The sequence below is a fragment of the Sprattus sprattus genome (genome assembly GCF_963457725.1).
Source record: "Sprattus sprattus genome assembly, chromosome: 5".
Lineage (NCBI taxonomy): Eukaryota > Metazoa > Chordata > Actinopteri > Clupeiformes > Clupeidae > Sprattus > Sprattus sprattus.
The window spans coordinates 28,738,768-28,810,856 of record NC_137924.1 but is presented as its reverse complement, the minus strand read 5'-3'; the positions used below and the strand labels follow the sequence as shown (position 1 = coordinate 28,810,856).

Here is a 72,089-nt window from a genome sequence, read left to right as displayed (position 1 = left end):
ACAGGAGAAAGAGGGCCAGGTCAGAGGGACCGTTGTTGCCACGGGAACGGGGGCAGGGGGAAGGCTTCGGACCGACGTGCCCTGGCAGAGAACTCAGAAGACTGTGCTATTCATGCAGAGGAACTGTGTGTTTACTCTTGTTTAAACTTACCTTTAACTTGGTGCCATTCATGCATAGGAACTGTGTGTTCACACTTACCTTCAACTTGGTGCTATTCATGCATAGGAACTGTGTGTTCACACTTACCTTCAACTTGGTGCTATTCATGCAGAGGAACTGTGTGTTCACACTTACCTTCAACTTGGTGCTATTCATACAGAGGAACTGTGTGTTTACTCTCGTTTAAACTTACCTTCAACTTTTAGAGGAAATGTGTGTCGACTCTAGTTTAAACTTGCCTTCAACTTGTCGAGGAACTGTAATCACATTTCAGAATCATTGTTAGGATGTTGTTTCCCCCCTGCAATGCTAATGATCCGAACGTTGGGGTTGTGTGCAAGCTTTTTTTTTTTCTGCTGGTTAGAAAATGCTGACTAACCAGCATGATCCCATCAGGTCCTCATTAAGAATGGTTATCTCTGGTTTGTGGTGACTGTAAATCATACAGAGCATTGGTTTGGTGAACACCCTACTCCTGGGATGAGTGTACCAGGAATGATATTGATTCTCCCAGTACTGTAATCACTGGTAGTTAACACACAGTCATTTCCACAGCACCTTGGCTAAAGTAAGGCGTGTGAGTAACAGTCATGAAAGTCATATTACATATACAGTGTGCTGACTATGCAGGGATGAGAAGGGGGGTTTATTTGTTGGTGCGGTTGATGTCAAATTCTATATGTAAATTTCAGCTCAAATATTTACGATACAAGTAAAGGTGACCCATAAGTTGAATCTCTCAGCCGTTCTTGACATGCTGTTTCAGATGTGCTGTTTGGAATTAGTTCCAGTTCTCATGTCCATCCACACATCACTCAAACAGCCAAACAGCTGTTCAGCCACTGTTCTTTTCACAGATGTCATCTCAGTGTTAATTGCTTGGTTCTTTTAGCTTCTACTTGTTGTTGTTTTTTTCAGTGTTTCATGCTTCTCAACACGTTTAGAGTCTAATTGTATGAAGTGGGTTCACTAATCGCTGTTTTTCCACTGTTGTTCCTGCTACATCAATTATATATGCCATCTACAACCATACAAATCCTGGCCTAGTGTGTGTGGTGTTCTTGTTTATTTGATAGTAAGCTTTGATATAATTGTTTTTTAAGCATGTGACACTGAGAGAATGTGACAAAGATGACAGAGAAGAGATTAAGATCAAGTGGACTGAATATCAACAGAAGGGAAGTATCAGATACAGGAAACTGAAAGAATATAAAAATACATGTTTGTTTTTCTTCGATGTTGAATTTTTAGAAACAGAAAAATGGAAAATAGAATGGGAAGTTAAGAGACTAGAGAGAGTAGAAATGTGAAAATGTGAAGAGACAGATTGTGAATCCTGGAGAAAGATTAAATAAAAGACTAAACTGAGCTGAAGGAGTGCGAAGACAGAGGTATGGGTGTGAGGACCAAATGTGTGAGAGGAGAAAAATGAGTGAGGGTAGGAGAGAGAGACAGACAGAGGGAGAGAGAGTGTGAGAGAGAGAGAGAGAGAGAGAGAGAGAATGAAACAGAGCAAGGGGGGAAGTGTAAGGGATAGACAGAGAAGAGAAATAGAAAGAGAGCTAAACAAAATAGACATATATACATGGGCAGCTCACCAGCCAGCCAAAGGTGAGGCTCCATGCTGGCCCTGGGGCTGTGTGCTATATATAGCCCAGTCCACTGCTCTGGTGCTGGGGCCTTCGCTCAGCGTCTCACCCTTCCCCTCTCCCTTTCCCTCACCCTTCCCCTCTCCCTTCCCCTCTCCCTTCCCAACTCCCTCTGCTCACCAGCACATGTTTCCACCTCATCACCCCAAAGCCCACAGTACAGCACATGCTGTGTGTGATAATTACTCAAGGAGAAGAGAAGAGAGCACTCAGAGACTCAAATACGCGCAAACACACACACACTCACACATACTCACACACACACACATACACACACACACACACACACACACACACACACACACACACACACACTCACACACACTCACACATACTCTCACACACACACACACACACACACACACACACACACACACACACACACACACACACACACACACACACACACACACACACACATTGTTGCCCTGAAATAAAACAAGCCAGTTAATTCAATAAATTATGCATTATTGAATGGACTAGATGTTTTCATTGGAGCAAACACTATACACACCACTGGCAAAGAAGCAGAGAGACAGCTCACACACTTGACCACAGATAAGCAATCTCCACCAACAACCAATGGGCCAACAGCGATTAGCACTCCAACTCAACCAAGAACCAATGGGCCAACAGCGATTACCACTCCCACTACACAGCACGACCTTCTTCCTTAACTAAGAGAACTAAGAGATGTCACCATCAAGTGAGTTTTTTCATCGAATAAGTCAATGAGGGACAAGTTGTCGTGATAGCCAGTGCCAACAGTTCCTTTTGCCAGGACAGTGTTGTTTACAGTTTGCTTAAGCCAGAAAGGACATCTTATCTTCTAGCTTCTCTATATCAGAGGCATTAGCCAGACCGTGGGGTTGTCGTCAGCCCATCTACTGATGCATTCCAATCTCAAGCACACTCCTGCATTGTCAGTAGAAGATAGCTGGTGTTGCTTTAGGTTGGCAGCTCAGAACTGACTAGAACAAAATGCTGTGAGTGAATTGACATATGAGAGTGACTGTCACCCAGTGAGTTTTCATCTTGGTCTTAACCTAGATGCAAAAGCAAAGTTCTCATGACTCAGAATAAACCCTACAGGAAGTGTGGGTCAACGTCCAGCTCATTAGATGTGGTAGTTTAATGAGAGATTGGTGCCAGCTAGAGAAATTAAGATCACAAAGACGACTGATTGCCATGGGGTGTTTTCCAGTTAGTTCTAAAAGAGTAATGAGTTCAACCACTCACTCAAAAATTCTGAACCGTGTTATGAACCATTACTGTGTAAGTGAATGTTAATCACAACAACGGAAAGATGAATGGCATGTTCTTTATAAATCTCAACATTTTGACAACATGTTTGTTTGCAGGTCTTAATCTCTTTCTCACCAATTTAACAGTATCACTTTTTTTTTTACTTTTCTGCACAGTGTGCAACACCTCTTCACTCCTCTACTCTCTCTTTATGAGCTACGGTACATAACCTGTTATTTTTAGGTTTTACACACCTGTAGTAACATTTCATCCTGCCTCACCCTGGATTATTTTCCGAAATCTTCATGTGTTAAAGCTGGATGGCACTCCACTTTCTGGTCTGGCTGTTTTGTAAATTACGCTCAAGCTATGAGCTATGGTACATTCATGTTGATGTGTTAAAGCTGGATGTCACTGTAACATGCTTGGGCTATGTGTCTCATTCCCCCCCACCATGTGTTTAGTGTGTTGAGAGTGTCTGGTGTTATTACAGCTCAGATGCCTTAGGATGTTTCCTGAGACAGATACACACACTCATCTAAATCCAGAGGAAATGTGGGAGGAGAAAAAATCTGTTCATATCTAAAAATAAATAAAAACTTTAACAACAAATGTCACACATGATTGCAGCGCTTTTCAGGAAATCCGTATAGATATACTGATGCTATTTGCCATGGCTTAAACAGTGGCTTAAAAGAATGTGCGCCCCCTGGGAATGTTGGCCTTATCATTGTTGTCTACAGCATATGCAGATACTCTAGAGTCTACAGTATATGCAGACATAAAGCCTTTAATGGGCAGTATGTGTGCCCTGTTTGAAAATGCATGAAACACCATTGCACGTTCAAAAAAGAGGGCAAGGCTGGAAGAGAGAGAGTGAATACTGTGGGGAAGAAAAGATGTGAAAGTCCTGTAGAGAAAGGTAGATTAAGCTTAGATTGCAAAAGTAATACTCAATTCGAAAGAGCTCTGTAATACTCAAAGTCATAATCACTATACTGTTACTATAGAAGAGTTCTTCTATACTCACAAGTACACTGGACCATTAGCTAGTTGAATGAGGTTTTGAAAGAAAAAGAAAAAATCAGTTCCTGCTCTTGGTAAAATCTGTGTGAAAAGGACTTCAACAAGAAGAACAAACTTTTAATACTGTTCCCTGGACCTTTTGTTTCCAAGTTGGACTTCATGCCAGTCACGCAAAATAAAGGGGGGAGATCCTTTCTCTGATTAACAAGGCCCTCTTTCTCCCAGGATCCCACTTCCCATAGTGCCTCTAGCCAAGTCACGTTCAGCCAGACACAGAACAGGCTGACACCTCAGAGATGAAGTGCCTTCTGGCCGGTTGGATCTGCCCCACATCAGTCTTCCCTGTCCGGACAATGGCCACACATGAAGCCCTTTAGACAGAATACTGTGTGAAAATATAGAAAAGAACAGTTTCTTTAAAAGTACAGTTTCTTTAAAATTTCACTTCTTTAAAAGTTATGCACGGTGAGGGACCAGGACAGGGGTAGAGTAGGAAAGAACAACAAGGGGAGGAAACAGAGGACAGAGGAGGACACTAAATAGAGCAAGACAATACAAAACCAATCGAGAAAATAGAGAACTTAGCGCAACACATCTTTAATTTCAGCCATACGGCTGTGCAGAGATGTGGTTAGAAATGAAAACATGGTAAATAACAGTGATTGAAGACAGAGACTCTGAAATACTTCATACCACTTTCCAAATGCATGTAGGCCCAGCGGTACATGCTGGGATCCCTCTCAATTGCTCTCTTTCTCTAAGCCATGCCTAAGTGTTGTGTGATGCATGTTATCACTGCATAATTACCATTCCACTCATTATTTTGGAGTGCTTTAACCCCTATACCGTTACAATTTGTGGTTTCAAGAAGTCCCCCTGTCAACACCACAAAACTGCATCGATTCTGTTTAAAGATGAAGTGTATTATCTGTTGATTAACACTTCCAAGCTGAGGAAAATTCCTGTAGAGCACATTTTCTTTCTTGTCTTGCTGTCAATATGCCTTTAAAGCTCCGCAGGTTTTTGTCCCAGAGACATGAAAAAAAACACCCCCAGAATTCTTGAATCTATACAGTTTGAAAGTTCAAGAACATATCCATCGTTCTGCAAATTAACTAATTCCTGTGGTGCTGTTTATGTAACTTATTCCCCTCGTTTCTCTGAGTTTGCACAGATCTTTTCCCAGACACCAGAACTAATTTAGTGAACATGGCCAGAAGAACCTGATCCCAGGCAGCAGACAATGGGCAGCGTTTGAATGGAGGCCTGGCATGAATGAATGAGGGGGTGAATGAATGATTAAAAAAACAGTGTGCTCCCTCTAAACCTCAGAGCAATAAGCTTTAGAATACCTCAAGTTCACACTTTGAGTCTTTCCTCAATGGAAACTCACATAGTTCTAGAGAGTTCCACTGTATCCATGCCAACATGTTTTTCTTTAGTGTTCTCTCCCATTCTCTTTCTCTCTCTCTCCACACAACTAAACTGGGCCAATCTGCTTCACTTGTGAGATCTACAGACCTCACATGCTGCATTCAAAGTAGTTTCTGCCGTTGGAAATCAAAAAGGTTCCCTGTCGCAGAGCAAGGGGCTCATGTTCCGAGAACACCTCATCAGATAATTCAAACTTAATGTATTGAAAAATGTTTCTTCATAGAGAATGGATAGAGGTGTTGTGCTTAAACATGTTAGAAGGGCTATGCTCATTACAAACCCTTCATATTTTCATTACATTACATAACATTTAGTCATTTAGCAGACGCTTTTATCCAAAACACATACTTCCCCTTTCCTAAATCAAAATCCAACTTTTCATCTGTTATCTAACCTTCCAACTGTTATGACTACAGAATAGTCATCTCTGAATAATAATGCTACTGGTGTTCATATAACACTTAATTCATTGAGTGCTCTCATGGCATCCACTTTACCTCCCCCCATTCCCACACTCTCATGGCCAGCCAGCCCAGCATCAAGATCTTGTAGATTTAGGTGTGACTAGAGTTTACTTCAGTTTAATAAGTAGAAGCCCAGAGGGATAAGCAGCTTCTGGGAACATATTTATGTACAGTGCCTAGATAAGAAAGGCCCACAACATTGCCCTCAACAGCATCCAACAAGTTACTGTTGAAATTATAAGAAAGATCACACTTCTAAAAAAAACATTTAGGGATGTATCTGGTGTTTTTATTTTTATGTTGCAGTGTTTTATCCGCGGACCCATTACCTAAATCAACATTAGCTGTTGTGTGTGTGTTTACTCTGGTGACATGTCTGTGTGCTGTACAGGAGTGGCTGTGAATGTGATTTGTACGGAGGTAAAGCACAAGATTAGCCATTCCTGACCTGCTTAACATGCTCTCGTTCACAGGGTGAATATTCAGCCTTTTACCCACACGCTGACACTGGCGCTTAACCTTTCAGCAGGGGAGCTATGAACATTCTATTAAAAGAATGCGTTCATCAACAATTTAAGGTTCTAAAACTCCACGGTCTACTAAGATGGACCCAGATATTCTTTAGAATGTCATTCTACAACATTCTAGACACATTCTAGACAGTTCCAGCTGAAAGGTAAGTAATGTGGCATAGGACAGAATATCCTATAAGCAAACTAAGTCCCTATAAACTAAGTAGTAACTGCAAGTTCCTGAAAAGAGAGTAAATTTGCAGTTGTTTCTACAAATGTGCAACTGTGTCAACACCTGACTGTGCACATCTGAGAATTGATGTGAATACTATGTTTTCCCTAAAAACGGTAATTTGAGTGTTTAGTAACACAAACAGAAGATTGAAAGTATTACTGTCATTCTGAACGATAGAGGCCTTAGAAGGGGAATGTTGACAGGACTGTTCATTCTCAGGGCCTTCTACACATAATGCCTTCCATCAATTGAAGCCCTTTGGGCATTAATACAACCACACCAGGCCTTAGTGGGACAGGACAATTTGAGTTTATTTGTATTACACAGTTAAAAACACATATAAAATTTGTTCTGCTCAAAAACAAAGGCACAACACACTTCCTCAATCTTAGGTGTGAGGACTGGTCTGCATAACTGTATTTGATAACTGTTTGTGTGCACATTTTTACGCGTGTGTGTGTGCACGTTTTTTATGTGTGTCTGTGTGTGTGTATTTGTCTGAGAGCGTGCGTGTGTATTTGTGTGAGTGAGTTTCAAGCATTCCCTATATAAAACACAAGGTCCAAATATACAGTACAGAGGTTAAGTGTCAGAGCAGCATAGCTACCATGCCGCAAAATGAAAACAACTCCAACTGCAGTTCAACAGGACACTTTAATAGTACGTCTCCCTCTCCACCCAACCTGCAAAAGAGAAAAAAACATGTTCTTACTGACATATGTTAACAACCTGATGTCTTGGGAACAGAAACGGAACTGTGTCAAGGTTCTAGACTCCAGAGGCATTGTTTCACTCACCTCCTGGGTTCCGTCTGAGGATGAGCTTCCTCATCTCGTCATAGATGAAGATGAGGAGGGAATAAGGCAGGGCACAGAACCACCAGTTGATCCTACACAGACAAAGAAGCATGAAGATAAATCGCCAGGAAATCCACAAAATCTCATGAAATTCACTCATTTAAACCAGATGTGTGGGAAAGTGTTTGCCAAGCTCTGTGGATTGCCGGAATCTTTAGAGGACCTTCACGAAAACATGACTAAACACACAAATATAAAGGAGTCTATTTTAATTTTGTTTTCTGTTTTGGCTGTATGTATTGAGCCCTGTTAGAATCAAAGGTTTTAAACGTGCAGAAAAGTTACAAACTTTAATTGAAAATGATATAAAATAATGTATTATAATAATGTAGTATAATACTTGAATCTACTCTTACTTGAGTGGGTACATTCTGAGGGCGATGTCCATGCCAGGGCAGTAGGAGAGGAAAGCGGCCAGGGCTGTCTCCTCAAACAGGCCGAAGATCAGGATCTTATTTCTGAAGTAGAACAAAAACATGGCTCAGTATCGTCCCTTATGAACATACAATTATTTCTGTTGTTCACAAGATTGGTAGGCCATACTGACTATCACATTTAATTATGTTTGGTTGTGCATACTTCATTCCTTGCTGGAACACAGAGTTTCTCCTGGTCTTGCAGACGATCAGGTCAGCCCACTGCACGATCACAATACTGGAGAAGAATCCTGTGTGGCAAGTGAACTCCACAATCTTCCTCTGCTCATAGGTCTAAACAGCAACAAAAACAAAAGCAAATGAAAGTTATGAAAGACACAAAAACTATGAATTAAACCATGACATACAATGTTACATTGTAAATTGTCATTTTCAAGCTTAAGATAAGATAAGATAAACCTTTATCAATCCCCGTAGGGACATTCAGGTGTAAAAGCAGCAAGGTAAAAAGAATAAAATATATGAATACAATATATAAAAACAAATAAAAATATGAATAGAATATACAAATAAAAAAAATATATATAAGGTCAACGCTGCTGGCCCTAGATATAAGATAAAAGTTATTATGTGAGGGGTCAGTCCTCGGTTGTGGAGCCTGATGGCTCTCAATCTTAACAACCACATAGACAAAATACAAATTACATCCTTTCTTTGACTGGGTTGGCTACTTTCTTAAAGTGAGTGATTGGGTTGGGTAACTTACCCACTGCTGCCCATAGCTATCCTGCAGATCGTTGCAGTTTTTGTTGTCCCAGTCAACACGGATACCCAGTAATGTTGCGGGCAGGAAGCCATTTTCAGCAAGGATGACGAAATACGCAAAGAATCCTGCCAGAGCTTGGATCATACCTGGAGCAAAGCACAGATCACGTTGTCATGGAGATCACCCTTTGGATTAAATGATGCACTGGACTACTCAACTAGACTAATTGAATGTCATATCAATAGTTTCTCAGCTGGTTATGGCATACATTCATTTGTAACAACTTGAAGTTGTTCACTGTGACATACAATACTTGTTGTTCTCCTTCTGTACCAAACAGTGATATCAACAGGGTGTACCTTCCAAAGGCAGCAAAGTTACCTGATGTTACTATCAACTTGACTTTAGCACGGTTTACATAGCAAACGCTAGGTTTATCTACACTAAAGTACTAATAATTGGGGGAATAAACACACTGATCTAGCCAGGGACTGTCTCCTCTGACCCCATGTTAAGCGGTGCGTACCAATCTGGCCATAGGCTATGCTGATTAGCCTCTCGTTCACCAGTTTGTCAGTCTTGGGGTTCCTGGGTTGCCTCTTCATGATGTCACTCTCAGCAGCCTCATAGGCCAGAGAAATAGCGGGGACCTGGAGGAAGAAATCAGAATGGACTAAGTGTTCCAGTCATGCTCGACTAAGGGACAGTACAAACAGGACGAACAATCTGTTCATCAATGAATACTGCATGGACACTGTTCACTGTTGTACCTTGTGTTACTGTTTACTAGGCACAGTGTGCTAGAAGGTGTGCATTTTTTCAGATAGCATATGGAACTGAAACAAGTTTTATTATCACAGTATTTGACAACCTCCACTGTTTTAAATGCTGTGCTGTGTCTTCCTCATTTTGTTATGTATTGTAAGAATATGTGTCCTGCTTATAGTACCTAACACTATCATCTAAGACATACAGGCAAAATATCATCAGCCCTTACCATGTCTGTGCCCAGATCGATACACAAGATGGTGACCGTGCCGAGGGGCAGAGGGATGTTAGCAATGATGAAGAAGAGGAAGGGAGTGATCTCGGGGATGTTGCTGGTCAGGGTATAGGCGATGGACTTCTTTAGGTTGTCGAAAATCAGACGGCCTAGGGGTAAGAATATAAATACAATCTCATTATAGAACAGAGCTGGAAGAGGGGCTGTCTCCACCCATTTGAACGTATCAACCCAGTATTGCAGTGTCTCTGGGAATGGTGTACCAAATAAAAGAAGAAAAAATTGTAATAATTTGCAGGAGTGGGCAATATGCACTACAAATGTTCACATCACATATTTCTGTATGGATGGTATTGGTATTAGATCACGGTATTTATCATCTAGAGTTCGTACACTTAATATGATTATATTTTCCCAGTAGCAAAAGAAGCATAAGTATGTATTGCAAAAGTAAAAAACAAGAAATTTCCAAGAGTGAGAAGATCAAGAAAGATTAAGGTATGAAAAGAAAAAACCATGAGGGGGCCCCTAATAACTAGCACAATTAACTCATGTTGACATTCTCCGTCTTGAGGGCTGTCCTGGTGCATGTCATGACATTTGCTATTTATGGAAACATCCTTTTACGGTCGATTAGGAAACATAGTCCAACCTCTGTGTAGGGGTGTGCTTAGCTTTCCATTGTTAACAATGACAAATCCTGAACAGCGGCAAAATGTCAAGCAATGGCCAAAATAACATACTACATTCACTCCCTTTCCAAACTGGACATTGTTTGTTAGATCATAAATATTTCAGTTTGCTGGTTACCTAACTATCAAATTGGGCAATTGTATGCAAGAGATTTTGACTTTTTAATGGGTTTCTCTTCTTTAAATGCAGTTAAGAAGTGATCCTCTTTAATGGGCCCTTAGAATTTTCTAACGGCCATAATTCTGGTAAATTATTATGCTTTATATCATGCTTTAAAAAAAAAAAATACCCAGGTATTGCAAAATACATGCAATAGCATGATGTAATACTATACAACTATAAAAACAAAATACCGCTCCCCTATTCATTTGTTTATTCAAGAATTCAAGAAATGAATGCTTCCAGTCGACTTGTGTGGACGTGAAACAGCTTCTCTTACAGTAATTAAAGAGATTTGTTTGCAAATCTTTCCAGTAGTAAAAGAGGAATGTGAACTCTCAGCAAGCTGAAACAATAATCTTGAGGTGTTGCTGGTGTTTAAATTAGTCAAGTGATCTTAAGCAACACCAGCAGTATTATGTTAGACGCGTCATTTTGTTGACCTACTACTTCTCCCGTGCAGTTCAGTAGATTAGTTTAAAATCAGCTCAAACCCACCTTCTTCCACTCCAGTCACAATGGAGGCAAAGTTGTCATCCAGGAGGATCATGTCAGCCGCCTGCTTGGATACGTCAGAGCCAGAGATGCCCATAGCAACACCGATGTCAGCCTTCTTCAGGGCCGGGGAGTCGTTCACACCATCACCTGTCACCGCCACGATGGCACCCTGCATCCAAATAAAGCAGTGTTAATAATCTCCTGGGGTTGAACAAACCTTCAAAGACCTGTCCCTAAAAATACTCTCATAGTTTGACAGCTGATATAAGTACACTATGAAAAAGAAAACCTTTAATATTGAATATTTAGTAGATGTGTGTGTGGATCTGGGGATAATTAAAGAGGACTTTTTCGTTTTTTCCCTTTCCTTAAGTGTGTCATACAGCTTGTTGTGCATGTAAACGGGCTGAAAAGTTACAGAGCGCAAATTACACACCAGGCTTCATCAGATACAGAAACTAGTTTCCTTCATAAATACTATTGACTACATAAGATTTTCTAATATTTCACAACAACCACCAATTAAAGCACGTGCAAGTCTCCTCATACTGTTAGACCCATAGACACACACACACACACACATATATATATATATATATGGTTAGACCCATCCCTGCTCTGCACATGTGATGTGAGCTGTAAGATGCTTCAGAGGCCTTCTGTGGAACCCTCACCTGGCGCTGGCAGCCTTCCACTATGATGAGCTTCTGCTGGGGGGAGGTCCTGGCGAAGACGATCTCAGTGTGGTACTTCAGGATGTCATCCAGCTGCTCGCAGTCCATGTCCTTCAGATCCCCGCCGTGGACCACGCAAGCCTTGGCATCTCTAATCAAAAAAGGAGAACTTGGTTAACAACAATTAAAACTACACCAAGATGATTGTATGGTAAATTGTAATTGTTTGCCATGATACTGAAAACAACATAACGAGATACTACAGTGAAAATATTAAGTGTAAATCACTGCATGTTATACTGAGATGTTTTTCCCTCTCTTGGCAAATGGTAGTGGTCTGCAGAACACCAGGATACCTGGGGTTAACTTCATTGACAGGAATGTTAAGACGAGCTGCAATGTCCTCCACAGTTTCGTTGCCTTCAGAGATGATGCCCACACCCTTAGCGATGGCCTTCGCTGTGATTGGATGATCTCCCGTCACCATGATAACCTGATTAGAAAAGCGCAGTACATAAGGTGAGACACGACGCAGGAGTAAAAAATAATGACCATTGACCTGTTTGCTTAAACATTTGCTAAAAAAATGATATTTACCAGCAATTAGACAGACATCAATCAATACTTTTACTAAATAATATATCCAGTCTGCTGGCCTCACTGCTTAAGCAAAAGCTAACAGCCCCAAGGACATGGGTTCGATACCCAAGGAACACACATACTTATAGTAGGTAGGTAGTGTACCGTATTTAATCCGTCTATACTTCTATAACTGTACTGTACCTATAAAATAAGTGGTTTGGGATAATTAGGTCATAATGTTGTTTTGGTTTGCAGGTGTATATGACACTGTAGTCATATTGAGTATCACGTCCTAATTGCATTTAATTAAGAGAAACTCATTACAGAGGATCACTTCTTAATTGCATTTAATAAAGAGAAACCCATGAGAGAGGCACCTTGATTCCAGCACTCCTGCATTTCCCCACAGCATCGGGAACGGCTGCACGCGGAGGGTCAATCATGGACATTAGTCCGACGAAGCACAGGTTATCTGTGGGGAAGTTAACTTCATCTGTGTCAAACTGGAAGCCCTCGGGAAACTGGTCATCAGGCAGGTTCAAGTGACAGAAGCCTGTGAAGAGTGTAGATGAACATAAGGAGAGATTTGTTAAACATAATTGAGCTGGAGAACTCAAAGCTTAACAGGATATAATGAATCAAACGGTTTATCGAGAAGCAAAGGAGTGTTTAAAGGCCCTTTTTCAACATAGCAAAACTAAATACTCTCTGCATAAGTGGAGCTTTATGATGCATACCTCACCGCAGTGCCAGCTGCATGGCCTACGGACTATCAGATGACGACAGATGCTTCCACTCTCTCACTCTTCCCTAGAACTCTCTCCTCCACCTTCACGCATACGCTTGTGCGTACACCACCTCTACCATCAGATGCTTCCATGGTCTCTCTCCAAGGCCTGTCAGCTCCATCTAGGCTTAAGGTTAACTCTCATACCCTTATCCTCAAACGCTTTATGCTTCCAAAAAATGTGTATCCCACCTACGCTAGCATAAGCTTCCATGTTCACTCTCTCTCTCTATTACCCAGCACTCTCTCTCCGAGGCCCCCGAGCTCCAGGTAGGCATTCTGGAAGGAGTCTCTCATCTCCTCGTCCATCTCCTGCTCCTTGCCCTGGATCATGATGGTGGAGCATCGGTCTAGGATCCTCTCGGGCGCTCCCTTCATCACCAGCAGGTAGGTGGACTCGGTTGCTGCGTTGGGGTTCTTATGAATAGACAGCTGTGGGGAGGATAGAGAGGAGGTTCTTTGTCTGTGTGAGGACTTTGTCGGGTGTTGGTTGCTACGAACCGGGCTTCGGTTGTTTAATTGTAAATAAACCTGATGTACCTGATATTACATAGTGAGTGTGCGTGCTTGTACCTGATATTACATAGTTGGTGTGCATGCTTGTTCCCTAATATTAAAAAGTGAGTGTGCTTGCTTGTACCTGATATTTGTTGGTAGAGTTGAAAGGGATCTCTGTGCTCTTTGTGTACTTCTCTCTCATTTCTTTGACAGATCCACAGCATAGCTCGATGCACTTCAGCAGAGCCGACTCAGACGCGTCCCCGGCCACGTCCCTCTGTGGGAGAAGTCCAGACACAACTTACAAACCATCCAACTGCTGATGCTGTTTGCAGTAACAACACTACTACTAATATCATAAACAACGCGTTACCTTTTTAGTAATAATGACATGAAAACTCTCACACAAATGCAAAGCAACAGGCCCAAAACCACAACCACAAGGTAAGAATAAGCATTGCTTAGAGACAGCGGGAGGAGGAGTGTAGTCTTAAAGTGCATGCACATTGAACAGAGGATTGTTGGAAATGAGACTGGCATTTCCCGGCAGAGGACAGACTAGCTACAGGAATAGGAGCTGTTTTCTTAAGACCTTACAGAGACTGTTGTTATTAAACTGGTAATAACCTCAAGAACCTGCACAAATACAGTTCATATGTTGCGGAATCCTCTGGGGAACTGCTCAATAAGGTGCAGTATCTTCTTAAGTCTCATAATAATGGCTTTAGGGTTCAACTCACATACAATATTTGTTTTATAATAATGAAAGGTTCATATTTCAGTCAACAGGACTCAGCATGTTTTGGTAAAGATAAAGTTGAAAAAAAAACTGCTAAAATATTCAGTTTGATAGTTTGTGATTTAATTAACCATGATTCATTGATTATACTGGGGCTGCAGCAGCCACCAAAGCTATCTATTGCAAAATATTAAGGGGAAATTTGCTTGCTATTGATTCTGGAGAAGAAAATGTTAGCTGACTCTAGACAGGAAGTTCAGGTATTTAGCAGATGCTCTTACAAAGTAATATAAAACTTACAAAAATATAACATATTTGACAATACAAAATAACTAATAACCATCAATCCGCACCCCGATGCGCAGCGGAGTAAGATATGCAGTAATTTTCTCCTTATACCATGGGTATCAAAATCAAAATGGCTCTCTACTGGATCAATCACAGATGAGTGCCAGATCTGTCCCATAGCCACCAGCTGTGAGGTGTGCTTTCCGGTTACCTTGAGGATGGGAACGTCGGTCTGTTCGGCGAGGAAGACGGCTCGGTTACAGAGCCCAGCAATGCGGGCCAGCGAGCCCCAGGTGGTAGAGCTGCGGTCGAAAGTGGTCCCGGTCTGGTTCTCCGTGGTGTCAGCCTCGACGATCTGGTTGTCGAACCACATGTGGGCCACCGTCATGCGGTTCTGGGTCAGGGTGCCGGTCTTGTCAGAGCAGATAGTGGAGGTAGAGCCCAAGGTCTCCACGGCTTCCAGGTTCTTCACTAGGCAGTTCTTCTTTGCCATGCGCTTGGCGGTCAAGGTGAGGCATACCTGAGAAAAAACTAAAATGTAAGAAGTCTCCTATACAAAAGGTGATTCTACCTACATCTAGCAAAAACAAACACGAGGAGTTTAACAACATAAGTTTAACACCATGTATTACACCATGAGTATAACATCACGTTTCCCCACTCACAGTGACAGTGGCAAGCAGTCCCTCGGGCACGTTGGCCACTATGATGCCGATGAGGAAGATGACAGCCTCCAGCCAGGAGTAGCCGAGGATGATGGATAGGATGAAGAAAGAGATGCCCAGGAAGACGGCCACGCCGGTGATGATGTGGATGAAGTGCTCGATCTCCCTGGAGATGGGCGTCTGACCCACCTCCAGGCCAGAGGCCAGGGTAGCGATACGGCCCATCACAGTCTTGTCGCCGGTGCTGATGACAATACCGCGGGCAGTTCCTGGACAAACACAGATGCACGATCAGAAATGATGCCATCATGTATTAACCCATTCAAACATAGTATTTAAGTATGTGTGTTGGGGCCCAATATCTAGCTGTGTGTGTATGTATCATGTTCATGAATGCTATGCATTATTATGAAAAAGTAAAGAATATGAAAAATTGCTTGAATGATGAGGAATGAAGCTAGTAAAACCATTCTCAAAGAAAACAAGTATAGATAATGAAGAACATTTCTGTTTTTAACTGGGGAAAAAGCTGGAAAAGATCACTTGTGTGTGACCTCTTGGAACATAAGACTGGGTTTGTTGACTATGATTCTGTTTTGCCATGATTGTTATATTCAGCCATGACTTTTAGCCATCCCATTTCCATGGACTCTGGTTATTGCATGTGACTATGGTCCCTTGGGATGTCTCTTTGGGAATCTCCATAAAACGCAACCAAGTTAAATACACTTGAACGGATGAGACAGAGTGCACACTGTGAAAGACTCTACCTTCCACACAGTTGGTGGAGAAAAAGGCGACGTTCCTGGTCTCGAGGGGGTTATCATTGGAGAAGTCTGGAGATCTTGTCTGCGGTTCAGATTCACCTGTCAGAGAAGAGTTGTCCACCTAAAAGAAATCAATCTCAATCAATCAATCAGTCTCATATCAGTACCACAATAAAGTCGGACAATACCAGACACACATAGCCATTGTTATTAGAACGATGTATGTGTGTGTGTGTGTGTGTGTGTGTGTGTGTGTGTGTGTGTGTGTGTGTGCGTGTGTGTGTGTGTGTGTGCGTGTGTGTGTGTGTGTGTGTGTATGTGTGTGTGTGTGTGTTTGGTGTGTGTGGAGTGGGTCTGAATGCTGATGAGAATGAGATGTTGAAATATTGCCTATGCTTTGCCAAGTATTTAAGGCGTGCTACAAACCTGCTTTGAGTGGATGACTCAATGCTCTCGCACTCTCTAACTCTGTGTGTGTGTGTTTGAATTATTTAAGGCGTACATATTGAACAAGAAGCGTTCCAGTTCCTCCCTTCTGTCAACCAGCCCTGTGTAAACCCTGTTCCCTGCTCCGCGTGGGCGCCCTGTGGGTGTTCATCCCTACCTTGCAGCCGTGAGCAGCGATAATGCGCACGTCCGCGGGGATGCGGTCTCCTCCCTTCACCTCCACCAGGTCCCCCACCACCACGTCCTCAGCATTGATCTGCTTCTTCTCTCCATCCCTCACCACCAGGGCTTGCTGCTCCACACAAACACAGGCACTTGATGGAACATGTGCTCAGTAAATGGTAAATGGACTGCATATATATTATATATCATATATCATCATATATAGTATATATATTATATATATTAGGCGCTAGGGTTGTGTTTCACACAAACACAGGAATTGTATGTAACGTGTGCTCTATACAGGTTGCTACTATATTAGATCAATAGTAGATATGCAAGACCCTTTGGTTTATTGTATGTTGTACCGCTGGTAAAAAAGGATGGACAGGACGTCTTTGGTAGACATACAAAAAACTGGAGAAAAATCAGTTGGTGAAACCCCATGTTGCTTTATACATAAAATGTGCCTTTATGAATTTTCCAAATCACTGAGAAGCGAGTAAAGACCATAACAGCACTGTAGTACTTGTGCTTGGTGTGTTTAAAGCCCATAACAGCACTGTAGTACTTGTGCTTGGTGTGTTTGAGGGATGGGCTGACTGACCTGCGGGACCATGTTTTTGAAGGAGTCCATGATCTTGGAGCTCTTGGCCTCTTGGTAGTAGGAGAAACAGCCAGTGATGATGACCACAGCAGACAACACGACGCCAAGATACAACTGCAGTGGAGGAGAACTTCTAATTAGCTTGTGGTAATCCAGCAATTATTATGATTCATCATTTACCATTAATGTATGCAAATGTATACATTCGTTTCAAGCTCCACTATACCAGAGCATGAAATGGCATAGTGACATAGTTTAGTCTGTGCTTTAAATTTAAATGCATTTTGTGCGGGTAACACATTTGTGAGTTAATTTGTTTTTAATTTAACTTAAGCATTTTACAAAACGTATAAATGTTTACTTAATGTATTCATTGTTTTTTTGTTTTGTATTTTTCCTCACGTTGTCATTGGCGGGCTCATCCTCCATGGCTGCCTGGATGCCATAGGCCAGGAAGCAGAGAAGGGCTCCGGTCCACAGCAGCAAGGAGAAGCCTCCAAACATCTGCCTACAGAACTTCACCCACTCCGGGGTGGTGGGGGGCGGGGTCAGGGCATTGGGCCCGTCACGAAGCAGGATCTCGGCAGCCCGGAGATTAGTCAGACCCTGAGAGAGAGAGAGAGAAAGAGAGAGAGAGAGAGAGTGGGGGGGGGGATAGAGATGCAGTGAGAGAGATAGAGAGAGAGAGGGGGGAGAGTGAGGGGTGAGAGAGAAAGAAAGAGAGAGAAGGAAACTTGTTGAGTAATACCAAAAGAAATGAGATGCTCTGGCTCCCTGAGCCTCAAATCTTACAATCTTTCTCTCAGCCAACTGAACTCAGTTAAACAGGATGGGGCTGTAAATTAGAGCTCACCTTGCTCAGGTCAGTGCCATATTTACGATGGAGCTCGTCCAGGGTCAGTTTATGGTCATCCTTACAAGAGTGAAGAAAAGGATTTTAGACTAAAGAACAGTTCAGTATTACTTTAGCCATATGAAGATAAAAGAAGATAAAATGCATTGTTAATAACATTGACAATTCACAAATACATAAATGTAAACAAAAGCACATTTTTTATATTATTTTTACTTGTGGCAAGACCTTGGAATTATAAGGCTCTAACTGACATTTTGGATAATAACGGCAGTTATTATAGTAGTGTGTTTTTGATGGATAAAGGGAGATTTATTTTCGACCCTTGACAAGTATGACCCTTTATGACCCTTGACCTTTAAGACTCACCATATCGACTTCCTTTTTCAGGTCATCCATGTCCTTCTCCTTCTTATCCTTCTTTTTCTTCTTCTTCGACTCGCCTCCTTGCTCTGACGTTGCCGCCAACTCATACTGGTCACGTCCATCCTACAGAGCAGCAGAAAGAGCACCTTTATACATCCTGTTTTCCAGAATACACCAGTCACACCTCTGCTCAGGCATAGCAGATGTAACCAAGGGGCTACAACGTCTTAGCGACAGACATTTAGAAAACATACTGGTGTCATTATTAGGACTACTACCTTAAAGAGAACGGTCTCAGTGGAAAGGTGTAATGATAAACTCAAAACAAAAGGTTTTCAAGTGTCTATGGTAATAACAGTTTTATTAATTTGTATTATTATTCTGATGGTTGAGAAGTAAAGCCTTCCTGCTTTAAATTGTGCATAAAATCCTTTTATTATTGCCATGAATGGCTGGGCAAAGTTCCATCGAACTGATTCATCATTGAAGGCCAAGGCTCTTGCCAAGATGTTGTCAGATTCACACAGTTCCAGTTCAGGAGCAGGGAAGAAACATCTAATGAACGAACTGCACATGTCCTTAAATTGTGTTCAAATTCATAAACTGATGGCCTTAGATATTATCACAGACCTCTCAGTGTGTTTTAATTGGGCCTTAATATGAAAAAGTGTCACATATTTTTCGAATCCCTAATTATCCTTCAATGATTATTCACATCAAAACAGAGTTTCCAGTCATTAGTTAGAGATAAATGTATGTGCTTTAACACATTAAAGACCTGGTTTTATACATGAATAAACACTCTTATTTCCCTCAAAATAAAGGATATTGAACCTGCAGCCTAAAACTCGATGGGTTCTGGTTGGCTACACAGTAAGAACTGAGGCCCCTGTTAAAGACTAACATACAAAGATGTTTAAAGGGCCTGTCAGCTAAGATTTGTTCCACTAGAGGAGCTCAAATAGCACAGAGTTCTCACACTACGATTCCACTCTGACAATCTGTTGATTTCAACTCAGACTTCAGCTGTCATCTGATGTACAAAAGCTCAAACACCCCCGTGTTACTTAACCTCCAGGGTAAAGCAACTCACATCCATAAACAAGATGGACGTTCTGTCAGGAGTTATTTTTCATGTCACAAAGAAGAAAATTTCCACCTAGTCTGCCAGCCAATAGCACTGTCTCAAATCTGTGGAAGTCTGCTACAAACACACCACACACCCCAACACACACACACACCAGTGAGATACTTGGGGAAAACATCACACACATCACGTGTCTATGCTCTCTCCACTGTTGATTCTGTCAGGGTTTTACCGTCCGAGACAAAGAGGGACGGCAGTGCTGGAACATCACCAATCATCCGTCACCTCGGCAAACACCTGAGCCAAGTCCCCCTCCCTCTGCAACAGCACAGTCCCACAAAGCCGGAGACTCATAGACTGGGCTGGCCCTGAAACGGCCTTAAATCTGCTGAATCTGTACCTAATTAGGGCCACACCTGTGCCAGATGAGTGCTGCATCCGGAGAGCACACATCACACCAACTTGATTTCAAGATTCTCTTACTAGTCTATAAATCACTCCATAGTCATGAACAGACATGCCTTAAGATACACACCCAGAAGATACCTGAGGTCATCTGGCACTGAACAACTAACAGTTCCAAAAGCCAGGACAAAGAGACATGGGAAAGCAGCTTTTAGTTTCTATGCCCCCAGCCTTTGGAATACTCTGCCAGAATACCTAAGAATGGCTGAAACGGTGGAACCCTCCCCCCCAGCAGCTGTCTCTTAGTTTGACGATAACCGCACTGAGCAGTCCTATACGATGCCAGTGTGGTTAGTACGTAATTTCCTGTTTATTTATCTCTGTGGCTGTACTGTGTTACCTCCTGGTATGAAATGCGCCGTACAAATCAAGTTTGATTTGATCCACTCCGGAGCCTGGCCCATCAGAGTGAAGAGCAGTGAGGGGTGAGGGATGCTGGGGCTGTGTGTGAGTGGGTGTGTGTCTGGGAGGGGGGGTTACTCTCATGGTTTATGCATGAGGCTGGCTTATTTCGGGCCGTTGTGGCTCATTGTGGGAAGGGCCTGCCACAGTTTTATGCATGACTGGGTGTTTGGGTGTACCAGGGGTGATGGGGTTAAATGTCCCCTGACAAGGCGGTCTTTAACGTTGTTGTGTCTGAGTACAACAGGCTGGTCAAAGGCATTTAGTCTCAGAAGCTTCCCAGCGGACGTAATAAAAAAAAAAAAAAATGAATGTGATCAATATTAATTTGCAGACTTTGATGTGTTTCTAATGTCATCCTTCAATCAAATTATTCTTTTGTGGAAAACTGACTCTTGTCACTTATCATAATTATACTACACACAACAGGAGAAAAATCTCTTTTTGGGTTCATCTATTTAGCACTAGCATCAGGCTACTTCACTTTACACATGATAGACTGAAACACATACAACCATTTGCACAGCGACACACAGGTAGACTAACACACCCGGCCTCAATTTCATTGAGGGCAATGAGTAGAGTAACAAGCAAAGTATGTCACGCGTGAGATAAAGGTAGCGTGTGACATGTGTCTGCTGCATTATCCTCGTACATGCATGTCAAAACCCCATCCAACATTCGGGGCACAAGGCACCCCAAAAAACATGAACCTGGGAACACAAATCGCTACACCTCTGGCTGCTCCCTGAGCCTTTGAGTCTAGCCGAGCAAGCCTCAGTTTGAGCCCACCAGTGCCACACATTCCTCAGGATTACCCTCGTAATGCAGACCAGGGTCGGTAACAACAACTCCACTCAAACAGAGGCTGCGGGGGTCTCTTCCCTGTCACAACATGGCACATACAACTAGCAGGGAGAGGGTGTGTGGGGGGTAATGTGGCAATGCTCCATGGCATTCCTGGCATTACATTGTAAGTTGCAAGGGATAAAGGCACCTGCAGCAATAATAAAGGTAAAGGGAATGTGCAGTGAAGGTTTGTGGAGACAACAGGACTTGAAACAGAACTGGCACGCGGGAAAGCTGACTGGATGGATGCGGGTCAGAAGGTCAGATGGTAAGTATGAAGTTTAAAATAATCTGAAATTGACTTGAAATAGCAACAGAATGTGGAAAAAAAATACCGTTTTGACTTCATGTATAAAAAGAAAGCCTATGCAGAGTCTTGCCTAGATACCTACTAAACTACTAAAACATGCTAACCAGCTAGTGCCCCACCCTCCTCTCTCACAATACCACTTTTTACCTCAAGAGGCACTAGTGAGTCACTGTAGCGAAAACAACAATGCAAAGCAATGGGCTCCCAGCCAGAAACCCACACTGTTAGGAATGGTGTTATTAATCTCTAAAGTCCAATATCAGAGGCTAAAATAATGACAGCTAATTTTTGTTAATTCGTGGAGAAATGGAATGATCAGATTTTCAAGTGGAATTTATGAACGTAACCCTGTAAGAAAGGCCATCGGTTAACGTTAATGGTTAGACCATCAGCTAGATAAAAAACAATTATGAACGACACTCTGTTAACATAAATGGATTATTAACCATCAGCTAGATCAAAACCTTGTAATATTAGTCTACTTTATCAGTCAACATGGTTCTATAGCTGCTAACATTGCCAGTTCTGTATCCTTCACCTTCAACAAATGCACTTGTACCGCTGTTTATGGGGGGGTTACTGAGAAGGGCTAGAGTCTTCAGAGTTCTTTAGTGCAGACAGAGAAAGCAAGTGTGAAAAAGATTTAGCCTATAATCATCAATTTTCTTGACTCTGGAGTTATTTGGTTGAGAAGAGTTAGCTGTGGAAGCTAGCGGCTTGTGCAGGCGGTTTTCTGCCAACCACTGCAACCAGTGACCAGACATCTATATACAGTATGTCTACGGTGACCACTCTCTGCTGCTGGGTCCTGCTGGGGAGGTGTGGCCTACTTGGCCATCACAGGTTTTGAATAGGTCTATCAATGAAGAGGTAGCCTCTATGTATGAAATGTGCTACATAAAAAAACTTGCCTTGCCTTGAATAGGATTGTAATTTACTTATTTAGATAAGGCTTTAATGTATTTCAGATACTGATATTGATTCTGAATTGTTGTTGTATTTGTTTAGATAAGGTCCATAAGGTATAGCCTAGGCTACATAAGATACTGGTTTTAGACTGAACTGACTCCTTTAAATAGACTTTGATAAACTCTAGCTCTAACTGGGCTCACAGTCTGCTATTTGACTAAGTCAAACAATAAACCATATTTTGCTATAACCCACACACTTTAAAAGGGAACACACTTCCTACATGGCATCTCTGTAATGCAAACTGTAAATGTAACTTAGAATTTTATGGATTATGTCGTTCAAAGGTAAACAGCATAAAAAATGTAAAAAAAAAGAAAAAAAAAAAAGAAGAAGCTTCTCAAGTTAGGCATCGTTGCAAGATGGACAAATGAAAGGAGGAGAAGACATTGTGTAAAAATGTAGAGAGGTAAAACGGACTGATGATGAAAAGTGCGTCTTCTTGCATGATTGGAAAGAGAGAGAGGGTATGGCGCTCCTAACTTGCTGAGCGACTTGGCGCCACATTATCGTAAAAACCTTCTCTGAAAGGCGGACAGATTGACAGTATGCAAATGAATAAATGTAATAATGTAGACTACATAGAAAACCAACTTGATGACGATTCTAGCCTCAATGAAATCCCCACCGTCTGAACCATGGGTCCGAACTCCTCTACTTCAAAGTCAGTATCTGTACATTCACAAATAACGTACCATATAGGTTTATTCGGCTTCGGGAACATCTCTACAGCAGATGCACTTAAATGCAGGGCAAACTGGAGTCAGAGCATATCCCAAAAATGTACAAAATAGGCTCCAATATTGAACAGAGTGACTTTATTTGAAAACATTTTGAAAAACTTAGTATGGTACTTACCCCAACCCCCATATTCACAACGTAATAGTCTCACGTTTGTCTCCACAAAAGTTTTAAAGTTGTGAGTCTTCTAACTCTTACAGACCCCGGTCACCACAGTCGACTGGGAGAAAATCTCATCCAACCCCCTGTCGACCGACGTTGTTACTTCGTTTTTATACTGTTTCTTCCATCGTGACGTCGGCGTATGCTCCCTTTGCCATGGTTACACCGAAGCAATGGGAGTGGTCGGTCAACAACTCCATGTGTGGTTTTCACCAGAGCCATGAAGGCTGCATGCTTTCACTAATCAACTGAAATGGTACCTGGACGTCAATGTTGTGACGCAATTTACCCAGTCTTGGGTAAGATGATGTGCACAGGTAGCCTATGTGCATTTTTACAGGCCAATTGTCTTGAAAACGGCAGAAACAACAAAGTGTGTTTAGGAAAAGTAACAAAGTTGAACTAAGTGACGTATCCCATTACTTAGCTCGTCGTATGGGTAGCCATGGTTAAAGGATACAAATGATTCTCACGCTACAATCATCAACTCTGCACATGCATGAGTTGTCATAGAAACTGTTACCCACACATGAGAGTTGTGCTTTTTGAAGCGCCATCTGCTGGGTGTTTGAATCACCTCAATCTGGACAGTTTTTTTCAGCATAACCTGACAAGTGAAAGTGTGACAGATTAAGAAAGAGAAACACATTTTAAAAACAGGTTAATCATAAATTCTGACCATCTGATTCTGGCCACTGGCACCATGTTGTAGGCCTATGTGAATGATTGCCTGCTATATCACCCCTCCTATTTTCTTCTCTGAAAAGTAATACAACTATATTCCCTATACCCTTGTAAACTGATGTCAACAAAGGCTACCTACATTAAGGGTAGCTTTTTGTACGTTTATATGAGTGTTTGTAATAACCTTATTGTATTTGTAGCACATTTGTAACCTGACTCAGAGTGGAATGTGTGGTGTACTTCACTAATGCATTAATATGACATGCAGTGCCACTCTGTGTTAACACTGTGTTAACTCTCTTCATTGCTGTTTGTTTTGTTGAGCCTATGCGCTGTATTACCCAACAATGATGTGAGTTTCTCAAAACAAACAGATAAGGATACATGCTTAAATGTCTGGGTTTTGAATACTGCTACAAAATGCTACATACAGTGTAACAAGCTCCATAAGAGAATTGATAGTAGCATTCAGCCAGTGGGCCTCTGGTGTCAGTCAGGAACTATGGACATTCTTCACTGAGGGGGATTGATCTTCCCATCTTTCCAAGTAGGGGAGAATGGGTCTCAAGACACTGTCCCTGATTGTTTAAGTGTCTAAGTGTAATATGTAAATCAGCTGTAAACAAGGATATCAGTGAAGGACTGAACATTGGCCTATTAACTTTTAGTGCATCTGATAACATTGTTTTCACAACAGGCAGCACCTCTAAACATGAGAAATTTAATTTCATCCATGCTGATTGTTGCAAGTAATGCTTAAAAAAAAAAAAGAATGGAATATGTTTATTTGGGGGCTATAATTTCAGAGCATCATTTAAATCGGTTTGTTTAAATGCTTCATTCATTTATTTTATCTCTTTAAAATACACCATGCATCAATGTCCACAGGCCTGACACAATCTACCGGATCTATTTTCTTTATCTAATGTCTTTATTATGTATTCATCCTGGCATTTCAGCAAGGATAAAACACACATAACATGCTGCTCCTTTTATACACCCTCACAAGAGATCTCTTTTGTCTTTCTTTTTTTCTTTCTTACTTTCATTCATTCTTTCTTTTTTTTCCTTTCTCCTTCTCTTACTCTCCAGCTCCTTAGGTGAGGAGAGACAAAAACGGGGTCACACAATCTAGTTCAAACACAGCCACGAACTGACGTCCTACCTTCAGGCTCTCTATCTCCAGCAGACGGTCTTTGTGAAACCCACAGGCACACGCTCTTGATAACACGCTGTCCTTGTGTAGACAAAGCCTCCAGGTGGACAGGAGGTCAACGGCCTCCCTCACAGGGTTCGGCTGAGCAGACAGGTGATTTCAAGTGAGTCCAGAGCATGGACAGAGACAGAGCCGCCATCTTCATGTGTCTGTGGTATGTGTATTTGTTGGCTCATCAGCTGAGATAATGGCTAGATAGATCCGATAGATTGTGGAAAGTGAATGCACCTGGGAGGATTGTTTACTTTGACAATCTTTGACCAAACTTTGACCACACCATCATCCCCACCACATCACTAGCATTCAAGGCAGCCAGGCAGCTCAGGGAGTTAAAACCAAAGAACTGGAATGAATTGGAATGAATAGAATGAATGGGACTGAATAGAATGACTGTAAGTGACTTCTTTCTGTATACAGAACTCTCTACTTTATTGAGGACCTAAATTACATTTAGGCTGTTATTATGGCTACCAATGCTCACATGGACACATCTTAGGCCCGTCCTTCATTTTACAGTTATGGAATGATTAATATTGAACATTGGTTACATTGTTCCTATTCCTGTTTTGACATGGAACATACTAGGTCATTATTGGAATGTCTCTTCCACTCTAATTCTGATGTTCCAATTATCCTAGAGAACTGGATCAGAGCACTGATGCCATTGCAGTGGGTGCTGCACTGTCAACTCCTACCCACATCATTCTGCTTCACATGGTGGTCATAACATAGACACTGTCCCTCTGAAAGTGTCTTTTTTCAAGCGTCATTCACTGCGAGATCTTGGTGGAGATCCACCAGAGACAGCACACTTTAGAGACGTGACACAGTGTGACATCGTCCCAAGACTGAGGGAGGCAGGTCACTAATGGAGTATGTTTTTATTTATTATAAAAACAAACAATTTTGACCTAACAGCTGGTACGCTTTAAAGTCAGCCTCAGTAGCTCAAGACTTGTAGAGTGCATAATGGACCCTACTTTATATGGTTTTGAATCTTATTTATTATTTATGGGGCCTTTGATATAAACTGCCCTTTAGGCAAAATGATTATGCTTGATATACAAATGATTTACAGGGTCCCTATTTTCTTTAGATCAGATAGACTTACAGTAACTCTGAATTAACCTTGAACCGGTCCGTTGGCACTGAATGTCCTGAGCATGACCAAACACACAGAGAACACTCTTTCACACTGGGACCATTGTGCCTCTGAACCACAGCAGGACACGCCGCGGAGTCGTTCTTTTCAGAATGAAACAGAAGAAATCTGTGTGTGTGTTTGTGTGTGTGTGTGTGTGTGTGTGTGTGTGTGTGTGTGTGTGTGTGTGTGTGTGTGTGTGTGTGTGTGTGTGTGTGTGTGCACGCATGTGTGTGTGCATCCGTGTGTGTGCTTGTATGTTTGGGTGTGTGTGTGCACGCTTGTGTGTGTGTGTGGGTGTGTGTGTAAGGAGATGGTGGTAGCAATAGCTATTTACTGCTCTCCAGGAGATTATTGCTTTAGCCACTCAGGTTTCCAGGCAGTGTCTCTCTTTTGCTTGTTCCACCACCTCCATCTTCTATTATCCCCACATGCCCCTGAGCTAAAACAGTCTGTCACTCTGCTTTCATTGTAAACATCCCCTTTGGAAATGCTGCCCAGGCTTCAGGAAGAGGAGATAGAAAGGGAGAGAGAATGATGGAGTGTGAGAGAGAGCTAGAGAGAGGTGCAGGGAAGATAGAGGGAAGAAGACAGAGAGAAAGAACTGACCTAATTTAATTCTTCTCTCACCAGTGACTGCATGTGTGAGTTATTTGTCCTATGTTTGGACCAGACAGAAATAACTTAACGGACTGTCGTTGTTGTTATTTAAATGTGTTTAGATGCTAATGTGTGTATCTGTGTGTGTGTGTGTGTGTGTGTGTGTGTATGTGTGTGTGTGTGTGACACAAACAGAAAGAATCATTTGATCATTATACTTTCAATTTCCATGTCAATGAATGATTAAAGACGAGCTGCTCCCCCATGCCCTATACTCACACACACACACACACACACACACACACACACACACACACACACACACGCGCGCGCACACACACACCCGCGCACACACACACACACACACACACACACACCACACGCCCACACTATGTCTCACCCACTCTCTCTGTTTCTGTCTTTCTCTGTTCCCTTTACCCAATTTGTGAACACACACACACACACAGCTTGAGAAAGAGAGAGCGAGAGAGAGATAGAGAGAGAGAGAGAGAGAGAGAGAGAGGGACAGAGAGGGAGATACACATGCACAGAGATATGCACCCAAATCCCTGAGGACATGGAAAATGTTTCTGACATGGAAAATGGGTTTAGGAATAGCTGCCTTTATCCCCGTAGCAAAGTGATGACAGGGAGCGGGTGTTAGTATGGACGTCCTCTGCTGGGCTGTGTCCAAAGCTCTAGTCAAATGGATCTGGATCAGTGGTATGCAGAACGGCTGGACCATCTCCATCAGAGGGCATCTTCATGCTGTCAGCACAGCTTCGGTCACTTGCATGGCCTTTGCCGAAGCGTTCGGAGACTCCGTCTGTAGTGAGTGTTTTTCCTTTGACATCATCGCTGTGAGGAGACGGTCTAGAACAGCACACAGAACATAAGGGGGTCAAATGGTCACTGTTCCTACTGGAACAAGGCAAAACAAAGCTGTGGTAACGAGGCTAAGAATAAGCCTTGTGAGTTTATCGATTTAGCGTTTTACTCGTAGAGAATGTTTTCAAGAGAAAACATTCCTTACTTTAAACAATCCTTACTTACCTACTTACTTACTTACTTACTTACTTACTTACTTACTTACTTACTTACTAATATAACACTTAAATGTCCTTCCTGTCCCTATAGACCTCAAAGACTTGGGTTTGCTGACTCACTACAGGTAATGAATACAGATAAAAATAATATAAATTTACATCAACAAAAACACAGAAAAGTGGGATGCATCAAATTTAAGAAGTACAATAGACGCAATTCTCCAACAGTCACTTTTTATCTAGCATACAGGATGTATTCTACAATTGCCCTTGGTTTATTCACCCCCACGCACAGGAAATAAAATACCTCTGTGCGAGACTGTGTACTGCCAGATGGTCACTCATGTCCCGCCAGGCACAAAGCATGTCCAGGCACCGCTAATGAGAGTGAACGACCGCTACAGAGGAGGAGGAGGAGGAGGAGGAGGAAGAGGAGGAGAAGTCCAAAGCACCATATGCACCAGAGCAGGAAGGAGGGGACAGTGGCAACCAGCAAAATGAAAAACATGCACCCCTTAGGACACTGTTGAGGTACAGTTGAGCAGTTGTTCAGTTGTGCCTCCATTAAAACAAAAGATTGACCCTTACTGACAAATATTTGGTCTTGGTCAAGGCTGCAAAATCTCAAGGGAACAGGGGATGGGTTTTTGCCGTGTCATACTAGCCCATGGATCTATCCGAATGCTGGATCAGGCCTGTTATTGCCTGGATGCACAGTACACAGTATTTTCTTTTCTCAGTCTGTGGGAATTTCTATCAGTGTAATCCGTCCATTCATCTATCCATATGTAAGTAGAAGTGGAAGTAGGTATAACAGCTTTGGAGGTCAAAGCAAAGCAAAGCAAGAACAGTAGGATAAAAAGTGACCTATTGAAGAAAGTAGGATTTCTCAGTCTTACCATAAGATGGGCTTTATGTTCACAGTGCACATAAAGAGCAGATTAACATCACTTATTTTGCATATGGTACACTCAAAAACATTTCATACAATCTAAATGGCATATAGTAGGTACAATCAGTTGAAGTTATTTTGTTCACTATAATCTAATGTGCTATAAACTCTGAGATGAATTGGCAGTCACTAGCAGTCTGAAAGGTCTGTTTATGAGAAGGAAGAGATATGCTAAAGATAGAGCTCTCTGTAGTCTAGAGGAGGTGATAGTGGGGTGGGACAGAGCGTGGCACATTCCAGCAGTGCTGTGCTGCTAATTGGGATGTCATGTAAAAAGCTACTGATGATGCTGATCTAATACAGGGAACTTAAAAGACATGAAATGAGCATGCAGTACATATGGTGAGTGGCATGCATACTACAGGGGATTGAGCATACTAGAAGAAAATGAGCATACTCCTGATGATTGGCATGCATACTACAGGGGAATAGCCACACTGTTGGTACAAGTACAGCTCAGGGAAATAGAAGACATACTACTGGGTATTAGTGTACTACAGGGGAATGATTACCATATTCCTATAAATTGTATAGACTATATAAATACAATAGAGGAATGATAATATTACTATAACCAACTGCTTAGGGGCATCTCAGACATACTTGTCTGCTTCATAATAGTGTCATGCACTTGACACACCACCAAAACTACTTCTCAGCTACATTCACACACACACGTGCACACACACACACACAAACAACACACACACACACACACACACACACACAGCTTTCTTCTGTTTCATTCTGAAAAGAAGCAACTCTGCGGCGTATCCTGCTGTGGTTCAGAGGCACAATGGTCCCAGTGTGAGAGAGTGTTCTCTGTGTGTTTTGCTCTGGGTTGACTGGGTTGGTCAAAAGAATGAGAGGATTTAAGCAAAAACACCTATGATATACTGTAATGCTGCATATTTCAGTCAGGTCACATGCAGGTACATCATATCCATACTCAATTTAAGAAATGCATCTTAAATAAGCATACACATTTTTACATACAATGAAGGAGTCCTCTGATTCAACGGCGTCAAAATGAACCTTGTAACATTGTAAAATGAGGCCTTATGTGCCACGAGGCACGCAAGAGACTAGAACTAGAACATCGTAAAACACCACAATATATACTATAAATTCTTGAATATTAACTATCTCATACAGAAATAAAGTGGATGGTTTATTTTACCCTATGTATAATAATTAGATCTGTTGCTCTAATGTATAATAATGAAGTTCTAGTAACTCCTTTTTGTGTGAATACGAATCTGGGGACCTTTAGTCTGTTTGGATGATCAGCGTCTCCTTCTAGCAATAGACATGCTGATTAAGTTTGGGTGGCCGTTTGGTCAAGATGGTTTTCTGATAGCCTCCTCCTGTACCCATTCTATAATTGATGGCCGTTGCTGACCTTTCCTGACTGCAGGTGTTTAAGCGGCGCCAGGTTGTGGACCTCTCTAGTTAGCAAGACACCATTTGGGGGAAAGGCTTAATTAGGTTACTGAAATCAAACTTTACTTCTGTTGTTCAGGAAGGGTTTTTATCAATTTCCCACACTAAAAGTACACTAGTGTTTATACTGATCCACATACAGTATAACAGCACTGATAACAAGACCACACACAATTCACGTGTTTGTTTACAGACTACAAGTGACAAAGCCACTACAAAGACAGATCACAGGAAGTGATAACAGCAAACGCACTTGGGCCGGAGACTTCCCACAGCATTCCACCCTGACAAGCTGTGTGACTCTGTGACTGTGGGAGTGTGTGACTGCAGGACTGTGAGGAACCTCTCGAACCTTTTTCATAAGACACCATTTGGGCAGACGCTTAATTACATTACTGGTGACTGTGGGACTGTGATGTCTGTGTGACTGTGAGGACTGTGTGACTGTGTGACTGTGTGACTGTGAGACTGCAGAACTGTGTGAATGTGTGACTGTGTGACTGCAGAACTGTGTGAATGTGTGACTGTGTGACTGTGTGACTGTGTGACTGTGTGACTGTGTGACTGTGTGACTGAGTGACTGTAAGGACTGTGTGACTGTGTGACTGTGTGACTGAGTGACTGTAAGGACTGTGTGACTGTGTGACTGAGTGACTGTAAGGACTGTGTGACTGTGTGACTGAGTGACTGTAAGGACTGTGTGACTGTGAGGACCCTCTCAAACCCTTTCTAAAATTTCATCAAAGGCATTCCACAGTTCCCTTACTTTTTTAATTGTTATTATTGTTGTTTTAAGGTCTTAAAATGCAAATATGTGTGTGTGTGTATGTGTTTGTGTATTCATGTCTGTATGTATTATGTGTATATGTGAGTGCTTTATGTGTGTGTATGACTGCTTTAGGTGTTTGTATGTGCTTTGTTTTATGTGTTTATATGTGTGTATGTGTGAGTTTCTTTTCTGCTGAATACATATCACACGGCAGAGAAGCGCTACGCCCTTTAAGTGCCTCAGGCTCGTGACAAGTGCTCATAATACTTCACATCCGGAGTATCAAGTTCTATTGTGCAATCGTATTGTTTTCCACCCAGTGCATATAAGAGCCTCCCATTGGCAGTGATTAGCTTGTTATTTAATTCTGTTTAAGAGGACTATGTCTGCAGTTTTCACTCCTGACTTTTACCCGCTGGTTTTTGAGCTGGATTCATAATAAGATAAAAACATGTGTTATAGGCCTGGTATTGGTAGCTCATTATTTACCTGTTACAGATACCTTGGGTCTCACCTGTAATGACCTGCGTTTACCTGCAAGATTCCATTAAGAACTGGCCTGACCCCTCCCTCTCTCTCTCTCTCACACACACACTGCAACTGCTTACCTGGCAGCAGGACAAGCACCTTGCCCTCTACTTACTTTTCCCCCTACATAACAATAAATATACTCCTAAATTAAGTTTTGTTTTTTGTGCTCTCATTGTGTTGCTTCCCTGCGAGCCGGGTCGTAACACGTGTTAAAGTCATAGAGTAGCTTCACACATTGGGCCTCATGTAAAAACTGTCTGTTCAACTTCTCTCATGTTTTCTCTTAATCTTCTGTAAAGAGAAATAACAAGAGAAGTCATCTCCAGGTACACTTAACCTTCTTAACCATCCAAATGTGCTCTTACCCTTGTGTGCTGAATGATGAGTCCCATTAAATTGGAGGCACGTGGGCGGTTGTTTGTTCTCAGTGTAGGTAATGCCCCTTAAATACTGTACAAGAATTGGACAGATGCTACCAGAAAACGGCTGTAAGAAGAACCTCAGCAGTGGTCAAATCAACGCACTGTAAAATAAATGTAGACAAACTAAAATCCCCTTGTTTTTTATTTTTGTGTTGGATTAACAATTTTTAGATTGAGAAGTGTTTTTTTGGGCGAATGTATTCTTACCTAAGAGAAGTGCAAAGATAAATATCCCAAGAATCTGTAGATACTAATAAAATAAGAACAAAACGTTTTTACAAACAAAAATGAGAGCAAATTTCTTCAGACTTGCATTAAGTCATCCACTCAAAGCAGGTTTGTAGCACGCCTTGAATACTCTCCCAGTTGGCAAAGCAGGCAATATTTCAACATCTCATTGTCATCAGCATTCAGACCCACGACACACACACACACACACACACACACACACACACGCACACAGACACGCACACACATACTCACACACACACACACACAGACACACACACACAGACACACAGACACACACACACACCCCACGCACACACACATTCAGACCCACGACACATGCCACCTCTATGTCATCACACCAGAATGATCAGCATCATTGAAAAACAGCTCCAGTAGTATTCCAGTGATCAGGCTGTGCTTTGGCCTAAATCAATCATTCAGGGACAACTTCTTTGTCAATTAAACACACATTGATACATTGATATACACATATCTATTGACCACCAATGGTTGGATCAATTTCACTTAATGGACCTTGAAATGTATCTATTTATTTTTCCAGGCTAGAGTGCCACTTGCTGTGAAGCTTTAGGTTTTGACTCCTGTTATGGCAGACATTTGGTTTAAGCGTTAGAGCGCCCTCTAGAGTCTACATGTTTTAATGTGCTTGACAATCTTCTGCACAATTCCCTGTCTGATTTCCACAGAGAAAAACTGATGGTTGGTCCAAATTAATTCAGCAATTATTTGAATGTGTTTAACCAAATAAAGAGGAGCCATTTGCTTAGAAAATGCATCAACATGTCCTTCACATACAGTTGCATTTACAGCTTGTAATAAACCATTGTAAGGCATTTGTAAGGCATTGTAAGTTGCAGGACGAGAATCTTTTGATTGTAAAACACAGATGGCCTTTTATTTACAATGACTCTGCAGTAATTAGGTGGGTCAGTTTTTTTTTCTCCAGAACTGCATTGTTCCACTAGGTTGACTTTTTTCATCCCCCTGTTGATGTTCTTATCTGTACCCTCTGTCTCGTTCTCTCCGTGTGCTTTTCCACACAAGGGTTAAACGAAGGGCAGGAAAATGGAATTAAGGGTATAAAGTGTTGTATTGCATTATAAGATTATTTTTTTGTCATTTGGGTTAATTTTAAGTGTCTCAGTCTGAGTGGCCCAGTGGTCTCAGTCCTGCAGCTGACTAGATTCGTTTTCACAGAGATCTCAGGAACATGGGGATTCTGGCTGTGGGTTACCCTTCTGTGGAGGTGGCAAACCCCTCCATTTGTCTGTGAGTCTGTGTGATCCCTATCAGTAAACGCCCAAATCCCTGTGATTTATTATTTTCTTATTCGAACATAACAGATTGTAGGCATCCAAAAGAATGGCTCCCTTGGTCAGCCTACCTAAGGGGTAGCAATATAGCATTACAAGAACAGGGACTAAGACTGAGTTTCTACATTGAGTGGAGTGAGATTAATTAAGTTTACCAATACAGGGTCAAATATTGCATTACAGCAAAACACAGAAAGAGGAACACGCAGAAACCTTCGGCCACTTTCAGTTCCGTTTTTGGTCTGGAGAGTGATTCCTTACACCATGTCATGACTGATGTTTTATGCTATTATTCTGACTGAACGTTGCTATTTCATTTCATAACACTTTTTACACTCAGCTTTGCGATAAATACTGTACTCTAAAGCTGTGTTCACAGTAAATGGCTGTCCCTTGCTAACACAGAGGTCACTCATAAAATAATGGCCCCCTACATTAAGCTCTGACAAACACTGCAGTCTCAGATGAGTCACTCATGCTTTGTTCTATACATAGGCCTGTCAATTTACTCTCATCAGAAAAAAAGACGTGCTGAAAAGAGGGCTTTCTGACATTTGAAATGTCTGATCTCAATCTGCCCAGCAGCATCATTTGTCCCTTTCAGGCAGTTGCTCCAAACTATGAGGTCGAAAGAACTGTCCGTCAAGACAAAGATCTTGAGAATGATACACAAAAATGTCTTGTAGCATTGAAAGTGCCAAAGAGTCCGGCAGTCTCCATCATTCTCAAATGGAAGACATACGGAACCACCACAAAGTCTCCCTAGATCTGGTCGCCCAGCCAAATGGATGAAGGGCCTTGGTCAGACAGGTAACCAAAAACCCAATGGTCATTATGAATGAGATCCAGAGTTCACTGGTGGAGATGGGAGTACCTTACAGGAGGACTATCATATGTGCAGCACTCCACCTATCAAGTCGTTATGGTAGATTGGCCAGACGGAGGTCATTCCTCACTAAAAGGCACATGACAGCAGGCTGGGAGTTTGCATGACTTTCAGTCCATGAGGAGTGAAATCCTCTGGTCTGATGAAATGAAGATTGAATTCCCAATGTCATGCGCGGAAGAAACCAGGCATGGAGCAGGGGGAAAGATGGATGCAGAGAAATAGAGCAATCCTGAGTGAAAACTTTTTCCAGAGTGCTCAGGATCTCAGGCTGGGGCAACAGTTTACATTTCACAGGAGTGGCTTTAGGAAAACTCTGTAGAAGTCCTCAATAAAATCCTAAATACAAAAAAATGAATGTGGAAAACTTGAAAGAGTCTAAAACTCTTCGTTTGCACTATAAGTAGAATGGGCAGATTAAGAAAGCACTGTTCAGAAACAAAAGACAATTGGTGTTTTTAAAAAAAAAAAAAAAATTCTTAGTTGGTTAAACACAATGAATCTGTTTTTACTTAAATATATTACTAATGATCATAAGTACACATGAATGTGAATGTGTGTGTGTATGTTTAACAATACTTGACCACTGTGTTACAACATCTGGACACATTCTTTTATACACACACACACACACACACACACACACACACACACACACACACACACACATGCACACACACACACACACACACAGACAGACAGGCTTCTTTAGCTCTCTGTGGACACCCACTTCAGCTGAGCAATCACGCCACCCCCCCCCCCCCCCACACACACACACACACACACACAGACACACACGCACACACAAACACACACTCAGTGTATGTATGTCCCCGGGTTCTCCAGAAACTCAGATATCTTCTTGGCCATGCCGTCCAGCTCATTGGTGTTGGTGTACTTGAGCAGGTTGTATGAGCGCACAAAGAAGTGGCGCAGATAGCGCTGGCTGGCACACTTGTGCAGCTTCCGGGCCAGACGCAGGACGCTCTCGCGCATGTTCCTCCAGTCGCGCACGCCAGGGTACTTCTCACATGACCAAAACAGCAGAGTCTGAGGAACAAAACCAAACATAATCATCCTTGAGACAATTCTAAGGTTCACAAAAATCATTGGTGTTGATTCAGTTGATTGTTTGGTTTAGTAGACACACAACAGCATACTAAAGCTATGTACGAGAACTCTTGTGCATTCCATACTTGTGCATTCCATACTGTTATCAGAACTTACCTCTGAACCTCATCAACAATAGTGAATCCCTGAGATAAAAAAAGACTCTCTGTTGCGTAAATGTTGTGACTAAGCACCCTGCAATACTACCCCTTACCTCTAGGGCTTTTATATTGAGCTGAGTTTGGTATTTTGACAAGAGGTAAAAGGCAAATAGGGTGGAACTGACGTGAATTATGATTGGTTGCATAAACAATGATGCTGAATTGTCATCGGCACCTGTAAGTGATAGGCAGTGATGACAGGCTTGTTGCCGGGACACCACACATCCTCTTTGAGTTGCCGGACGACTCGATAACACTTCCGGCGACAGCCTCCGTCCTCATCGATGCTTCCCAGCAGCATTTGCTCCGCCCGCGAGAAGGACAGCAGCCAGTGGTAGTTTGAGGTGGCCATAAGGTTATAGCCAAATGACTTCAGACAAAAAGAGAGGAAAGAGAGAGAGAGAAAGAGAGAGATAGAGAGAGAGTAACTACAAGGTGCAAGAGAGAGATACTTAAACAAACAGAGAACTGTGCCATAAGAAAACTTAATTCTAACATTCTACCATTGATTATGACATTCTTGATGAATATCATTTCATACACATTTACTGAAGAATTCTTGAATGGATTTCATATATCAGACCATAACTCCACATACCAGGCCATACTCCAGTTTGTCCCCCACTCTCAGTTTGAATTGCACCAGATCACAGCCATTAGGCTTGGCTCCTGACCTTTTGTCTATGCTGAGAGCCATCAGACATGCTTCCTGGCTTTTGTGTGTCTTGGATCTAGAGATATTAGACCCTGATTGTTGGCTTTTGTCTACAGCCAAGACAAGATGGTTGAAGCCAAACATATTACCAGTTATATAGCATTTACATATTAGCTACACATCCCCTTTTGCTTAACATCCACCACCTACCTTTGACCTCCAGACACACCCACCCCTCCCCTAAGCTTTTGTTTAATATGTTAAACATAAAACTCTAAATTTCTGTGTTGTCAGAGAGGACAACACAGAAATGGACTTTCCGCACAGAGGAAGACTCTCCTGGTGACATGTGACCATACTCTCCGAGGTATACTGTGCCTAGCGTAGTAATTAACGTGTTCTTTCACTAAGCCGTCTTCCACAAGTCTCTTACTCTGAACAAGCTAACTTGAACCAAGGAACCGACTTTGGCAGTTTTCATCAAGGAATTTGCAAGGAACAGCATACTCTTTCACAGTTATTAACCTGATGACAGTAGGCCCACAACACAATTATGATCAGTAAGAAAAACTAAATTATAGTTCTTATTATTATTATTTCAGGGTCATGACCTTCAGGCAGCGAGCACGCTCTATGGACGGCCATCTTTTGAGGAGGCGGGGCCATCGTGCTTTCTTGGGCCAGCAGTTCATCAGCTCCACGGTTGGCACCAGCTCCACCTCCACCTGTATCTCAGATGTCTCCACGGCAACCCGCACCACCGAGCCCACGGACTCCAGCATGCTGACTTTACCTAAGGAAGAGAAAGAGCGTGTCGGGAGGATGAAGAAAAGACGAAAGACGAAAAAAAAGGAAGTTGAGTCAAAATGGAAACCAAACTTATCTTAAGTCACAAAGTTATCTTCACCAGTCCTAAAATAAGAGAGCAAAGGGAGGATGAGATATATAATATTATGTACTTCAAGACTGTAGCTTATAGATTATGATAAAATATAAAATATTTACAGTCATTGACCGGATGAGAGTATATGCGTATATACATTATGTGTCAACCACAGGACAGAAACATTCAGTTGCTCTTGACTTGTTGAATATGTGCTTTGATTTCCCTGTGTGTTCTTCATTATCTCTTTCAAGATTTATCTCCCTCTGTAAAAATCCCATTTTACACATACACACTTCAGTGAGCTTGGATGCAAATCACTGCTCATCATTCAAATGCCTAAACCTGGATGGTTGATGGTATTCAGAGTGACCTTGAGGGGCATCAAGACGCTGACTATGCAAGGAGGAGGGGGGGGGGGGGATTCAATAGTCATTGGTTGACCACCTATGCACAAATATCTACTCTAATAAAATAAATGATAAAACTATTAGCTTTATTATTGAATGTACTGTATCTCCCCCTTATATTCACAGTGAGCCTAGTTGCAAATCACTCCCCTACTGTAAATGCCCCTTTCAAGCATAAGCACGGACAGCAGGCCAGGCCAGTGAGCATGACTTACGTAAGCACGCAGGAATCACCTGTGTTGTGGGCGACATTCACCTGTGAGCGAGCAGCTCTTGATTGCCTCCTCCAGCAGCTCCCTGAAGACGATGACCACCTTGGCGGGCACGACGTCGCCCTCGATGGCAACGGCAGCCTCCTGCCACTCCTGCGAGACGTTGGCAAAGCTCTCCAGCTCCAGCCACTGGTGCAGCTTCTCGGGCTCACGCACGGGCGACGGCAGCCGTGAGCCAGTCAGGGCGTAGTAGCGCCACTGCCGCGCCCGGCGCTCTTTGTATCCATTCAGCCCCTTTACTGGCACCGAGATCAGGAACAGTGTGGGAGTCAGGACCTGTTACAGGGGGGTTCGGAGGTCAAGAGGTCAATCAATGAGCGACACCACATATAGGGGCTAATTGCAAATGTCCATCCAAGCACACTAGCCTGACATAAAAGGCTCTGAGATTGGGAATTATGTGGGCGTTAGGGCCTGCTTGGTTCAAAGGTCGAGAAGCCAATCAATGAGCTGCTTGTCACATCAGGCTATTCGCTCAAGTCTGTCTATACGCTAAACTGACATTACAAGTCTCACTGGCTGTGCCCTCAATATCCAGCCTGTGCTCAAACATAACACTTGTGTGACTGACAGGCGGTACGAGTGGTGCCACTGTAAGGGGTAATTCAGTGTAAGCCCCCAGCTGTTTCAAGACCACATCAATCTATTTCGGACTGCAGTCTAGGCGTGATGTCTCTTTATGTCAAATTTTACAAAGCACACATAGACTGTCAAAAAAAAAAAAACACTATAAGTTTGGACATCTTTTACAGCGATGTCTGCTTTTACCTGAATGGCAGGGTTGAGGGCACACTTTCCCCGCAGTAGAGCAGTCCATTTAGACAATAACCCAGGTTGATCCTACACAACAAGAGCACAAAGCACCAGGATTAAAGAGGTTAACTAATAAACGATGACTAGAAAAACCAGGCTACTGCGGATTAGAACACAGGTGCATCATCAAAAGGAAGTGATGTCTGTTGATAGATAGGTGCACTTACTTTCATATTGTCATTGTTGTGAACTCCAGAGTTTGCGATGGACAGAAAGCGAGCATCCTTAATACTAACTTCAGCCGTGAGGTCCTTCATGATCTTCTGGACCTCCTCCACTGTTTTGGACACCAGCCGATGCCTCAGGTCCACCTGTGCAGAGAGAGAGAGAGAAGCTTCACATCCCTACGACCAACTAGCTGACTAGACCTTGATAGAATGCCCTGAAAACAGCCATACCTAACAAACCAAAGCTAAACCAGCTCAAAAGGAAAAGAAGATGAAACATTATTCAGAGTTAAAATGTATTAATAAAATTGAAGAATTAAAAGAAGATTGGCGTAAATCTAGATTAGACTAAACATTAGCCAGAGAGATGCACATTCCCATACTGCGCTTAACCAAACATCAAAGCAATTCAAGTACACCTGACTTCTAAACACATGTTTGGCCCTTATGTTTAGTTCATCTTTAATGGGTTCTTCAGGGCCATCCAAAAGAAAAAAGATAACAGAATCCACCTGATTTTGCAGGAAGTGGTCCAAGTCCTCTTCAGTGAAGTCTGTCATTTTGATGGACAATCCCACAGGTTTAGCCTGTTGCCTTAGAACACGACTAAACAACTGGGCTTCAGAGGACTCCTAGCTCCTGTGCTGGTTCTGTGTGTGAGTGGCAACTGTGACCCTCTTTGTGAATTGTTCCATGTGGTACAAAATGAACCGTACCGAGAGGGGAAAGCACTTCAACATAGAGACATTGATTGTGCACCATTGATTTGGTAGGCACTCAAATGCACCCCACAATCCTCTGGGCAAGTAGGCGAACCAGCTCCACTCATGTGGTGTGGACCATAGACATATATATATATATATATATATATATATATATATATATATATATATAGATAGATATACGTATACCAACCATAACCATAACCATATATATATACTGTATATTTATGTATGTCTATGGTTTGAACCACACAGCTTAATTCATTTATTCATTTGGTGGAAGATTAAAGGATAACTTCACATTTATTCCAGATGACATTTAGCCCTTGAAAGTTTTGACAAGGCAGCCCTTCCTTTCCACCGGTGACATTTAAACTGATCACCACTTTTTTACTACTACAATAGTGTTGACATATCTGTAATTATCCTGGCTGCAAATGCAATGTCAGGAAGGTGTATTGTACTCTTTTTTTAGTATGCTTGAGAAGTTGTAAGGGTAATATAAGAGCTGTAATATACCCACATGACTGAAAATGATCTTATTTGTTTCGGATGTAATTGGAATGCATCGTGACCTCATTACTGATTACAAAGCTTCAGCCCCATGTGGCTCAAAAACAATTACTGCGCAGTATTGATAGCAGAGATAAATCCCCATTAGTGAAGATCAACATCCTGTTGTTCAATAGAAAGTGTCCCTGCACTAATTTAGAGTCAACTGATGACAGAGTTCCTGTGAGTAAACCTAAATCCAGTGTTTGCCATTCATAAACTACGTCCCTGGTATTGCATAAAATTGAATTGAAATGTATGTGAAGCCGCCTCCACAGTTGGCATGAGGGGTACAGAAAATCCATAATGAGTGATGATTCACAGATGATTTATTCAGAAAACGGCCTGTTCGGAAACATTCAGAGAACATTCCCTGGGACTGTTTGAGACATGACTGAAATAAACTCTGGGCTATTTCAAGCACACCATATGTATTTTTGGAGCATGTACTCATGCTGGTGTTGTAAGATCCTCCACCTACAAGATGCTGCATTCGGCTTAAACCAGAAAGATTTAAGAAAATCAGGAAAAAGATGCAGCCAACGCTTTCATAATGAAAAATCTTTGTGAAAATGTACTTACAGGAAATTAAAATAAATTTAAAAATAGCTGAAGGTAGTCTGAATCCATAGCCTATATGGCTATGGTGGGTAAGTAGCCTGATTTTAGTGTTAACTCCTCAGTAATACCCATCACTGACAGACACGTAAAAATGCTGTAATCAGTATCAGTAAAGTGTCCATTCAAAACGCTAAAGCCCATGTCCATATTCAAGAATAGATCATGTTGATGTTCACATGCCCACACAAAATCTCTCTCTCCTTCTCTCTCTTGTTTATAGTTCTTCACATGAGGGATGACAGATGCCATCTGGAGTTAAGTTCACGTTACTGCAGTCACAGAAAAGCATGTTTTTTTTTTTTTTTTTAAAGCGGCATTGATTTAAACTGACACGGTTTTTTACAAAAGAGTGAAAAGGAAGTTGCCTACCAGTGTCATTCTATCAGGTCAGTGAATCGGCGTGCTGCTGCAAAAGAATGAATAACACGCAAACTTGCGCCATCTGTTAGAAGAACTACATCCCCCACGTTGCAGTTCGACAATTACAAAACAAACGCTCGTGCTCTGGGAAAATATGTCCTACATTTGAAAGCGCTAGTGACCCACATCTTTGGTGAGATGGAATAACTTCTGTACAAAAAGGTTGGTTTTCTGCATTCAACAGTTATTTTAGGGTTCGTATATGCAAGGTCTATGCTCTTTAGGTAAAGGGCATTCATTTATTGTAGTGGTCTTAAGTCTGTTGCTTTGTTCTACTTGGGGACAACGGTTATTCAACTAAAGTCAGCCGTCTAGCCAACTGCTTAATTGCTAGCTTACTGTTAAGTTTAAAGATGATTGACCTTTTTACTGGAACTGCCTTGCCACTTCTATATGTGTTAACTGATAGGGCATGACAACGATGTAGAATGTAGAGCACAGCGACGACCTGTCATAACTAGCCTATCTGCTAGCCAAGTGCTAAACAAGACGTCTAGCTTTAATAAATGTAACTTAGCTGAATAGGTTGTAGCAACAGTAGTGCTGTCATGCTTAAAGGTGTGTCTTTATTGTTAATGTAGGCTGCAGGTGCGGTCCAGAGCGTCATGAGTTGCTCAGGTTTGCTGTTGCTGCACCGCGGGGACATAATCCACCGTGCGCTCCTGCCGTTGTACCGCTCCACTAATGTCCGTGCCCTCAGTAATGGCCGTCACATGAGCCCCGGCCTCAAGGACAGCTACCGCGTGTTGCAGCTGCCGGCAGATGGGGACAGCAGCCAAGCTGAGGTGAGGGAGGCCTACCACGTTATGGCCAAGCTCTACCACCCGGACTCGGGCGCTCCAACTGCCGATGCGGCTCTTTTCGCCCGCATCGAGGAGGCGTACCGAGCTGTGTTGGCGCACCTTGCGCGCCAGAAATACGCGTCGCAGTACAGTACCCAAGCAGGGGGAGAGGAGGACGATCCAAGTCAAGGCAATGCTTTTCAGCACCGGCAATACATCAACTTCGAGGGTGTTGGCTCCGGAACGCCCAGCCAGCGGGAGCGACAGTATCGGCAGTTCCGCGTGGACCGGGCGACAGACCAGGTGCTGGAGTACCGCCGCAAGGAGATGGAGCGCTCTGCCGCGGACGAGGGGGCCATGATCGAGCGTGACATTCGCACACGCCACCGGCAGACCAAGATCACGCAGGCGGTGGAGCGGCTGGTGGAGGACCTCATCCAGGAGTCCATGGCGCGCGGAGACTTCCAGAACCTGAGCGGGAGCGGCAAGCCCCTCAGCAAGTTCCAGCACAACCCGTACGCTGACCCCGCTACCCACAACCTCAACCGCATCCTCATCGACAACGGCTACCAGCCCGAGTGGATCGTGCTCCAGAAGGAGATCCGCGAGAAGCTGGCCAAGCTTCGGGCTGGGCTTCTGAAGGCCCGAGGCCAACTGGGGGACCCGATGACGCCCCGTGAGCAGCTCAAATGGCAGGAGCAGTGTGGGAACTTTGCCGTGGACCTGACCAAGGTGAACAAGAGGGTGGACACGTTCAACCTGATTGTGCCGTTGCTCAACCGCCAGCTTGTTCACTTCAGCTTGAAGAGAGAGGTGGAGCGGGCGATGAGGGAGGACAAGGAACAAAGGGAGGATAGGAAGAGGAGAGAGAAAGAACAGAGGCTGAAGGAGAGAGAGAGGGAGAGTGACATGGCCCAGAACAGCAGACAAGGACTGTTTGCATGGATGCAGAATCTCCTGAAATAGCCGTGGAAACAGACCACTACCTCATGGGGGTTACATCACACAGCAGGATATCTGAGGGAGCTGGATAACTGAACTGAGAAAAACCTGGTCCCCTCCAGACCTTGATCACAGACTTATTAAAAAAAGTGGCCTTTCGGGTTATGAAGTGCAGATACGTGAAAACCTCTGCTAACCTGCTTGAATAGACACCGGTCAATTAGATGTGTTATAAGTGCTTAAAAGAATCAGCAACACAACTTGAATATCTATTTTAGTCTTTTAGGTAACTGATATCATAAAGGGATTGGGAAAAGTGTTTTTGAGTGCTTTGGGATTTCTTTTTAAGGAATGGAGGCCCAGCTGTGAATGACTAACCTGTTTTGTCATTTTCTGAGGCCTGAGGTCCATCATGTCCAATATATGATCTAAAATAGACATTCTGATTAACTCTCGCAGTGCATAAAGAAAAGCCTGGATAACTGTCTAATGCTGCTAGTATTACAAAGACTATTATACAAATTAAATTGATTCAACTGTTGAGCAAATGTATTGCATGAGACGGTTTCATGCTCAGATACATACCTTGCAAGTACTGTATTTGGTGTCTAATGGTGGAGTAATTATATATTTTATAAATAATCATGAAAAAGACAAGATTCTGTCCATTTATTTATTGTCTGAATACAACAGTATGACACTACTTAATTCCCCATTCAGAGTCAGTGTTCAATCACAAATTGCATATTCCATACAAACTTCAACTTGAGTGCACAGTGTTGTAACTGCAACCAGTTCAGACACAAATGTTCCAGCGTTTCCTCTCCACCCTCCCTCCTCTCAGCCAGGCAGACGCTCCACTGCAGCAGGGTTGCCGATGACCAGCGGGTCCTTCCTGGGGTCTACCCCTCTCAGTGCCTGTTTCAGGGTGACTGGTGGCGTGAGTACGCTGGCCCAGTCGTGGGCGATGTACTGGTGGTAAGGATCGTGGGAGTTCTCCAGCTTCTTGGAGCGGATGTAGCTCATCATAATCCCGAAGGTGAAGAAGCTGAATAGCCCCACCACCAGGAAGATGTAGATCATGCCCTGACTTTGAGCTTGACCTTTGACCTGACTGTGGTCCAGAGACAGGGTGAGAGCTGGGTGGACAGTAGCGGGAGGTGAGACGGAGGAAGGAGCCATAGAGGTCTTGTTCAGGTACTCCAAAAGGGAGACTAGCAGGGACTGCAGACTGGTGCTGTTCTGAAGTAGCATGGTGCTAAATTCTGTCCCACACAAGATTTGAACGAAAACTTAGTTATGTGGACATCAATTCATACAGACAAGCATTTAGTACAAACAGAAGTTAGTCCAAAGCATACTGTAATTAAGCTGCTATTAGTATGAGAAGGAACACTTATGGAAATTGTAGTAAGAAGACTTTTAGATACACATATATTAGTGAGAGTCGAGTAATCCAATCAAAACATTACTTTAAAAACTTAAAATAGCTGACCATACTTTTCAAATTCTAAACAGTGAAGGAAGATCAATAATAGAGTTAAGAAATTGATTAAAATAATTACCTTGGTGAAGTTAAGAACAGGCTATGGAACCCACCAGACTACAACACTGCTTGTGGTGTTCTGTGTTCGATGATTATGAGGACTCTAACTGTTCTGTGTTCAGAGGGAGACCTGATCCACCCACTCTATTCACACACACACACACACACTATTCACACACACACACACACACACTATTCACACACACACACACACACACACACACACAAACACACACTCTATTCACACACACACACACCCGCACTCACATACACACACACACACACACACACACACACACACACACTCTTTAACCCCAGCCTTATGTTTTTGTCCTTCACAAACCCCAGGTTGTTCAACCTCCCAGACTGGAGATCCAATCACTGTCATTCTAGCTTCAAGTCTTACAAGGTTTTCATCAACAGGTTTAATTAAATTGTAAAGTCAAGGTCAAGGTCAGCCCCTTAAGAAAGATGGATGTAGTCTTCTCTCACTCATTTCGCCACTGGCATTTTTGTGTCCCTAGGTCCACATGGTTATGTAAAGAATTAAATCGATATTTCTTCATGATTTTATAATTTTATAATAATAATACATTTGTATGTGTGTGTTTCTGTGACTGTGGATAAAGCTTAGACATTTTGCAAATTTTTTACTTTGTTTGCACCATGTTCTGTCCAACAATATTTATATACATTAGGTAGACATTTTGTTCTTTCTGATAGAAATGTTTCTTTGTTATACTAGCCCAAGTACTTTCTTTGCTTGCTGTTGTCACCATGACTCTTTAGGAATACAATAAACGTTGTGGGCCCTTAGCAACTATAAATTATGGATCTCAGTTAAGAGGAGATCCAAAACAAGAACGCGGCTGGAAAACTGCTGATAGCTATCGGACAAACGAATCACCCAAGTAAGATCTGACCTTGAGTCTTGGTGAGTCATCTAAGGAACAATCGCCTTCATTCAGAAAGCACCAAAAGAGATGCTTGACTATCACCCCCCCCGCCCCCACCAAGTCGGGCACGATTCACCTTCAGAAGTCCTCACATATCCGTGCGTCACCGCTCCAGTGTTCCTTGCTATAGAAAGAACACACAGCAGCCTACACTCTGTGCTTTGACTGAAAAGAGAGGGCAAATGATGTACCCTGGAAAAGTAAGCGCCGGAATGTGACGGGTGAGAGGAATAAATACCCATACACATTGAAGTGAATTCATGGAGTTTATTGTTCCGTGTGTGTCTTAGTTACATTTGACCATGAATGTGCTTTGAGTATACCATGTAGCCCTCATACACACACAACCAGCCATCTAAGTAATGCGTCATTCGTGTTAATTGATTTATTTGTTCTTTTTTTTTTTCTTGAAACTATGTAAAGAACAGTATACAAAATACATACACTCTGATATACATATACAAACGTGCACGCTTTCATTCCGAAACAGATCCTGGGTTCAGCCCTTAGAGTTCCCTAGGCTGACATGGTGCGAAGGCTGCCCTTACGAGACCCTTCACTTCATAAAACTCCCACAGGACTCAGGACGCGAGGTCTTACATGTTGTGATTTAAGTACACCGAGGGCCTTGGTTAGGCTAGGCAAAAGACACAGCTCATACTAAAAACATCTCACAGAGCACTTCCACGTGTAACGTGAATATCAGTTGTGGGCAGAGGCCTCGTCATGTCTGACACACTCGTTCTCGTGAGCAAGAACCAAACACACGTCACAGTTCAGACATGCACACACGCCCGCTGGGTTTTCATGTTTGTAAAAAAAATGTCAAAGCCTAAATGTCTAAGTTAACATTTTATATGATAAACCAAGACAAGTCATTAGAAAAGATGAGAAAATGTATACAGAGCAAGCAGTCCTTGTGGCACAATGACAAACACAGACTTTAAGACACTTCATGGGATGTCTTGTACAGTCTGCAGTTCTTCCTTTCGCTTTAATAATATATAATCTGAATCAAAATAGCTCAAAAAGTCCCCCTTACTATGTCAAAAATGTTTTTAGAAGTAGATGATCTCACACAAAATGATCTAGGTGGGGTTATGTTTTTTTTTCATCAGTCTATGCGCATGGATGTAAAAGGCCCCCCCTTTAAAGATGAATGAACACCAGCATCCTATTGTCAGGTTGTTACCTAGAGCTCCTATAGCCGATGAAAAAAAAGACATAATGTTACGTAACAAACTGTAAATGTATACACCACACCACTTTGTGGGGGATATAACATGCACCCCAAAGAAAACAAAATACATGTACGAGGAAAAAATAACAGCAATTAAAAATTCCATGACACAAGACATATCCACCATACCCATATGAGTCAAATAAAAGCTTAATCCATCGATTCTTTAACCTCTACGCTAGCAAACTCTCCCAATCACGGCATGCAATGAAGACCCCTACTCATTCACCCCCCCCAGTCCCTAACTATGAGATGGTGGAAATGTACAGTGTGCCTCACACCCTACAGGGAAGGCCTCCAAGTCCGGGCTCTCTTATGCCACCTGGTGGCGAGGAGGACCAACTGCACGTCACGTCAGGCCATCAGTCCCCCCGTCCCCCTTCAGGGTCCCTCCCCCGCGATCGTAAAGCAGAGAGATTGGTGCTATCTGATTGGTCGCCACAGTTCACTGTGTAACGGGATAGTCGGGACGACGTGTCTGAATGATTTTGGGTCGTGGGCGTCGGGCGGCGTCTGCCGCCTCGTCCTCGCCACTGGAGCTGTCCTGCTCACTCTCGCACACGTGCACGACGACGCTGGGCGTGGTGGGGGTGGCGGTGTGCAGCTCGTACTTCTCACCTGGAACACAGAAGAGGAGCCACTTTAAAGACACAGCAGGTAACTATATAGACTGGTTGTGAACAACACAACAGATCCGATTTTTCAAAGGGTACACCTGTCATCACCTTATTTATACTTATATTTGTGAGAATAGACTTTAGAGACACAAAGACACGGGTAACTGCAGACTGATTATTTATAAGAAGACGATTTTCACAGGGAATGATTATGATGAAACTAACTCTTTCAAATGTATGTACAAACATATATTACATATTTGTGTCTGTCTGTCTGTCTGTCTGTCTGTCTGTCTGTCTGTCTGTCTGTCTGTCTGTCTGTCTGTCTGTCTGTCTGTCTGTCTGTCTGTCTGTCTGTCTGTCTGTCTGTCTGTCTGTCTGTCTGTCTGTCTGTGGTTGTGAGAGAGAGAGTGTGTGTGTGTGTGTGTGTGTTTGAGAGGAAAGGGAGTGGAAGAAAATGTGAATGAATATGAATGTGTACCTGGCCCAAGTTTGGCGATGGCACAGAGCAGGTCGTAGTTGATAACGGGCGTGGCATCCTCTCTTTGCTTCCACCCGACAGGGGGAGAGGGAGGAGGAGACAGCAGGAACTGCTTGTCTGGCTTGGGAGGCTCCAGTCGGGGACTACCTATATGCACAGACTACAGAGAGAGAGAGAAAGAGAGAGAGAGAGAGAGAAAGAAAGAGAGAAAGAGACAGATAGAGAGGGAGAGAGAGAGTAACAGAGAGATAGAGAGAAGGGGATGGGAAGAAAATAGGAGAGCGGGAGGGAGAGAGAGATATTTCAATTTGTTCATCTTTACAATTAAATATTAATGACTTGTGTTGCACAGGAGATACACATTTCAGCAGTTTGTATGCTACCAGGAAACTTGGTGCTGGTACTGCATTGTGTTAACTGTCAACTTACAAGAAAGAAAGTAGGAGAGAAAGACAGTGAGGGACATGAGACTAAATAAGTAGGGAGATGAAATGATAGAGGGAAAGTGAGAGAGAGGGAGATGAAATGAGAGAGGGGGAGACAAGAGAGATAAGAAATGAGAGAGAGGGAGACGATGAAAGGCAGCGGAAGCCATGGAAATGCCTCAATCATAAACCAAATAATTTCCTGTTTGTTTTGTTTCCGTTCTTTTCAGAGGCTCCACTTTAAGCAGGGCATTAGTCATGACTTTTCCACACAATAGAGACAAAAACCATTCAGTAATCCAACGCAGTGGTAAAAATAGAGCCTCAGATTTCAGCAGCGTTCAGCTTTAGAAGTGTTTAGCCACAGAAGTATTCAGCTACATCAGCGTTTAGCTTCAGATTAAGGCTCAGAAGTGTTTAGCTTCAGAGATGTTCAGCCTCAGGAGTCTTAGCTTCAGATTTAGCCTCAGTGGTGTTTAGCCTCAGCAACTGCCCTGGCAGGGGACGCCTTCATCACTCAACTCAGACTTTGCTCTCTCTAAGACTCATTTCCTTCTCTAAAAGGTTACACACAAACTCTCCATGCCGAAGGAAAGGCTAACGTAATGGCAGAGTCGCTGTGAATCAGCTGGTATTTTAAGTGAAAAACACTAACGCATTGCATTACAGGAAGCTACTGCATGGAGTGAGGTCATGGCACACTTTATCTATGTCTCTATCTAAGTGTCATCCTCTCCACTTCCTTCTCCCTGGGAAGTCAATAGCAATCTCGGTGTAGTTAATACTGACTTTAAGAGTGTGAGTGATCTATGATTCACCCATAAGGGTCTAGCTAACACACCTATCTATACACACTCACAATTGAAAAATAGGAGACAAAAAGACCCCCAAAAACACAGCATCCAATATTTCTCTCTATCACTGTCCATCAACCCCACCCTATATCTCCTAGTATGGTAGATGTCTGTGTTTACTCAACCTATCCATTCAACATATCCACTCAATCTATCATTCCTTTTTTCCCCTTCCCTTTTCCTTTTTCCCACTCACTCTTTCTCTCTCTCTCTCTCTCTCTCTCTTTATAACCCTAGCCAGAAAAGAGACATTAGAACTCTAGTAAGGCTGATGTTGAGAGCGTGTTACCCAGGCACTGAGGAGTCACAGTGTGATTGGCAGCGGTGCAGAGCCCCAAATAATGTAGTTGGGATCTACTATGAAGTCACCATGTGATGATGTCATCATTAGTTCTGCATTACATACAGTGGCCTGCTTTTTAAAACATTGATGGCACGTTAACACAGGACCTTTGCTCCCAGGGGACCCACCCCGTGACCTCAATGGAAATAATTATTTGGTCTTCTATTATATCGGCTGGATATGAAACAACACCACCAAAAACATGCACATTTAAAACCATGGCAACCACCCAACCAAAACATGCACATTTTAAACCCATGGCCCAGAACTCTAACTAGCCAGGTGGTGAAGAGACGCAGATTGTCATTTGTGAGCACACGTACCTGGGCGAAGTAGAGTCGCACCTCCTTGCCCTGGAAGTCGCTCTTGTGGAGGGCTGCCCGAGCCTCAGCCGCGGCCAGAGCGTCGCTGAAGTTGATGCGCACGCGCCGAAAGCTCTTAAAGAACTGGAAGGTGGCCTCAGGGTCGTAGGTACGGAAGAGCTCCTCAAAGCTGGCCTACAGGAACGACACATGGAAGAGAGATTAGAGATTGGTTCTGATTACAATCAAGACCAACTAATAAAACAACACAACACACACACACTCTCTCACAAACACTCTCACCCACACACACACACACACACACACACACACACACACACACATTCTCACTGACAGTGATTAATACCATCAGCACAGTGACCAATGGTGCACGTTCTCTGGAGTAGGCATTATGGGTAATATAGGTCCAGACAAACTCACACACACACACACACACACACACACACAAACACACACACACACACACACAAATATGTTTACTTGGAATTCCATAGCCTGGAATATACCCGTAATACACACATAGGTAGAAGCCATAGGCTTTTTTATGGAAATGTAGCGCTGATTTGCAATCCAAAGGTAGTCTGGGATGTTTCGCTTGAAAAGACTGTGAAATATCTATCCCTCCGGCGTGCCCGTCCTGCAGGGCTCTGACGCACACACAATACTAATTTAATACAGCACCTAAAATTGGCCGTGCCCAAGAGTCCGTTACGGAAGATTCCGGTTACCACGGCAACGGGGGATGGGGGACGGATTGGAGAGGCTCGGGTCCCCGTCACGGCAAAGGGACAAGTGGGCAAGAGAGAGAGAGAGAGCACACGACAGCCGGACACTATCTTCAAAGTGTGTGTGTGGTGTGAGGTGTGTGTGTGTGAGTTAAAACAGTCCGCAAAGCATGAGTCACTATGCCGAGTATGTCAGAGAATATGCCCCTGCACGCAAGCATGCACGTCAGTCTGTGCATGGCACTAATTCAGTTCTTCACTGCAGTGCTTTTTTTCGTTCCCAGTTTTCTATTGATATTCCTCTCTTTGTCAAAATTGTCTCTATTTTCTCCCTCTCCCCCTCTCATAAAAAGGAGGGCAGTCATTTTTTCTGCTGTGCATTTTAGAGTCAGTGCCAAGCAATCCTGGCACAGAGCCAAACACAGACACACACACACCTGCTTTTAACCCACCAGCTCAATTCAAGTCATTGTATTCATTACAAGTCATTCACTGCATTTGATGGCTCCTCGGTTTGGAGTTGTTCAGTTCAGGTATTCAGTACAGAGCCAGTCACCATACCCACCACTACCACCATCCCCCTCAGCATCATTGTAATTGATGTCATCACCCTTACAATCACCTCAATAATCACTGCATATCATATAATATCATATAAGCATATATATCATATCATATAATCATATACATCATATCATATAATCATATATATCATATCATATAATCATATATATCATATAATCATATAGCCTATATCATATCATATAATCCTCATCATAAAACCATCATCACCATGTTCCGCTTCCTCTTTTTCAGCGTCATCATAGCTGTGATCATCACCTCCATTCATCCGAAGCCCTTTGATGCTCTGTGATCCCCCCCCCCCCACACACACACGCACACTCCTCTGCTACCTCTCATTGTTCTGCTTTAGAGGAAATAAAAATGACTCGTTGTGTGCAGGACACACTATTTTCTATGCTGACTATGTGGACAGGCAGTTGCTGCTACTGCCGTTGCCACTGTTTTGCATAGGACTATAACCACTACACCCAGGTCATTAGAGAGAAGAGCTCTCTCTGCTGGTCAGGGCCAGCACAGTAACCTGTAGTGGTTGAGGCTTCAGCTGCTAGATAGACCACAGGCTATGATCACTCACTGCAGGCAAAGGCTGCAGACTTCCTTCCGGCCGATTTAAGACCACATCCTGATTCCAATCAACTCTGGTCAGCACTCAACTGCAGACATTAATATTCAAGACAGCAAGACCCTATGACTGTCTGACGACGACCTCTTGCTCTGAAACCAACATCTATGCAGCCATGAACTATGTCTGAAGAGCTAATGGTCAATTCAAGAAAGGACTAGAACAGGACTACAATGAGAAGCCACCCAAGCAAACACCTGTTTTAGGCATTTACCCATATAACCTATTGTAAAAGCGAGGGAGGGTGTGTGTGTGTGGATGGAGAGTTTGACTCCAAAGGAAGAGATATGGATATGCAAAGTGAGCAACAGTGCTATAAGACATCAGCACTATAAGACAACGGCACTATAACTATCAGACGACAACAGCCATATAACAACAGCACTGTAAGACAGCCACAGCACTATAACTTTAAGACAACAGCACTATAAGACAACAGCTTTAACAGTAAGACAGCAGCCCTATAAGACAACAGCACTATAAGACAACAGCTTTAACAGTAAGACAGCAGCCCTATAAGACAGCAGCCCTATAAGACAACAGCTTTAACAGTAAGACAGCAGCCCTATAAGACAGCAGCCCTATAAGACAACAGCTATAACAGTAAGACAGCAGCATTATAAGACGCTAGCACTATAACTGTAAGATAACAGCAATGTAAGATAACATCACTGTAACTATAAGACACCAGCAACATTATAATGTTAACTAAGACAGCAGTCAATGCTGGACTGTATTCGACCCAGTTCTGACCCAGATGTGGCCCAGATGTGGTTTTGGGGCCAGTGCTCCTTACCCGAGCCTGCGGCTGGTTGAACATGTCTGGGTCCTCCAGCGAGGCGATCAGACAGAAGCGGTTACACTTCATGCTCTTCAGGTGCATGTTGGCAGAGGCAGTGGTGGTGGTGCCGGCGTTGGCGGCAGCGTGGCTCAAGCCGATCCTGCGCAGCAGCAGGTTCTGGATTGTTCGCAGCGGGCAGCTAGGCCGGGCGCGAGAAGCGGGCCTGTTTGCCTTCCCCAGCGTGAGCGACCCAAAAGGTACCGCCCCCGATGAGAAATGAGCTCCCTGAGCGAGAATGAGGGTGGAGGAGAGAGAGAGAGAGAGACTCTGTGTGTGCCTCTCGAGTGGGTCTCTGTTGTACACGGCAACAAAGTCCTCGCCTGCCTCGCAGTCTGTATCTGCAGTTCTGTGCAGTCCTCTTCTCAGAGTGCTCTATTTCTTCTTGTTTCCTCGGAGCAGTTCCTCTTCTCAGACTCTCCCTATCAGGCGGAAGGTGAACGCTGTCAGAACCCGTGTCAGTTCCGTCACCAGAAATAGGTCAAAGGCGTTGTAAAAAGCTTGTGCTTGTGCTTGTCAACAGCACTGAAGCTAGGCTGCTCTGAATATGCTCTGAACAGACAGTGGAATAATTTGAGCGATGTCTGTGGACGCCTTCTCAAAAGAACATTCCGGAAAGGTGCAGGCAGTGCTGTGCTGTGCTGTGAGGCTGGTTGGGCTACAGCAGCTGAATGCTCGTCTCGGAGTCTACAGCTTATGCTGCTGAGACCAGCCTCCTGCAGCCTTTAATACAGCCCGCCCCTCCTCCTCCCCCTGCCTCACACTACGGCAATCAGCTCTGACCAATCAGGGAGGGACCTGGAGCCGCATGGCCCCTCCCCTCCGCTTCTACACACACTCACTCACTCACGCACGAACACACACACACACACACACACACACACACACACACACACACACACACACACACACACACACACACACACACACACACACACACACACACACACACACACACACACGGCTGTCAGACCACAGAGGGTGCTGACTAATCACACCAACACACCTCCAGTGAAAGAGAGAGAGAGAGGAAGAGGGATAAAGAGAGAGAGGGTGGCGGAGAGAGAGAGAGAGAGAGAGAGGTGGGAGGGAGGGAGAAAGAGAGAGAGGGAGAGAGAGAGAGAGAGAGCGGGAGGGAGGGAGGGAGAGAGTTCAAAAGAAGGATGGAAAATATGTGCCCTGGCCCTCCCCGCAGCTCCAGTTCTGTCAGTCTGCGCTCCACTTTGACACACTCTCTGCTCTGCTCGCTCTCTCTCTCCCTTACACACACACACACACACACACTTACAAATATATGCCACCTCTACCATCCCCTTTCCCTTGGCATTCTCTCGCTCTCTCTCCCCCCTTCTTCCCCCACTCTCCCTGTCTGTCTGCACTCTATCCCCTCTACCCTGACCCCCCCCCCCCCCCCATCTCTCTCTGCCCTGTCATTCTGTGGTGCTGGATGGAAAATCTAGCTCAGCTCAGGGAGACAGCTGTGCTATCAGAGCTCCCTGCAACATAGTTTCCATGGGTGCTAATTCCTTACCTCTCTCTTCCCCTGTCCCTCTCCAGCCCAGTGCACATCGAAGGGCCATCACTATCGACTGCTCTCTCTCTCACACACACACACACACACACACACTGTTTAGAAAGCCAGGGTATGACAGGATGGTGAGGAATAAAACCAAGGAAAGTATTATCTCAAGGTTAAGGCTCTCGCCATCTCTCTTCCCTGTCTCTCCCCCTCAATGTGTATGTTCACTGGTTTAAGTTTTTACAAGAGTGTGTTTACGGGAGAGAAAGAGGGAAAGAGAGAAAGGCAAAAAGAGACAGTGTGTGTGTGTGTGTGTGTGTGCGCGTCTATTCTGTTGCTATCGGTTTAAGTGGCATTCAGGTATCAGACGTCAGTCTTATTTTTACCCACTGTGACGTCTTTCCCTTCCACTCCGCCAGCCACTGCATTGCTCTCTCCCTTCTCTCGCTCTCTCCCTTCACTTGCTCATTTTTCCTTTCTCCGTTTCTCCCGCTGCTCCATCTCTCTTTCTCTCCCTCTCCCTCTTTCTCTGTCTCTCCCTCCAGTGATTACAGACCCTTGACCATCAGCAGAGTTCACTCAGTCCTGTCATGGCCCTTAAAATAAGCTCCTTCACAGCAAAGACAGAGTGTTTTGGAAGAGCATGTGTGTATGTGTGTGTGTGTGTGTGTGTGTGTGTGTGTGTGTGTGTGTGTGTACGACTGTATGTGTGTATAAAGGCAAAGTTCTGTGTTTGGCCCTTAACATGCATGAGTGTCCCTACGTGCCTGAAAGTGAGTGCATTGGTAACAGTGTGCATTCAAGTTCATGGACACAGACAGGGCTGAAGCAGATTCACAGTATAGTGCCTAGAAATAAATCGCAATGTATCACATAACTGAAACGCAATACTTGATGTATCGTAAAACGTAAAGAATCGCAATAATATCGTATCCTGGCCCAAATGTGGTGACGGTATTGTATCGTTGCCTCTGTGGCAACTCCCAACCCTAATGTTAATACTTTATAGCTGCACATTTACAATTGTGTTTATGTTCACTTAACAGGGTGTGTGTGTGTGTGTGTGTGTGAGAGAGAGAGTAAGATTGTGTGTGTGTGTGTGTGTGTATGTGTTTGTAGCCAAGCCAGCGCGCTGAGTCTGCACATTGTTCTGGGGTAAGCCAGGCCGCTGTTGACAGAGTGGAAAAGTGGAAATATGAAACCAAAATAAGAGCGAGGGAAAGAACGCAGGACGGAAAATTTGCCAGCACCAAGAATGTGCCTGTGTGTTTGTGTTTGTGTGTGCGTGCATCTGCGTGTCTGAGCACTGTGTGAAGTGGCTACACCATGATGGCTTGAGAGGTGCAGAACCGTCTATGACAAGGACCATTTGACTTCAGACATAAACACTCCAAATCTAGAACTGTGGAGCACTTAGAACCACTGGCACCATGCCTACAGCACCCCCACCCCCCCCCCCCCTCACACACACACTTTCCCCAACCCCACCCTGACCCCCGGAACTCAGGCGTAAACTTGGGCGATGGTCCGATCTGGATGGAAAATTGGAAGAACCTGTAATCTCCAGCAGACAACACCCAACTATTTCTCCCACAGCACACTTACTCTCACACACACACACACACACACACACACACACACACACACACACACAGCCCCGTCTCTGGGATAATTACATAGCGCTGAAGCGGAGCTTTCCACTTGAAAGACCAGTTAGCACAGAGACACGCAGAAATCAAACTTTCAGTTAGGCCTGTTGCTTCATTAGTCAAGCATGGTGCAAGTAGGGCATAGCTTTGAACCCCTGGGAGGCCAAGTGGGTCAGTGTTACGACATTACACTTACACTTCAGTCAACCTTCGGAACTGCGCAGAGCAGGCACATGGAAAGAAACATTCCATTCCAATTTTCCACATTCGTTATGGCTTGAAACTTCAACTGTTCAGCTGTCTGACTCTAAGGGGACAGACAGACAGAGCAGTGGAAGCACGTGAAGATGGTCTGAGCGTCTAGAAGATGAATCTGCAGCCCTGTACAAAACCTACTGTAATAGGCTACACATCATTCAGTAAATATGTGTTGAACAAGTCAAGTGCAGCAGGGTACCAGTCAGTCAGCATCAGCCGGATGATGTCATATTAGAGAATGGAAAGGTTCCAGCCCTAGATTCCAGCTGGTTCAAGAGCATTCCATCCAACTACACCCACCCCATCATAGAACACTGACATAAGTTTCGGAACGTTATCCAGCTCAGTCCAGTCCAGGCCAATGAAATCAACAAAACGGTTGTTGCCTGGAAACAAAAGTACTGGAGGATGAGTGGAGTCATTACATAATCGGCTCTTAAAAAAAAATAATCTCGTGTCTAAAATTAGCCTTCCTTTTGAATTGTTATTTATTTATTTAGATGCCCTACATACTAAGATGGGGAATAAACATCAAACCACTGCAGCTGTCCATCAACTGTAGACATGTGTCACCCATTATAGACTTTGTTCTGAAGGGACTTTTCTACTGCCTCAAACCTTACAACAGCACCTTTCTCTTTACAATTACATAGCCCAGGCAATGCATGTAAACTAGCCATTCCTTCATATAACATTCACAATTTTGGCAGTTTGGTTTAGTGTGCAGTTACTTTATGTCAAGGCAAGCATTGCACACCAATGTCCCATCACTTCCATGGAATCTTCTTACCCATGACCTGACATGTTGACCAAGCCGGTCATGTGCCCTTGCTTAAGCAATGGCGAGTCATCATGATATGCAATGGAATATAAGTGAACAACAAACTGGCCAAACAAAGGGCACCCATGAGAGACACATGAGAGACACATCAGCTCTCACTGACTGATCTGCAGGCAAGGCAGGTCACATTATCTGTTTACGAGATGCTAAAAGTCCTGTCTGAGTCAGGCGAATGCCCTCATGAGCCAAGACGTCCATTTAGTGTTTTAGGGTTTAGCATTGCACACCAATGAACAATCACTTCCATGGAATCTTTCCCTCTTCTTACCGAAGACCTGACACACCAAGCCGGTCGTTTGACCTTGCTTAAGAAATGGTGAGTCATCATGATATGCAATGGAATGGACAGCAAACTGCCCAAACAAAGGTCACTCATGAGAGACACATCAGACAACAGAGAGAGAGAGAGAGAGAGAGAGAGAGAGACAGAGAAAGAGAAAGAGAGAGAGAGAAAGCGAGAAAGAGAGAGAGAGAGAGAGAGAGAGAGAGCGTGAGCAAGTGAGAACCCACACCACTGGTTAGAGAGAGATCAACCACAACAGAAACATACTGGTATCTGATGACTTAAAGAAAGAACCTGACAAAGAACAGAAAACCGACAAAGAAAGATAGATGTGGTAACAAAAGATGTGAGCAAAAGAGAGAAAAACAGAGAGAGAGAGACAGACAGACAGACAGACAGACAGACACAGACAGAGAGAGACAGGCAGACAGAGAGAGAGATAGACAGAGAGAGTCAGACAGACAGACAGAGAGCAAGATAGACAGCTAGAGAGACAGAGAGACTGAGAGACTGAGAGATAGACAGACAGACAGAAATAGTCAGACAGACAGAGAGAGATAGACAGTATAACCGGCTGAAAAACAGATGGACAAGTGAGCCTCCGAGGGAGCGAGCACTTAAGGCCGCCTTCAGGAGCGTACAGCACACACAGTGACACACCACCGCGGAATGAACCATAACAAAACATTTACACACAAAACACTCCGCTCTCCTCAGCCATGTTTGGTATAACTCAGAGTTTTTACTGCACCGAGAGCCTCTAATCTAATGTAATAAAAGAGCCCCAGAAACACACTTGCACACACACACAAACTCATACACACACACACACATACATGCATGCACACACACACGCACACACACACACACACGCAAACTCATACACACAAACACATACACACACACACACGCACAAGCAAACTGAAACACACACACACACACACACACACACACACACATGGCCTTTGTGGCACGCCAGGCCAGCTTTTTCTTCTCAGTGACTCACTGGATGTGTTTTATTTTCTGTGTTGTTAGCGTTAGCTCTCAATGACTGACTTGCAGGCAAGGCAGGTCACATTATCTGTTTGTGCGAGATACTAAAAGTCCTGTCTGAGTCAGGCAAATGCCCTCATAAGCTAAGACGTCCATTTTTCCATTCACTAATTGCACCGCACCACACACTGGCCCAGTTTATGACAGAGTTACAGGGACGCAAGTGTGTGTAGCGTGAGAAGCATGCGGTCTCGCCCGCTGTCAAATATATATATATTTTTTTAAAGATTCCTTCAGGGATTTTTCCACAGAGAAAAAGAGAGCGAACAGTGCGGAATCTTCCGTCATGTGATTGTTGTGCTCCAACAGTGATCTGCCCCGAGCTGAACTCTTGACTGGACTTGAGTCGGCTCGATACGCCCAATCACCCGCTGGGGTTAGGAGCACCAGCAGCGTCTCGGGTCGCTCGGGTTGGGCCTGATCCCCGCGGTGACACACAAACATAGAAACCCGGTCCCCTTCCCTTTCCTTCTCCTCTTCTTCTCCCTTGGCCTCAAGCGGAAACATCGGCTCATGGAAAGATGAACAAACGCAAACACTCAGGGTTGAGCAGTTGCTCAGTGCTGTGACAGTTTTACTGACGATGAATAAAAGGGATTGGGGGGGGGGTAGGGAGTAAAGAGATTAATTGGACAACTTGAAGGAACAATTTACTGTATCAGCGTGTGTGAGTGTGTGTGTGTGTGTGTGGCCTGACACACACACACACACACACACACACTGATAGAGATAATTTAAAAACACAGTTAATGACTTAAGAATATATTAATCAAGTGCCTTGTATTAATAATTACCTTGTATGATTCATGTCCTTATGTAAGCAGGAACATGGCTTTTCTGTGTTTCTGTGTGTGTATGCAACTTTGATTATTAGAGTAAGAGTTAAGAAGAGGGACCTTCTGCATATGTTTGGGTGAGCTCAGGGGTGATAATTAGGGTCGAACTGTGCTTTTTCTACCCTGTGTAAAACTGACATCCTTGCATCGTAGAGAGCGAAGTTGGGATGACACAAAAGGCTTTTTAGTCGAGCAAGGCTATTCTTACTGAAGTTAGAAAGTGTCGTGTGTCGTGCCATGGATGGATTCATGAGAAACCTGTTGTGCCGGGGCCCGGGTCTAAAGTTGGGTTGTTTTTTGGAAGGGGGGTTGGGAGGGTGGGTCATTCCCTTGTAAATTGGTGTGTTTGCTACAGGCAAGTTTGTGCCACGGTACCGCGCCGAAAATACAGCCACCAGATTGGTGGACAGGCGGCAGTGAGTGGAGCAGCACAGAGTAGCACGGATGGTACAGGAGAAACACAGCTTGTGCTCAGAGCACTGAGGGTCCTAGCTGAACAGTTGGCTGCTTCTGGGGCACAGTCACTGGGAATGAATGAGAGATGGAGGGGGGGGGGGGGGGTCTGGGGACATGATGAGAATAGAGAAATAGCCAGAGTGAATGAATCAGTGACTGCATCTGTGGCTTGTACACTTGACACAGATGGAAAAAGACAGAGAAAGACAGAGAACGAGATGTCTCTGCATGTGTGTGTGTGTGTGTGTAGGAGAGAGTGTGTTTGCAAGTGTGTACGACACAGTACACACTACAGACAGTATGTTCCATGTGAAGGACTACATTAGGGAAAGTGTGTGTGTGTGTAACAGTGTGTATGTGCGTGTGTGTGTGTACGGCGTGTGGGTGTGTGTGCATATCGAGGTAGCGTAGTGTGTATCAAACCGTGAGAACGAATGAGTGACTCAGGCGCCACAGGTGCCAAGGCTCTTCCTGTTGCAACACTCTACAACGACACCTCAGTCTCAGTCCAGTTCAGAAATCAGCTTCCTGCTCGATGGTGAGAGTGGCCGTGGAGCTGTTACTCACTCATACACACGCATGCACACACACACATGCACACCCGCACGCATGCATGCACACACACGCACAGAAAGTCACAAGATCCGATTTCCTGCTTCTTACTGTAACAACACATTCAGTGTTTCCAGTGTCGTATAGACTTCCCAGCTATTCTAAGTTTGAGTACAGAAACAGTGAGCAACCACACACACACACACACACACACAGACACATTTAATGCACCATTTCCCACAAACAATTTATATATATTATATATTATTCCACATTCCTCATGATGACCTTCTCAGTAGATATTACAGGAATGGAATAATGGAACACAGCCCACTACACCCACATAGCTAATGTCAAAGCCAGCCATTACGTAAAACACACACACACACACAAACATTTGGTCCCACTTTATTTCAACGCACACATTTTAACATTTATTTTCTACGTATAGGAGATAGTCCACAAATTAGGGTTGGTTGATAGGTATGGTTAGGGATGGGATTGGCGTCAGGTTATGTTAAGGGCTAACTGTCAGTAAACTGTAAGGTTGCCTACTTAAAGTCAACTATTTAAACGTTTATAGATGTAGGTTACTCTCAGTTTGCTGATGAGATGTGATTAAATGGACACTTCATAAATAAAGCGATAGCCGACATTTTAACGGATGGATATGAGAGAGAGAGAGAGAGAAAGAGAAAGAGAGAGACAGATAGAGGACTGGATCTAAATCAGAGAAGAGAGAGCTTCTGAGGAGGAACAGGAGGAACAGAGAACAGAATGAGAGAACAAAGACTGTGTGCCTGCATTGTTCCAGTCCCAGTCAGCTGAGACACACCACAAACCAGCAGCCGCACTGGCAACAAAAGACTGTGTGTGTGTGTGGGTGTGTGGGTGTGTGTGAGAGAGTGTGTGTGTGTGTGTGAGAGACTTTTCCATGGAGGCGAGCTTGTCAAACGGGTGGCTACGGGGGAAAAAAGACGTGCTTGTGGCCGTGACGATCCTCACACAGGTGTGTTGGAGTCAACAACAGGTGGATGACGTGATCTCTCTCCATGTTTGACATTATACTAAATTACACACACCTGGGTTGTGGTCTCGGGTGCATACTGCTTGGCCAGATCATCGACACACACGTACGTACGCACATACACATGGTCTCTCACACAAATAGCCTACACGTACACACATACATATACATGCACGCACGCACACACACACACACACACACACAGTTTCCCATTGAAGGCTTTTAAAAAACATGCCTTCACTCTGCAGTTCCAGGTAAATTCCTCTGAAAGCTTTCCATCTTTCACCGTGCAAAGCTGCACTGAATCCCTGCAGATCCCTACAACAGGCCTGAAACATACATGGGTTGCAGCAGCACAGTAGCCCAGTGTCGAAGCGCATTAGATAAAATCTAAAACTGGATATCAGTGCGATGACAGGCCGTCTATAGAGGCCTAATTAAGACACCCCCAGTGGAATTTAGCATGCAAGCCGTGGATTAAATGAGATCACTGGTACTACGGCTCGCCTAAATGACATCAATACACACTGTCTGGGCATGCAGGCCATCATCTCTCTGTCAACTCCAAACAGATCATTTCACACATATGACGTGACACTTACAAAAAAAGATGGTGACAAGTTGCTTGGTTAAGCTACGGCTATTTCAACACTGCACTCAGATGCATGTCATTGTTATAACTCTCATTGAAAATGACTGCGCTCTGTTCAATGACAGCGAGGTCTATTCTTATCTGAGTCAAGGTATGTAAGCCCAAGTACAGAGTGTGCAGAAAAGAGATATCTGATCTTGGTGAAGCAGGCCACATCAATCCACATACTGCCTTCCTGCTGCCTAAGGGAGAATGTGTCTGCTTACACCTGCATTAGTAACCAGCCATACAATAATTCTATAGAAGCACTGAAGAATGTCACCACAGAAACTGGAAGTTGGTGCACAAAGAGGTGCATTTATCCGCCAGAGGACAGAAAAGTCCCCTGTGTTGTTGAGAGGTTTGGCGACTGTCTGGTTCTCTGGAGTGAGATGCCGACGTCTCATTATTGCCAACGGAAAATTCTTTGAACCACGACAAATCTCCTTAATCACCACACACACACACACACACACACACACACACACACACACACACACAGACACACACAGACAGACACACACACACAGACACACACACACACACAGACACAGACATACACACAAGACAAAAAAACTGTCCCACCGCCGTCATCCTCTCTTTCTTACTTACTTACTACCTTACTATGAATAGCCTAAGGAGGCGAGCTGGTCTGCTCTGGTTTCTGTCGAGGCCAGTGCTCGGTGGAATTTCCATCTTTCCTGTATTTGTGGTAAATGCGACCTCATTGAGGCTGCCTAATCTGGCCATGCAGGGCTCTAGAAACGAGAGCCGCAGCGTTCACAGCAGCAGCAGCAGCAGCAGCCTTGTGTCTGTCTCTGGCCCACTTCTCCTTGACGAGAGGTTGTTTGTTGTGCTTGGCATAACACGACACACCAGAGGAGTGTTTGGTTTACGACACACCAGAGGAGTGTTTGGTTGAACCGCAGCGGCTGCAGTGGTGCGTGGTGTGATATGTGACCTCGGCTTGCCTACATCATGGAAACGTCTTATATTAGTTGATATTGAACTGCGGTGGCTGCTTGCGTGGTCTGATTCGTGACCTTGGCTACGCTACATATGGAAACGTCTCAGCAAATGGGGGAGATTAGGCTGTCCAGTCCAAGGGGCTTTTCTGACAATGTACAAGGGCCCATGTATAAGTCCTGAAAGCAAGCACACATGCTAGGGATTACCTTCATCCGAAGCGGCACACATAGGCCAATTAGAAAGCCCTGTAAAGCATGCCATACCAATCTCAGGTATATTGCTTAACACCTGCTACTTAAATGTATCAGTGAAACGTCAGGCAGCCTTGTTTTAATCAAAGCTACGTGACAAACAGTTAAATGAGGAGATAATTCAAGTACAAAGAGGTGCAGTAGTAAAAAAGACTCAGTTAGAATTGAGGTAGGCTTCGATGCCAACAACTCTGCACACGTACAATAGCAGAGCTGGCCTAGTGTCTGTCAACACACCCAGAGTCCTCCTGATACTGACACCTAAGTGGAAAAAACGAACAGGCACTACACAGAATTTTGCCTTAAGACATGACATAAATACATTAATACATTCAACTTGGCTAAGTTGTTATTAAAACTGTTCCACATCTTATAGTAGGTAAACTTTTAGGGATGAGGGATGAGCGCCGCCCCCCCCACCCCCCCCCCGCCACTGGATGATAGATTATTCCATGGCTCCATTCCAGGTCTTGAAATGTTCCCAATGGTGTCAAAATGAGGACAACTCCTTTTCCCCCTTCCCCCTATTTTTCCACCTTCATCTCTCCATCCCTCTCTTCCAGAAGGAAAAACTTTATCTTTCCTGCTGACAGGGCAGGTCCGACCACTATGGAAACCATTTCTATGTGAGTGTCTCTTTAGCTTGTTCCATATTGGTGCCACTGTTGAACAATTGTTGGCTCCAGGAAAGGTGTCAGAGGACTAATGTCTTTCTCCCTGCAGCACACTCACCTACATGTGCCTACCCACACACACACACACACACACACACCGAACGTCTACAGCTGGTGGGGAAAATATTAGTTGACTCTTACTAGGATAAACAACAAGAGACCTGACCAAGTCATCTGGGCCTTTAACACACACACACACACACACACACACACACACACAGACAAACAGTGCAACAATGGTGTGAGGGTAGATCACACTGCACACTAGGTTATGACCTAGAACTAAACCTGAAGTGTTTATGGTTTATCTTTCCATGCCTATGTGCGTAAAGATAAAGATGTTATTTCGCAAGCCTAATGAAGCCACTTGTACTGCATGGTCACAGAGGCAGATATAACCCTGTTTGAACTGTGACTTGTCTCATGCAGACTGGCATGTAACTGGCGATGGAAGAGGCTTTCGTATAGATAACTTTGTTTCTACCAACATATATAGGCTTATAGCCTTTGTTAATAGATCTCACAAAAATGCAATCATGCCAATCACACGGAAATAGATATTTGGCCCACACCCTTAACGTCAGACAGGCAAATGGCCCGCGGTAATGGTCTTACGCAGGGTTCTGTCAATGTCACCGGGGTGCGTCAGAACAGCGGCACAATTTAAGTGGAAACAGGGTTAAAAAAGCAGAAATAAGGTCATAATCCCTGGGTAGCATGGGAACACTGTCTTCTTTTGTTGTTGATTTGTTGAACATGTGGAATGAGTGATTGTAGTACTGATGAGGAGGAACAAACCTACTCGAAACGATGTTGGTTTATAATATAAAACATGACGTGAGGTGACCATTGTACGGCAAATGCAGGGTGTCTGTTAACGTGCACTTACTTTCAGACTGGGATTACTGAAGATCTCTTCGGAAACTTTGCAGGCGACCAAAGCGTTGGGGAGGTCGGTGAATCGCATGTTAACACTAGCCACTTCATCGTCTTTCTCTTGTTCCATGGTGAATGTCGCAATGGTAGAAATTTGCTGTACGGGATTAACTTGTCAGGCAGTAGGGCAGCGAGCTGGCTATATTTAGTGACCCCTTTCTTCTGAACTAGCTAGCATGCTAATGAAAGAGAGTCATCCAAACTCACCTACTTATCTGTTACTGAACGCGGATAAAGCACATTTAGCTAAAGCATATACCTTACTATAAGGAGAATGACGCCACACAGCAGCATGGCTATACAAATATATTTATTGATTCACACAACGGTGCTTCAACTACCAAACGGATAGACCACCGAGAAACATCGCTGTGGGAAGAGATAAGCCAACTGTTGTGAATGTTGTTCTGTGATGTGTTACAAAAAGTTTCAATACTGCCTCCTGACGACATGGAGTGTAAAAAAAAAAAAAGACAACTTGTGATTTGGCCAACTATAATCAATAATAAAAAATATCAAATGTCATTGACCAAAGTTTAGCTCATATTTGTAAATAAATAATATATATATATACAGTGGTGGCCAAAATTATTAGAACACCCTACGAATCTGAAGAAATGTAAAAAATGTTCGCCTCCAAAACTCTGCTCTGAGCACAAACAAATAACAGATGAAGTGAGTCTTTCTGTTTTTATCCACTTTTAACTTTGATATTTGGTAGGCCTATGTCCACCTTTTGCAGCAATTACAGCAGCACATCTCTCTGGCATAGTGTCAATATATTTCCTTAGAACTTCAACACTAATTGTATCCCAGGCCTTCTGCAACTCAAGCCAAAGGCTTTCCTTTGAATGTATAATGGATCTGTCCAGTTTATTGTCCAACTCGCCCCAAATTTGGGATTTGAGGTGGCCAGGCAATCATTTTCAGTGATCCAGCAGATTCCTTTTGTCGCAGGTAGTTCCGGCATAGGTGAGAAGAATGTTTAGGGTCATTGTCCTCTTGGAAAATAAATGCCATCAATTTTCACCAGGTCACCTGTTCCTGAGGCTGAAATGGCACCCCACACCATAACACTACCCCCTCCGTGTTTAACTGTGGGCAAGAGACACTCATTTTTATACCTCTCCCCCACCCTCCGTCGAACATACACTCTACGCTTGTTGCCAAACTGTTCAAACTTGGACTCATCAGTCCACAACACTTTAGACCAATCTTCCTTAGTCCATTTCTTGTGATCTTTTGCAAATTTCAGGCGATTCACTCTATTTTTCTCTCTCAGCAATGGTTTCTTTGCTGCTATCCTGCCAACAAGTCCTTCTTCTCCCAGTTTCCGTCGCACAGTTCTTGAAGACACTGTTGCACCATCAGTCACTGTGGTGTTGATCTCATCACGAAGTTCTCATGAGGTCTTTCTTCGGTCCTTAAGACTGAGAATTTTGAGATGCTTCACTTGTCTGTCAGAAAGTTTATTTTTTCTACCTCTCCCCTTTCGGTTCTGGTGTGATTTGGTGGCATCATGGCGGTCTATAGTGTATTTGATGGTGCTTGGACTGCATCTCAAGTCCTTGGCTATGCGGCGGTAACTCCAGCCAGCATCAAAAAGGGCCTTAATTCTAGCCCGTTGCTCACTTGTTAGCTCCTTCTTTACCTTAGCCATGTTCAAAGAACAACATGTGTAACAAGACAACTTCTAGAGGCTTTGAATTTATACCAATTGGTGGTGTGGCCTATGTGACAAAACCCTGGTGTTACCAATCACTTAATGAGCAGGATAGGCCTTGTACATTCAAAATAATTACACAGCTGTGTCCTAAGACTCTTTCATCACCACCAATTCAACCGGGATCACACCTGACATGATTATACAAGTAATTTGGCTGCTTCTGTGAAGGAACATGATTGTGTGATATTGACAGTGAAATAGGCCTAGCTTGTTTTTTGTAAGGAAAATTACCTTAATCTCCTTAAAATGGCTCTATTATATGGTTTATAGAGCATAAAGATCATTTTGTAGATATTTCATTTGTTTGATGGGTATTTTAATCGTCAATTCAACAAAAACATCTGAGATCTCTTAAATATGCTGAGTGTTCTAATAATTTTGGCCACCACTGTATATTAATATATATATAGAGTGAGCGTTGTAGATGCCTTTATTTTAAGTTATTAAATCTCACATCCTACTGCTCCTTCTTAGTGTTTGTTAATGTACTCAGCTTTGTTGACTGACATAGGTCACCTTGCCAAAGTGTGGTACTAAGAGCAAAGAGATGTGAGAGTATTGAATTTTTCCCATGGAAACGTTTATTTTATTTCTCTAATTGTAATATTGCATGCCGAGGAGCCCTCTAGGGGTGAAAATTGCACATCGCAAGTGGCTACATTGCCAGCAATATAATTCCACTTCAGCCTCCCCAGAATACTCTGCATTCGAATATATTCATACTGGAAACAGTGAATAAACTGTAAAATTTAACTGAGGATAGGACAACATGATACAAGGAAAATGATGATTGAACATCTTCAAAAAAATAGAATGACAGAATAGGCTACAGTTGAGAAACAAAGCTATGCTACTTGTACTGACTGAGTGGGATTTCAAATCAAAGAGTCATAACGGCTTGGTTTTCCTTCAAGAGGGCTGTGACTGGTCTGGAGAAAGGTTCCACGAAACGTGATTGGCTCAGATACTCTTGGGGATCTACCTTTGGTGAGGGAGCTGCTGTCATGGCGACCAACATCACCTGCCCAGGTAAGGCAGCTTGTTGTTATGCTTACCAAGCTATGTGGCCAAACAGAAGCGGTGTGATGCTCCTCTTTAGCAGAAGCGCACTCTAAACATTTACTCTGGCGTGGGAAGCTAATGATTGTCATTTTATTTGTTCAGGAAACCAATCATCTCAGTATTGAGCATTAACAAACTTAGGAGGCTATGTTTATGTTGATGAAGTCGAAGAAACCTTTAGTATAAATAAGCAAAGATGGACTGCTGTTCAAAACTTAACAGGTGGAAACCAACTCAAAAGCAGAATGGAGAGGGCGAGGAGAGGAGAGTGGAAGCAGAGACGGAAAAGGGGAAAGAAAAACCAAAAGAGCCCAAAATTAAGTAAGTGGTAGGCTTTTCTTTCTCAGCTACCTAATCATTACAAAATGTTATTAAAAAATAATTATCTGATGCTGCAAAAAATAAACGAGCTCGAGCTTCTCCTGACAGACTTTTCTTGACAAACTTGGCTGTCAGTTCACCATAGTTGGACGTTTTAAGAAATATGCATGTATGTAAAAAATGTAGGACTATTGTTGAAGTCAAGAATGTGTTTGAAAACAATACTATTTGTATCATAATTTATAACAGGACAGGGGCATACTACACTATCATAATAAGAAGTTTAAATACAGCCACAACCAGTGATCATCAGGGTGCAATCAGAATTTAAATTTGAACCTTTACATCACAGTCATGTACTAGCTGCTGAATTTTGATTGGCCATTGGTGACCATTTTGTTGAACAAGCCAAATGGAATTGTGGAGAATCACAAAAAAACATGCCCCAGTTTTCATGCTACTACAGTAGTGTGCATACCACTGTAAGCTCAGCAAATATCAGACAGAAGTAAAATGTTGTATTGAGTACAGGTTACAATAACAGTAAAAGAAAGAACAAGAAAAAAGATCTGAAAAATACAGATAGAGCTGTTTCATTTGAACCTGATGTCTTTTCAGGATGCGTGCCAGTGTTGACTGAGAGACCAGATGGACATTATTGAAAATGGCATGGTCACGGATCATGTTGGCTTGAATTTCTCTGAGCCCGATAGCATTATTGGCCAAAAGCATGTTTATGATCTCTCTCTCTCTTGTTCTTACGTGACTATGGGCCCCCTTCCTCCTTCCAAGTTCGTTTGATACATACTTCTTCTTTGAGCACGTTTTCCTCCTGCTTCAGGTCTTCCTCTTCCTCTACCTCCACCTCGACCTCAGCATGGTCTCCGGCTCTTCCTCCTTCTCCTCCTCTGTGAATCCCCCCCCTCACTCTCACTCTTCTTCCTCAGACTCCTTCCATTTTTGTTGAAGACAGGTGAACTCACCTGCTGCATTTCTATAGTGCTTAAACCTGTTTGGTGTGTCTTTAATTATGCAATCATGTGTTTGCGCACTTGACGGCTGTGTTTATTTGACAGGCTCAAAGGTGTTGTAATTTGACAGTAAGTGTGAATTGCAAGGAAGTAACCTCTTGATATACTTCTGTGTCTAATGTACACAAGTGTGTTTAGTGTTTCGCAAATCACTTGTGTGTATTGTTTTGCAAAAAGTGTGATGTTGACATGTGCTTATGGTGCAAATCTGAGCCGTTGTTTTGCTCCTTGAGTGAAGGTTTTGATAATTGTGTAATACTTTTGATTTGAGTGTTTATCCAACCGTAAAAAACTGTATTTCAGACATGTAAAACCCACCTTGTTCCATATTATACGTATAACCCATAGTGAAGTGTCTATTTAAGTTATATCCACCATGCTTGGATGATAATACTTCTATTTGATTGTGTATTTAGAACCCTCTGTGGATTCTGTGTTTTCTCTCTCTCACACACAACCACCCACCCACCCCCACACACACATACACAGATCTATACACACACTCTTTCTCTCTATCTCTCACACACACACACACATCTATCCACACACACAATTTTTCTCTTTCTCCCTCAGCTGGAACGATTGGCGAAATTGGATAGTAGATCCGTCTGGAGAGTTTTACTACGGCTGGTTGCAGGTCATGATCTTTCCCATCTTATACAACTGGGTTATCATCATCTGCAGGTGAGGTCAAGACACATGGGTGTCTCAAAGCTCAAAAACACTCAACTCTCTCAACTCTACACAGCGAACAAAAGCACAGACACAACCTCGTTTCTGAACTCCCACATCCCAATGGTCATAGACACTATTCTTCCACCCAAAATTGGCAGCTCCTGCTATTTCCTGCAAAAAAAAAAAAGCTTTATAGTTATCAAAATCCAGGAGGAATCTTGTCTTCACAATAAGTGCATTGTGTTAGTTTTCCTTGAGATAGAGTCGATATATGAAGGCGCTAAGGTCATGCAATCAATACCCTGTGAGCATACATACTTATACGAATGTATTACATTTAATCCTGTTATCACTGTTCATTAAAGCATATGGCAAATCATTAGCATGGCAATGTGAATAATTCTTACATCTCAGACTTTTTTATGTAATTTATATGTTGCCTGTTCTCGCCCAAGCCATCCTTTGTCATGTTCTGGTGTTCAGTTATGATGGTGGCCCCCTGTTTAAATGAGCCCTCCTCACCTCTGCTGCCCAGGGCCTGTTTCTATGCCATAGAGGAGAACTTCCTGGCTGCCTGGCTGACTCTGGACTACATCTCTGACCTGTTCTACATGGCTGATATGGCAGTGAGGGGGCGCACAGGTAACAATAAAGCGCTATTTGCATGTACAGTATGAGAATGGATCTATGGATGTTTGGGTGTTTTTGCTGTGTTACCTCAAATTAGTTAGGTAGTCTGCCAAAACCGCCAAATCTGCCATCCTCTGTGTTTTTTAAAGAGCACGTTCAAATTCCCTATGCAGTCCCTAACTCACTCCAGGCCTTAAAATTAAATAAAAAAAATAAAATGTGGGTCTAAACATGCACACATTCACATGTCTACATACTTATATATTCGTGTGTGTGTGTGTGGGGAGAGAGAGAGAGACATTGACACATGCATAGACATTGCACTTTCATCACACACAAGAACACATATAACAAAAAGATCACATAAACACAACCACACCTACACACATAACATAGGCTATAAATGAACACACACACACACACACACACACACATACACATACGCTGAGACATGACCTTTGCCCTCCATCTCCCTGACCCATCAGGTTTCCTGGACCAAGGCATCCTGGTGCACGAGGTTTCCCGTCTGAAGACGCACTACGTGTTCTCGCGTAGCTTCCTGTTGGACCTGGTCTCCGTTCTCCCCACCGACCTGCTCTACCTGCGCCTGGGTGTGCACACGCCGCTGGTGCGCCTCAACCGCCTGCTCCGCACCCGCCGCCTCTCCGAGGCCCTGGACCGCATGGAGACGCGCACCGCCTACCCCAACACCTTCCGCATCGCCAAGCTCATGCTCTACATCTTCGTGCTCATCCACTGGAACGCCTGTTTCTACTTCGCCCTGTCCCACTACGTGGGGTTCGGCTCCGACCGCTGGGTTTACCCCAATATTTCGCGACCAGAGTTTGCCTCCATGCAGCGTCAGTACTTTCACTGTTTCTGGTTCTCGGCGCAGATCTTCACCACGGTCGGGGACACTCCGTTGCCGCGGCGCGAGGAGGAGTACCTGTTCATGATCGCCGACCTGCTGATCGCCGTGCTGGTGTTCGCTAGCATCGTGGGTAACGTGGGAAACGTGATCACGAGTCTGCGTAGCAGGGACAATGTGTTCTTCCCCAACCACGAGCTGGTCAAAAGCTACCTGGGCAGCAGACGCATCAGCAAGGACCTGCGCAACCGCGTCAACGGCTGGTATCAACATCTGCACATCAACAAGTGGGTGCCTCCTCCTTTCACCTCCTCCACTCACACCAGATCACTGTAAGCCAGAAGCCATACATAGCAGTAAGGAAACAGTAAATATCAAAACAGCAAAAACTTCCAAACTATGAATTATGGACAACAAGCTTTTTCACTTGTTGTTTTTTTCTTTCACTGAATTTGGTCACCTTTCCATCTGTTTTCTTCTTAACTGTGCTTGGCCATCTACCTGACGTGTGTAGTGGACACTTTACAATCACTGTGATCACTGGGGTGGCTTAATCCCCCCCGTCCCTGACTGACTGAATGCCTGTGTCTTACCTCCACAGGAAGATCACGCGTGAGAATGAGATCCTGCAGCAGCTGCCAGATTCCCTCCGCACGGACATCGCCGTGAGCGTCCACCTGCCCACCCTATCCAAGGTCACCATTTTCCAGAACTGTGAGAAGAGCCTGCTGGAGGAGCTGGTACTCAAACTCACACCACAGGTAAAGGTCACCTACAGGTCTAAGGTCACGGGAGGTCAAAGGACAGAGGTGAGAGAGACACAACCATTCAACAAGTTTTATCTGATGAGCCATTAAGTTGTTAAAGGGCAGTTAGCCTAACTTGGGCCCTTGTGATGCTTGCTTGATGAACCATAAATCTGAGTCAGGAGACATCGTGGGACACAGAAAATCATATTCAAACAGAAATTGCATGACTTGGTGCTAAGAGACTTACTCTTTCAAGTAAAGTTGGTGTGTTTGA

General features: G+C 43.5%; 6 protein-coding genes across 7 annotated transcripts in view; 2 read left to right on the top strand and 4 right to left on the bottom strand.

Annotated features, from left to right (window-relative positions):
* Positions 1-7,379: 7,379 nt before the first annotated feature.
* atp1a1b (ATPase Na+/K+ transporting subunit alpha 1b) lies at positions 7,380-23,465 on the bottom strand (the record flags this gene model as incomplete). The annotated part of the gene is made up of 22 exons (XM_080839515.1): positions 7,380-7,408; positions 7,523-7,614; positions 7,939-8,040; positions 8,162-8,292; positions 8,726-8,871; positions 9,252-9,375; positions 9,723-9,877; positions 11,079-11,247; positions 11,753-11,903; positions 12,109-12,245; positions 12,712-12,887; positions 13,358-13,553; positions 13,762-13,896; positions 14,858-15,166; positions 15,312-15,580; positions 16,082-16,199; positions 16,683-16,817; positions 17,295-17,408; positions 17,697-17,900; positions 18,148-18,207; positions 18,517-18,636; positions 23,454-23,465. 22 exons carry the CDS (start codon positions 23,463-23,465, stop codon positions 7,380-7,382), a joined length of 3,084 nt encoding a protein of 1,027 aa, XP_080695641.1.
* A 12,104-nt stretch (positions 23,466-35,569) lies between these two features.
* On the bottom strand, positions 35,570-39,784 carry mab21l3 (mab-21-like 3; the record flags this gene model as incomplete). The annotated part of the gene is made up of 7 exons (XM_080839748.1): positions 35,570-35,803; positions 36,200-36,394; positions 37,291-37,472; positions 38,229-38,520; positions 39,013-39,084; positions 39,225-39,368; positions 39,737-39,784. 7 exons carry the CDS (start codon positions 39,782-39,784, stop codon positions 35,570-35,572), a joined length of 1,167 nt encoding a protein of 388 aa, XP_080695874.1.
* A 1,390-nt stretch (positions 39,785-41,174) lies between these two features.
* dnajc28 (DnaJ (Hsp40) homolog, subfamily C, member 28) lies at positions 41,175-43,863 on the top strand. The gene is made up of 2 exons (XM_080839056.1): positions 41,175-41,701; positions 42,121-43,863. The coding sequence occupies exon 2, from the start codon at positions 42,145-42,147 to the stop codon at positions 43,285-43,287; it is 1,143 nt and encodes a 380-aa protein (XP_080695182.1). The 5' UTR covers positions 41,175-41,701; positions 42,121-42,144; the 3' UTR covers positions 43,288-43,863.
* A 240-nt stretch (positions 43,864-44,103) lies between these two features.
* Positions 44,104-44,928, bottom strand: LOC308366111 (uncharacterized protein; the record flags this gene model as incomplete). The annotated part of the gene is made up of 2 exons (XM_080839747.1): positions 44,829-44,928; positions 44,104-44,528 (listed from the first exon to the last, which is right to left on the bottom strand). Exon 2 carries the CDS (start codon positions 44,515-44,517, stop codon positions 44,104-44,106), a length of 414 nt encoding a protein of 137 aa, XP_080695873.1. The 5' UTR covers positions 44,518-44,528; positions 44,829-44,928.
* A 1,090-nt stretch (positions 44,929-46,018) lies between these two features.
* rcan1a (regulator of calcineurin 1a) lies at positions 46,019-65,122 on the bottom strand. Of its 2 annotated transcripts, none has more exons than XM_080838678.1 (4): positions 64,707-65,122; positions 50,049-50,222; positions 48,104-48,263; positions 46,019-47,623 (listed from the first exon to the last, which is right to left on the bottom strand). In XM_080838678.1, exons 1-4 carry the CDS (start codon positions 64,821-64,823, stop codon positions 47,451-47,453), a joined length of 624 nt encoding a protein of 207 aa, XP_080694804.1. In that variant the 5' UTR covers positions 64,824-65,122; the 3' UTR covers positions 46,019-47,450. The 2 variants fall into 2 exon arrangements, with proteins under 2 accessions (XP_080694804.1, XP_080694805.1); XM_080838679.1 differs by lacking the exon at positions 64,707-65,122 and adding an exon at positions 52,777-53,503.
* A 2,361-nt stretch (positions 65,123-67,483) lies between these two features.
* The window catches only part of cnga4 (cyclic nucleotide gated channel subunit alpha 4), a gene marked incomplete at both ends in the record, with an annotated part of 11,779 nt that continues 7,173 nt past the window's right edge, over positions 67,484-72,089 (top strand). The window contains 6 exons of the mRNA XM_080839745.1: positions 67,484-67,508; positions 68,832-68,835; positions 69,467-69,577; positions 70,104-70,210; positions 70,684-71,353; positions 71,668-71,827. Coding sequence (XP_080695871.1) covers positions 67,484-67,508; positions 68,832-68,835; positions 69,467-69,577; positions 70,104-70,210; positions 70,684-71,353; positions 71,668-71,827 — 1,077 coding nt within the window. The remainder of the gene's footprint in view (positions 67,509-68,831; positions 68,836-69,466; positions 69,578-70,103; positions 70,211-70,683; positions 71,354-71,667; positions 71,828-72,089) is intronic.

What these genes read in the sequence shown, in the direction of transcription:
- dnajc28 (XM_080839056.1), top strand. Translation starts at nt 42,145, where the DNA reads ATGAGTTGCTCAGGTTTGCTGTTGCTGCACCGCGGGGACATAATCCAC.
- rcan1a (XM_080838678.1), bottom strand. Translation starts at nt 64,823, where the DNA reads ATGGAACAAGAGAAAGACGATGAAGTGGCTAGTGTTAACATGCGATTC. An exon ending in TCAGTAATCCCAGTCTGAAA is followed by an intron (nt 50,223 to 64,706) that starts GTAAGTGCACGT and finishes TCGTTCCTGTAG; the next exon opens with GCCAGCTTTGAGGAGCTCTT. An exon ending in TGCGACTCTACTTCGCCCAG is followed by an intron (nt 48,264 to 50,048) that starts GTACGTGTGCTC and finishes CTCTCTCTGTAG; the next exon opens with TCTGTGCATATAGGTAGTCC.